Here is a 72,089-nt window from a genome sequence, read left to right as displayed (position 1 = left end):
GAAACAGTTAACAAGGACCTAGAAGAAATAAAGATGAAACAAGCAATGATGAACAACAAAATAAATGAAATTAAAAGTACTCTAGATGGGATCAATAGCAGAATAACTGAGGCAGAAGAACGGATAAGTGACTGGAAGATAAAATAGTGGAAATAAGTACTGCAGAGCAGAATAAAGAAAAAAGAATGAAAAGAACTGAGGACACTCTCAGAGACCTCTGGGACAACGTTAAATGCACCAACATTCGAATTATAGGGGTTCCAGAAGAAGAAGAGAAAAAGAAAGGGACTGAGAAAATATTTGAAGAGATTATAGTTGAAAACTTCCCTAATATGGGAAAGGAAATAGTTAATCAAGTCCAGGAAGCACAGAGAGTCCCATACAGGATAAATCCAAGGAGAAATACGCCAAGACACATATTAATCAAACTGTTAAAAATTAAATACAAAGAAAGCATGTTAAAAGCGGCAAGGGAAAAACAACAAATAACACACAAGGGAATCCCCATAAGGTTAACAGCTGATCTCTCAGCAGAAACCCTACAAGCCAGAAGGGACTGGCAGGACATACTGAAAGTGATGAAGGAGAAAAACCTGCAGCCAAGACTACTCTACCCAGCAAGGATCTCATTCAGATTTGATGGAGAAATTAAAACCTTTACAGACAAGCAAAAGCTGAGAGAGTTCAGCACCACCAAACCAGCTTTACAACAAATGCTAAAGGATCTTCTCTAGGCAAGAAACACAAGAGAAGGAAAAGACCTACAATAACGAACTCAAAACAATTTAGAAAATGGGAATAGGAACATATATATTGATAATTACCTTAAATGAAAATGGACTAAATGTTCCCACCAAAAGACACAGATTGGCTGAATGGATACAAAAACAAGACCCTTCTATATGCTGTCTACAAGAGACCCAATTCAGACCTAGAGACACATACAGACTGAAAGTGAGGGAATGGAAAAAGATATTCCATGCAAATGGAAACCAGAAGAAAGCTGGAGTAGCAATTCTCATATCAGACAAAACAGACTTTAAAATAAAGACTATTAGAAGAGACAAAGAAGGATACTACATAATGATCAAGGGATCGATCCAAGAAGAAGATATAACAATTGTAAATATTTATGCACCCAGCATAGTAGCACCTCAATACATAAGGCAAATACTAACAGCCATAAAAGGGGAAATCGACAGTAACACATTCATAGTAGGGGACTTTAACAGCCCACTTTCACCAATGGACAGATCATCCAAAATGAAAATAAATAAGGAAACACAAGCTTTAAATGGTACATTAAACAAGATGGACTTAATTGATATTTATAGGACACTCCATCCAAAAATGAAATATTTATGAAACAATATGATAAGCGTGTATAGAGAGATAAGCATAGACAGAAATGGGAGAAGGGCTGAAACTGAAGGATTCTACTTTTGAAATATACCACAGGCAGGCACATTTCCTATGGATATTTTATTTCAATAGTCTTTTGAGTTAGATGCTCTCAGGGTTCAGCCTGTAGGAATATGATAATGATGATGATGAATATGATAGGATGATGATGAATAAATGATAATAATGATGATTGGTTTCTGAATTAGAGATAAACACCCAGCTCATGTTGGTTGTCCAAGATGCTGGAAGCCCAGATTTGCTTCCTGCCTCTGACATCTGACCTGATCCCTTGGTCTAAGGCTGACAACCCCGTGATTCACATTATCCTAGGTCACCTCCATATGTGCCCGATCATTCAGGGTCTTGAGGAATGCAGGTTCCTAAGCCATTTCTCTCTTGTTGGGAGAACTGACAAACCAGGGAAAGAGTGGAGTGTTTGCTGGTAATTCTAGGAAGCCTTCTCCAGGGGCAAGGATTTGTATTCATTCCAATTCCTGTCCTCCACCTTTTAAAAGCTTTGATTCTGAGTGACGGAAATCTAAGATCTAAAAGACGATGACTTAGGCGATAATGTTGGTTTGGACAATCACTTAAAGTGCTGGTGTTCCATTCCTCACAGTAAGTTGGAGATGCATGAATAAAATGGTCTTGGATTCCAGTGACCAGGAGCAGAGCAGATGCTCCTTTACACGTGTCCTATCAGAGTTACTTAGAGCTCAGAGTTGGGAAAACTGACCCAGTGATGTTACATTGCTCTTCTGCAAGCTTTTACCTCTCCCATCTTACTCCTTCTTTACTTTCCTGCTGGTGACTCTCTAGATGTTCTATTCCAGCTGCTACAAGGCTGTTGAAGATGGATGGTTTTAAGACACATTCATCCTGTGACACAAATACTTCTGGCTTCCATTGGGACCAGTCATAGTACAGAGTCACATTGCAAAACAACCAAAACTAACATTTTAAAAAGCATGCAAGTATAACTGATTCACTTTGTTATAAAGCAGAAACTAACACACCATTGTAAAGCAGTTATAATCCAATAAACATGTTTAAAAAAAAGCATGGAAAACATATGTAACTTTATAGAAGTCTCAGCCTAAGGGCATTATGATTCAGAACACACAGCCAAATTTCTAAAGATCACCAGAGACGTCCACCTCTGCAGTGCCACTCGTACAGGGTGACAGCTTCAGCTCCACCTCCGACCCCCACTCTCCACCGTCAAAACCTTTTAAACTCTTACCTGAAGCTCCCTGGCTCATCTCTGCCTCACAGCCTTTTCCTTTCAGGATTGTTTCTTCCTAAAAACAGCTCCTGCTTCTGCAGCATAAACCTGCCTGGCCTTTCCTTCTTCCTGACCTCCATCTTGCCTCTCCAGGCCAAGGAAAACAGGCACAGCTGTGAAGGCTCATTTACCTTTGTCATCCCTTAATATTTATGTCCTCTGAATATTGTGTCTCTGTCAGAATCCCCTTAAGGGAATTCTGCCGTTCCCTTGAGCAAAAATCCCTCTAACTTGGCTTTTCACATGATACTGAATGTCCTCCTGAAGTTTCTCTTCAAAGCGGCTCTGCAGGTCCTTCTGTAAAGGACCAAGTAGTAAATATGTTTGCCATTGCAGGTTTTAAGGCCTCTGTTGCACCTACTCAACTCTGCCATTGTGGCAGGAAAGAAGCCACAGGGGCTATATACATGAAGGGTGGCTATGTTCCAAAAAAATCTTTATTTGTAAAAACAGGCTGGCGAGTCCCGCTCTAAACACTGCTTCTCAACTGTACCTGTGCATCGCAATCACCTGGGGAGCTTTTTAAACTCTTGGCACTCTGGCCACGCCCCAGACCAATTAAATTACGATCTCTGGGGGCGGGACCCCAACGTCAGTATTTTAAAATTCCTCAGGTGAGTCCAATTGTTACTGAGTCCAAGCTCACTCTGCTCCCAGCAAGACAGGCCAATAAATCGTAGACGAGGTGTTGATGCAAGGAAGACTTTATTCGGAGAGTCGGCAGACCGAGAAAATGGCAGACTAGAGTCTCTGAAAAACCATCTTATGGGGTCAGGATGCCAGTTTCTTCTATAGCACACAGAGCGGGAGGAGATGAGGAAGTAGAGTAAAAAAGCTATACGTTTTGAAAATATCACCTGGAACGGCCAGCCTCGGGGAGGGGATGTGTTAATTTCTTCTTGCCTGTAGCCATTCACAGGTGGACGGGGTCTGGATGTTTCCCTGAACAAAGGCACTTTGGTTGAACATTCAGGCAGAAGGGAAGAGTTCCCCGAGGCAGGCCACTATGTCCAGACAGTATCCTTTTAGTGAACAAAAGCAGTGGAAAGCAAAGGTTAAAGTAAAAGAAACAGATCCAGTATGTAGGCAGATTTGGCTCTTCTCTGTTACACAATGTGCAGCCAAGGTTGAAAACTTCTGTTCTAAAATCTCTCATCAGTCCTGTATCCCACCTGGAGGATCGCATAGATATTAACCACCCCTGCCCCGACGATGGCCACATGGGGTCTCCTGTGAGTAGCCTCACTGCTTGACCCTATGTTAGAGTTATTGAACTTCCTTGAACAAGAATAGGTGGGGCATTTTTGGGTTGTTTGGATAAGCTAAATTTAACTATTCACTGTTTTCTAAACTGAGAAATATCAATGCATTCAACTGACACTTCCTTGTTCTACAGGCTACATTTAAAACTGTGATTTTAACAGAATTGTCTCTCTCGAGTGATATTAAAAAGAACTTGGTGTTTTCTGCCAGTAAATCAGAAATTCACGCCTGAGTCCACAGCTGTGCTTCTTTTCAAATCTTCCAGAGCACGTCTGAGCTGGCCCCAGTGGAGGACTGGATTAGGCTAATACTCCCCTATTTTCATTAGAAGCCAGGTTCACGCAGATGAAAATGCTGTTTAAGTCATTCTGAAGTTCACTTGTCCACGACCATTTCACTTGAAGTACTGCACTTCCTAGAGACAAACGCTTCGTGGATGGGACTTCATAGTACCTGATGTATTGCTTCCCTGCTGTCATTGAGGAAAGCCTTGCAGCTGGCCATTGCCCAGGAGACGGATCAGCTGCTTTCCCCTTCCTCGGAAGCCATGGACTGTCATGAACTTTCAGTGTCTTCGGAATATTGACCTAACAAGAAGGCACTTCCGTCCGATTTTAGAGCTAGTAAAAACACTTTGTCCAGTATGGAGCTAGGATTATGAGGGTTAGGGGAGAATAAATGCCTGTGCACGTCCCTTTCCCCTCCTCTTACTTCGTGGAACACATGTTGGCTCATAGACTTTGGGCTGAGTCCCTGCAAAGCCCGCTCATGGCCTCACATACGATTAGCTCACGGCACACGCCCTCCTTGGTCCCACTGGGTTGACTCCAAAAACGCTATATGAGTTTATTAATGCAGGCTCAAGGGCGGCTAAGGATCCTTGCAAGGAAAGAGGGCAAATTCAAGGTCTTTTGGCATCTCAAGAGGCTTTCTGGAAAATTTCTCATAAGGGCAATGACTCAAGGTGGTCCTCTCCAAATTTTCAGTTCTTTCCACGGCAGCGCTGGGAGGAACTTAAGAACAGTGACCTATTTGGAAGGTTGGCAGGGTCTCAGAGATATGTCGGCAAAGGAATTCATCTTATCTTGAGAAAGTATTGTTGGTGTACATAAGTAAGGTGGAGGGGATCTGATGGAGATTAGGGCGGGAAATAAAGCCCCCTGACTTGTGAGCGTTCCACTCCCCACCCCCACCACTGCCCCTGCCCTTGGCACTGCTCTTGAGTCCTTTGGATTCCCAACTTGAGTGGTCTTGTGTAGACCTAGAATCGGACTGGGCATTTTACAATGACTAGCTCTGACTTGAGTGAAGAACTGTAATGCGAGTAGGGAAAAAGTATGCTGCAGGGGGTAACAGGTGCCATTAGTATCTTTGCACAGAATTTTCTAGAAGACCCACTTTGCTTAGTCAAGGTCTTCTTGTGGCTTGTGGGAGGGCAGAAGTGTCTAGACACATGGCCACATCCAGAGAGAAGCAGCCCCAGTCTGTTATTGCCTCCAGCATAAGAGGCAATCCAGCCTCTTATGAATCCAGCATAAGACAGATTCTTTCTGGCTCTGACCAAGTTCCTTGATCAGCACCTGGGGATACTGAGGTCAGATCCAGAGTGTTAGATGTGTTGGCACAGGATGGCCTGTCTTCACAAGGAGCTTATCATCTGCCTAGAGAATCCACACAAAACATGAATGACGTCATTTAATAAGCACCAGCATTACTGGACAAATAACAAAACTAGGAGGCAGGATCCCATTAAAATCAGAAAGAGAACAAGGAGCTCTCCACCACTGCATCAGTTAATACAACTGTAGTACAGATATAGGAACATTATTATTGAAAATGAGAAAACAAAAAGTATTATTTGGAGGTGATATGATTGCCTATCGAGAAACCCCAAGATAATTAAAAACTGGTTATCTTTATGGATGTTTAGTAAAATGGCTGGTTGAAGATACGTGTATTAAAGTAACAAGCTTTCCCGCCCTCCCCAAAGTAACAAAAAAATATTGAATACGTGAGGTTTTGCTCCACCTCAAAATATCCAGATATAACCTTAATGTTAAAAATGAATATATAAGGAACGTCGCAAAATTTACTGAGAGAGTTCAAAGAAAAAAATATGTAAAATCATAAAAGTAAATGAATATATACCCATACAATCAGGCGAGAAGAATGAATATTATAGAAGCATGTTTTGTCCAAGTTAGCGTATTGATTTAACACAATCCCAAGAGTAACTACTTGAGCTGCACTGCTAGACATTAAAGCACAATACAAATTAAAAAAAATTGTGTCAGTGGATCCTGGTTCAATACTACCTTTAGAAGAAGATGCATTATTTTATTGCTCTACTTTTTGTGTGTACACACACACACACACACACACACACATTTTAAAAAACTGTAGAAATAGAAACATCATGACCCTAGCATGAAAATGGATATATTCATCAATGGAAACAAAGCAAATGTAGAGAAAGAATCCTGATATATATGGGAAGATAACATATAATAAAGGAATTATCACAAGCCAGTGGTCAAGAGATAATTCATCAAAGAGTTAAAAATAATTGACTGGAGGAAAAGTGTTAGATGTCACGTCATACAAAGAACAAATGCAAATGCTTTTAACAATTGCAAAAAATAATGAGAAGTGTTGATAGTTGACTGAAGTGGGGAAGGACCTTCAAAGCATAAGTCAGAGAGAGAAGTAAAAAGGAATAAGATTATCATAGAATAAGGAAATAGGATTATTTCCTTAAGAAAATAAGAAAAGGAATAAAATTATTATATTTGACTATATAAAAGATATAATTTATTTATATCAAAAAGATTATGGCTTTATAATATATGTCTATAATTTCAAGTACAGTTTTTCCCAGCACTGAATTAATATTTTAACTTCTAGAATTCAATTAATGTTTTATATCATAAGACTAGAGCAAAAAAACTATATTTTTCTCAATTAATAAAAGAATTCAACAGAAGTAATTGTGATAAAAGCTTCTAGCAGACCAGGAATAGAAGAGAATTTCCTTTACCTGACAAGTTATATCTGTTATCAACCTTTCTAGCAGGTATCATACTTCATCAGAAACTTTGGAATCATTCCCATTTACATCAGGATTGAAAGAATAAACTCATTGGTCAATTTTGCATTGGAGGTTCTAGATAAGCAAAGAAATAAGATGTCTAAGAATATTTTAAAAGGAGATAAAACAGTCCTTATTTATAAACAATATGTTTATCTCCATAGAAAATTCAAGAGAATTTACAAAAAACTTTTAGACTGGTAACAAAGTTTGGCAATGTGCTGGGTACAAAACCAACATACTAACATTTTTTGCATTCTTACACATAGCAGTAACCACTTAGAAAATGTTTTCAAACAGCATTCTCATTTTTCATAGCTACAAAAAGTATGTTTCATAGTTACAGTACCTAAGAATAAATTTATACAAGATGTGCAAAACCTTTTATGGAGAAAATTACAAAAGAGTACTGAAGAATGTAAAATTTGATCTGAATATATGCAGAGATATAGCGGGTTCATGAAGAAAATACAAGATTAGGAAGACGACACTTGTCCCCATATTAATCTATAAATGCCACGGAATTAAAATTAAAATCCCAACAGAGTTTTCTATAGAGGTTGACAAGCTGACCCTAGTGTTTGTATAGGAGAGAAACGAGACTATAATAGGATTCTCCAGAGAAACAAAAGCAATGGGACACAAAAGATTTATCATGTGGAATCGGGAACTGGCTCATGCAGTTATGGAGGCTGAGAAGTCACGTGATCTTCTGTCTGCAAGCTGGAGGCCCAGAAGCGCTGATGGTTTAATTCCAGTCCTGGGAACTAGGGGAACCGATGGCATAAATCCCAGTCCAAGGGCAGGAGAAGACCGAAGTCCTGACTCAAACACGCAGGCAGGAAGGAAAAAAAATCCTCCCTTCCTTTGCTTTTTTGTTCTATTTAGGCCCTCAGTAGACTAGATGATGACTGTCCACATTGGGGAGGGCAATCTAGTTTACTGAGTTCACCAATTCAAATGTTAATCTTATCCAGAAACACCCTCACGGACATACCCAGGAATAATGTTTAATCTGGGCACCCCATGGCCCAGTCAAGTTGACACATAAAATTAACCATCACAAAAGCCAAGACACAGCCAGAGAGCTTGCTCTACCAGATACCAAGACTTACTAATTAACTACTTATTAATCGTAATGTAGACAGCATGCTATTTGAGTTGGACAAAAGAGGCCCCAGGCACATGCAGAGACTTGATGCTGGACAGAGAGGACCCTACAAATCAGGACGGAATGTATGAACTAGTCAAGAAACGAGTCTGGGAAAATTAATTATCCTTCTGGGAAGAAAATTAAGTCACTATCTTACACCTTGCAAAGACAAATTCCAGGCAGATTAAATATCTAAATGTACAAAAGAAACCACTAAAACACCTGGAAGAGAATAAAGGAAAATCTCTGTATGACCCTGAATAAATCTTGAGGATTCCATAGACAAGCACAAGAAAAAAAAACCTTAATTAAGGAAAAGGTAGCCAAATATAACTACACTAAAATTATAAACTTAAATACAATGAAAAACCATCTTAAACAAAATTTAAAAGACAAGTCATAGACAGGAAGAAGATATTGAGTGCATATAATCGGCAAATGTTAGTATCTAAAATATGTAAAAATATTTTTATAATTCAGCAAGAAAAAGACAAATGCCCCCCAATGGGCAAAATATATCAAGAAGCAAATTCACAGAGGAGGAAATCTGAATATCAAATAAATGAAAAGTTGCTCTATCTCTTTAGCTATGCGGAAAATGCTATCTCATAGCCAACAGATTGGCAAAATGAAGAAAAAGGAGGTTTCATATACATTGTTGGTGTAGCTGTTACTTGATAAATCAGGATGGAGAAGAATTTCTCACTCCACCTTTGCAGATCTGTAACCTAGAGAAGGTCTCTGACCTGTGCATGAGGAAGCACACATCAGATTGTTCTTTGCAGCACTGTTTATGATGGTGAAAAATGGAAATAGCTTAAATGTTCATCAGCAGAAGAACAGGCAAGTACATTGTACTATATTCAGTAACAGAATATTATAGAGCAGTTCAAAAGAGGGAACTAGAACAACAAGGGTAAAACTCATCAAAACAATGAAAGAACGGGCGAGCTGCTGAATAACATCCCATACGACGCCACTTTCAAAACTATGGTCTTACTATGATACATGCACATATGGTAATAGTATAAAATATGCAGAAGCTTGATACCAGATGGGGTAATCACTACAGAAAGAAAGGGAATACATCAAAAGGTGGAAATGGAGAATGTAAAAGTGTTAACATCTGATAGACCCGAGTGTTGAGCATGTGGCTGGATGTCTGTTACACCACTCTCCAGATTAATATACGTTTGAAGCATTTTATAACAAAATGGGGAAATTGTTGCCTGTACTTTGTAAATTTCTTCCTGCTTGTAGAAAGTTTATGGTAAGAATCTTATTTCCCCTAAAACATTTGCCATCACCTTTGCTCCAAAACAACAGCTATTACTTGACTTCTTATTCTATGACCTGTACAACTGATAGTTTCTCAATCTTATATACAGTAAAAATAAAAACATCTTTAGAAAACTTTACTGTTCTTATTTACCATGATATAAATTCTAAGCTAAAAACTGTGTCTTTGCTGTGCAAATACAATTTCAAATATGTGTGCCTTCCCTCTTCCAGCCCTCAGCTCTACAAATTGTAGTTTCTAAGTCTGTCCTGCCTAGAAATTCCACGGCCACCAGTTCATGTGGCCCTCCAAACACCATGGCAACATAAGTGTTTAGGAAGCTCTGGAGTTGTCCTTATCCATCAATGGCCAGAATTACAACTGGAGAATTATGCGCCCAACAGTCTATGGAACAAAACTAATTGATTCCGTGTATGTTGTGTAAGCATAAAACATCTTGGACATAGTTAATGCATAGCTTCCATCTGGCATTTTTCATATTATGTAAAATTGTTATGTCAGCAACGGATGGTACAGCTAAGTGTTAGGAGATCTTACTTATGTCCAGCTCTCAGGTTTGCAAATCTGAACATTAAACAGTTCACAGGTCTGTGGAAATGCATTAGGTGTTAGATTTTCTCCTGTTGCACTGTCTTGCAAAATATTAGTTTCTTGTTTCTTTCTCCTTCTCTCCTTCCTAACAATCCTTGATTTTCTTTTGATATCCTCATCTGAGCTCCTGAGATGACTCCTCCACTATTAGTTCAGCAAACCCTTGGCACATGTTTTCGGTAAATTGAAGAAGGACTTACAAGCTGGTACGAGTGAAGTGTTCATATCTCTGTCTCTCACCTGATGTGGCCAAAGAAGATGCTAGACATGATTTCCTCCAGCAGCCATTTAGTCACCATGAGGAAACCTCAGATTTAGGATGAAGCTGGTGTTGAGGACAGTGGAAAGGAGACTCAGAGAAAGCATGAGTCTTTAACATTATCAAGTTGTCAATTACCTATCACCTGCCCAACCTCTGGACATGGTTTTGGTCAGGTGAAATATTCTCTTGTTCAAGTCTGTGTGAGTCAGGGTTTCTTTTACTTAGAGCCCAAAGCACCTTGATAAAAGATGGAGAAACTTTAATATCCATTCATTTAGAAGTCTCTTGCTATAAAATTCATGAAATACGGTTGATCCTTGAACAAAGCAGGGGTTAAGGGCATCAATCCTCTGCACAGTTTAAAATACACACATAACTTATAGTTTGCCCTCCACATGCACAGTTCCTCTGTATTTGCCATTCCGTATCTGAGAATTCACCCAACTGCTCACAGATCGTGCAGTACTGTAGTAGTTAGTATTGAAAAAAATCTAGGGAATTCTCTGGTGGTCCAGTGGTTAAGACTTGGTGCTTTCACTGCCCTGGGCCCGGGTTCGATCCCTGGTCAGGGAACTAAGATCCCACAAGCCGTAAGGCGTGGCCAAAAAAAGAAAAATATATCTGTGTGTAAGTAGACTCACGGGGTTCAAACCCACGTTCAAGGGTTAACTGTACAAAGAAACGGAACCGTAGACCTGGATCAAGAGCATTTAACTTCCTGTTTCCCCACTTGGACGCTACTGTGTTCACTGTCATTCATTTGCAAAGCCGGAGCTCTGAAATCCAGCCTAGGACAGAAGGCTGCATTTACAGGTCTTACAATTGTTTAGCACTTCACAGCTTTTAAAATACTCCCATATATATGACCACCTCATCAACCCTGTGAAGACGGCTATGTAGGCATTTTTTAAAAGTACAGGTTCAGGGGAGTTCAGTGACATTATCAAGGGCAAACAAGTTAGAAACAGATCTAAATTCAGGACAACTGAATTTTCTGCTGAGTCTTAATGACTCTTCAAATATTACATATAAATAAGACTTTCTGGAAGAAAAAACCCTATCAATACTTAATTATGTGATAATAAGTGTTTTGGAAATTGTAATGGTCAGGATGGGATAGGTTATGCTGCAGCAATAAATGCCCCCAAATGTCAGCCGCTTACAACAGCAAAGGATTATTTCTCATTGTTGGGAAGAGTTGGGTTGGTCAACACCTCTGCTCCATGGGGTCCTCACTCCAGGCCCCAGGCTGATGGAATTATCTCTATCTGAATCATGGCTGGTCATCATGGCAGAGAAAAAGATGCATAGCAAATCACATGCTGGCTCTAGAACCTCTGCCTGTAAGTCATACGAGGTGGGTCCACTCTCATTTCATTGGCCAAAGTAACTTATACAACCAAGTGTGACATTAATGGGGTAGAGAAGGATGATCCTTCCCTGGAGAGTGCTAGTGACTATGAACACAGAAGACTTTCCATATTTCCAATGAACTTCTTTTCTAATTCTGTGTCCCTAGACCCAATAACATACAGACTTAAGAATGAACATTTCACAGGGCTGTGATGTCACTCAGGGTTGGATGTAACTCATGATTGATGTAGGAAAATGTTTCTCAAAGTGCATCCTCAAGAACACTAGTTGGGTGAGACATTGCTAAAGAATGGCTTGCATGGTCTTATGATTTGGGAAAACACTACATACCAAATTCTCCATTATAACTTGGCAATTGATGGTAGTATGTTCAAGTATCTGAGAAGTCTTGCAAAATGCTGGACTTTGTTTAATCTCAAACCTTCTAAATCTAATTCATCATGGAGCTTTTAATTTTTCTTAACTTTGTTTTGTGTAATACCTATTGACATCCCATAGCACTTTGTTCCCTGGCTACACTTTGGGCTAGCTTGCTACAGTAAAACTGGGCTTGTGGTCAGGTCCAGGGTTTTAGCTCCACCTCTTTCACCAAATAGCCATGTGAACTTGGCACACCATTCATAATTCTTTAATTTCCACACTTGTTAAATGGAAATAACATTTCCTGTGAGCCTCTAGTGAGATCATTAATGTGAAGACTCCTTGAATGATACAGTGTTTTACACATGCCAGGAACCAGCCTTGGACAAATATTTCAGGAAGATCTCTCTCTTCTCTTTGCACTGCCCATGAACCCATGTCTTCGAGCCTGTGTCAGAATGGGGATAAACCATCAAACGGGCTTGATGTGAGCTATAGAAAAATAATCTGTAGCTTATTTTTACAGCTCAGCTGTAAGCGTCAAGCCCTCCTCTCCCTGATGGCTCCCAGATATGAACCATATATAAGATAGTATCTGGGTACATGCCTTGTAAACTACGATACAGATTCATTAATTTATGAATGAGACGTTTTCCCTTTATTATGTATTAGTTCTTTTCAAGATTTTGTTAAACAGTAAGTTGCCTTTCAAATGCTATATTTACTTCTGAATTCAATAAGGAGTCCTCTTTGTACATTTTGAGAATACACATATACATACCGGCACATTTTCATTCATTCATTCATTCTTGCAGCAAGCAGATATTGAGGGTGTATATTTATATATGTGTATACATACACACACATACGTACATATATATGTACACACACACACATACATATAACTAGTTTTATCTTCCCCTAAATTTGAAGTGGATTATAAATCCAAGGTGCAACAAAAGATAAATAATTTGATGAAAAGGGGAAGAAAAAATTAATTAGCGGTGGAAGAAATAAAATGAGTCCAGAAGCAATTCAGTTCCACCCCCCATAGATTCCATAAGGTCCTGCCCTGATGTTGTAGCCATTGGACACAAGCTTGACTTGGAGCTATCAATGGCAATACAAAGACTAAAACACAGTCCACTGCAGATCTCCTTCAAGAAAAGCTGGGAATGCAAATGATGATTTGCTATATTCCAAGTTTTAACTGTTGACAGCTAATTTAAATTCATTTAAAAACTGTGCACTGAACAAAGTATTTGTGAAAGCTGAAATCTAACGCATGGGTCTCAAGTTTACAATCTCAAGTGCCTGGGTTGGGGGAGGGTGGCTTTCACACGAGGAGAGGCACGGATGCCGGGGCCCACTCTATCAAATGGATGCAGCACTGAATCTGGAGGAGGGGGAGTGCTATGATCTGAATTGCGTCCCCCTTGAATTCATACATTGAAGCCCTAATTCCCTATGTAATTGTATCTGGAGATGGGGCTTTAGGAGGTAATTTAGGTTAAAGGAGGTCATAAGGGTGGAGTCCTAATCCAATAGGATTGGTGGCTTTATAAGAGGGGGACCATCACTCTCCCTGCGCATGCACTGAAGGAAGGCCCTGTGAGGACACCGTCTATAAGCCGGAAGAATGCTCTCACCAGAACCTGACCCTGTTGGCATTCTGATCTAGGACTGCCAGCTTCCAGAACTGTGAGGAAATCAAGTCCTCGTGTTTGAGCCAGGCAGCCTGTGGTATCTTGTCATGGCAGCCGGGCAGACCAACACCGGGAGCTTAGTCTGCTTTGCTGGCCCCTGTGAGGGATGAGCTCCTGAGTCCCTCAAGGCAACCCCCGCAATGGCTCATTCATCTCTTCAGGATTCTGGAGACATGCTTTGGCAGGAAATGAAGAAGAGAGAGAAAGACTTGGGGAGAGTCTTCTATTTGCAGGCTGGGCTCCCAGAGGAAGTGACAGGCCAGCCAAGACGAGCAGCAATAAATGCCTGGATTTCGGAAGACATGCGACAGGAGGCTCCTGTCCCCAACGCAGCTGCTGCTCGAGGTGTATTTCGTAGTTGGTATAAACTTTAAGAACCTTCGTAGCCTGCTTTGTGGTTTAATGGCATTTGATAGCCCAATTACCAGTCATGCCCTCCTCAGGGTTTTAGACAAGCAAAGGAGATTTTGTAAGAGAGCGGAGTTAAAGCCAGAGAGAAAAGCAAAAGCCGTGGTGTCACTGCTCATGGGGAGGCTGCCTTTCTCTTCTATTTGCATCTCCCCAAGCGGGTACCAAGGGAAGCCTCCAAATGCCCGCTCCCAAAGGGAGCAGCTCCTTTTGTGAGCAATGTCACCTTAAGCTACCAGGGGAGCATAATACATTGTCTCATCAATTTGTGCATCTGGGACTAAGTCCTTTATAAGAGTGATGGAAAAGTTACTTTCACATGAGTTCCACTGAGGATATAATTAGTATTTGATGATAAATGAAAATTAGTCCATGCAAACTACAGATACCATTCAGAAGCCTTCCAATACATCTTCATGTTATATGACTGGACTTTTCAGACTGAAATGAACTGACCCCAGCCTACATTTCCATGGTCTTCTGCTTCTTCTCTTCTCCATTCACTTTTGGTTACAGACACCTGGCTCTTCAAATATACCTGTGAATACTACCAGATATGTTCCTGGAAGGCAGCTTGTCATCAGACTTCAAGCAGGATTCTAAATCTAGGTTTGCGGATGCAAAGCACAGCTATGACCATTACTCCGTGACTTTGGCCAAGTTACTTAATATCTTTGCGCCAATTTCTTTTATCTGCAATGTGGGGATGACATTAATAGTACTTACCTCCCAGGGAGGCTGTGAGGAGAAAATGAGTTAATATTTGTAAAACTTTTGCCACATTGCCTAGGAGATGGTAAGTTTTATGTGCTTAGTAAATAAAATGCCTCTTTGCCTTGTACGTGCTTTTCCTGCTGCCCAGATGCTTATCCTCCACTTTGTCAGACCTCACCCTACTCCTATGACTTTTTTAACAGCTTTACTGAGGTGGGACTGACATGCAATAAACTACACATATTTAAACTTTAGACATACGCAAATTCACGGTTACCAAAGGGGAAAGGTGGTAAGGGGGAGGGACAAATTGGGAGTTAGGGATTGACATATACACACTACTGTATTTAAAATAGATAACCAACAAGGACCTAGTGTACAGCACAGGGAACTCTACTCAATATTCTGTAATAACCTAAATGGGAAAAGAATTTGAAAAAGGATAGTATATGTGTGTGTATAACTGAACCACTTTGCTGCACACCTGAAAGTAACACAACAGTGTAAATCAACTATACTCCAATATAAAAGTAAAATTTTTTTTAAAGTTTTGACATGTATACATTCATGACCACATTACCCCAATCAAGATAATAAACATATCTACCCCCCCAAAGGTTTCTCATGCCCCTTATAATTCCCTTCTTCCCTCCCTGTCCCCTCCTCTCCCACACCTGTTAGTCTGCTTCCTGTCACTATAGATTTGTTTGAATCATCTAGAGTTTTGTAACAATGCAATCATAACATAGAGCCCTTGGTGTCTGGCTCTTTTCACTCAGCATAATGTTTCTGAGGTTCCTCCATGTTGCAGCCCATATCAGTAGTTAGCTCTTTCTTATTGCTGAGTAGTCTTGCACTGTATGGATAGGCTATGATTTATTGGCCACCTGCTGACAGACACTGCAGCTTTGTCTCTTTGTAACAGTTGTTTTCCTAGTACCTTGAACACTGCCTGGCACATAGCAAGTACTCAATAAATAATTTTAAACAAATGAATGGAAGAATGTCCTTCTGATGTGCTTCAACTTGTCCTTGAAGCTCAAGTTAGTGCTGCCATGAATATTATGCAACCATTACAAACTATGTTTTCAAAGAATATTTGATCATATCTAAGAATGCAGATTGGGACTTCCCTGGTGGCACAGTGGTTAAGAATCCACCTGCCAATGTAGGGCACACAGGTTCGAGCCCCGGTCCGGGAAGATCCCACATGCCACGAAGCAACTAAGCCCGTGTGCCACAACTACTGAGCCTGTGCTCTAGAGCCCGTGAGCCACCACTACTGAGCCCATGTGCCACAACTACTGAAGCTCGCATGCCTAGAGCCCATGCTCCACAACAAGAGAAGCCACTGCTATGAGAAGTCTGTGCACCACAATGAAGAGGAGCCCCTGCTCGCCGTAACTAGAGAAAGCCCACGTGCAGCAATGAAGACCCAATGTAGCCAAAAATAAAAATAAATAAATAAATAAGAATGCTGATTGATGATAGTAGGTTAGGTCATAAAAGGCAAAGCCCCAGAGTGTATAAAGGCATAGTATGCATGGAGAAGGACTCTAATATAAAAAATATCAACAGATGTAATCTCTTTGACTTTCCTTTTAATACTTGCCATATTTTCCAAAATTTTGACAATGAAAATAGACAAACCTTTTTTCAAAAATGGAATTTTATTATTTTTAAGAATAATCTGGGGCTTCCCTGGTGGCGCAGTGGTTGAGAGTCCGCCTGCCGATGCAGGGGACACGGGTTCGTGCCCCGGTCCGGGAAGATCCCACATGCGGCGGAGCGGCTGGGCCCGTGAGCCATGGCCGCTGAGCCTGCGCGTCCGGAGCCTGTGCCCTGCAACAGGAGAGGCCACAACAGTGAGAGGCCCGCATACCGCAAAACAAAACAAAACAATAATCTGCTTAAATGTTACTTCCTCCATGAAGTCTTTACCATCTCCCTCAGGCAGCATCAATTACTCCTTCTGTTGGCAACATGATATGTATCAGTCAGCTCTTGCCAAAGTAATACTGCCTAAGAAATCACCCAAATCTCAGTGATGTACAACTACAAGCCTTTATTGCTCACTTTTGGATCTGCAGGTTGGCTAGGTGGGGGGTACACTGCTTTGCTTCAGGCAGGGTTTGACTGGGCGTCTGATCTTCTCCTGATATGGCTTCTCCTGGAAGAGATGAGGGCAAACACATGATGCCTCTCAAAGCTGAGGCTCAGAACTGGCTCACAGTCCTTTATACCCACATTCCATGGCCCAAACAAGACACACGCCAAGGTCACGCCAATGGGGCAGAATGATCCCTCCCATGGAGTTGGTGGGGGTAGGAGGCTACATACTTGCTGAACAATAATTTAATCTACCACATGAGAGAAGAAAAAACACGGTTTGGGGGTCTTTAAAACTTGGCTTTGGAAGCTGGCTGGACCAAATCAGGGCCAAGTGCTTTGGGGCAATTTATTTAAGCCCTGTTTCCCCTTTTGCTAACTGGAGATTATAAAATGCTTGGAAGAGGGGTTGTGAGCTTTTAACATGATAGCTGTGTGGTGACCATGGACATGCACCAGCCAGAGCTCCTTCTAGAGAATCGCTGCTGGGAGCCTAAGTGTTTCACAGCCTCAGCTCTGGATCCTCCCGTGGGTTTGCACTGAGGCTGTGCTTCCCCTAGGCTGCAAGTGGGCGACAATGAAGCACAGCAGAGACACCCTTTCAGGCCCACTGCTGGGGGACAAGAGACTCCTCTGATGGGAGATGAGCTTGAAGATGACCCATTGATATGGCCCAAGACTTCGTAGACTGCACCGCCGCCTGAGGGCGCCCTCCCCAGCGCGCCTGCTCCCTTCCCTGCCTCCTCTCACCGGCATCAGACCTCGACCGCTGCCGGAAGACGCCCCTGGCCTGCTACTGTTTCCTCCACTCCATCCTGCACAAGGGTTTCCCCAATATGCCTCTAGCATGCTTCACTGATCATTTCCTCTTGGCATCCACTCCTTGGAGGACCTCGACTGACACAGACTATCAAGTACCTAGAAAAGGGCCTAAGAACTATATATATGTATATTTTTGTTTGTTTGTTTGTTTTTTGGGTGGTTTTTTTTTTTTGCGGTACACGGTGCTCTCACTGTTGTGGCTTCTCCCGCTGCGGAGCACAGGCTCCGGATGCGCAGGCTCAGCAGCCATGGCTCACAGGCCCAGCCGCTCCGTGGTATGTGGGATCTTCCCAGACTGGGGCACAAACCCGTGTCCCTTGCATCAGCAGGCGGACTCTCAACCACTGCACTACCAGGGAAGCCCAATATATCTTGTTTTTAAAAATTTTTTTAACATCTTTATTGGAGTATAATTGCTTTACAATGGTGTGTTAGTCTCTGCTTTATAACAAAGTGGATCAGCTATATATATACATATATCCCCATATATCCTCCCTCTTGCATCTTCCTCCCACCCTCCCTAAAACACTCCTCTAGGTGGTCACAAAGCACAGAGCTGATCTCCCTGTGCTATGAGGCTGCTTCCCACTAGCTACCTATTTTACATTTGGTAGTATACATAAGTCCATGCCACTCTCTCACCTCGTTCCAGCTTACCCTTACCCCTCCCCATGTCCTCAAGTCCATTCTCTACGTCTGCGTCTTTATTCCAGTCCTGCCCATAGGTTCCTCAGAACTTTTTTTTTCTTAGATTCCATATATATGTGTTAGCATATGGTATTTGTTTTACTCTTTCTGACTCACTTCACTCTGTATGACAGACTCTAGGTCCATCCACCTCACTACAAACAACTCAATTTTGTTTCTTTTTATGGCTGAGTAATATTCCATTGTATATATGTGCCACATCTTCTTTATGCATTCATCTGATGATGGACACTTAGGTTGTTTCCATGTCCTGGCTATTGTAAATAGAGCTGCAATGAACATTGTGGTATGTGACTCTTTTGGAATTATGGTTTTCTCAGGGTATATGCCCAGTAGTGGGATTGCTGGGTTGTATGGTAGTTCTATTTTTAGTTTTTTAGGGAACCTCCATACTGTTCTCCATAGTGGCTGTATCAATTTACATTCCCACCAACCGTGCAAGAGGGCTCCCTTTTCTCCACACCCTCTCCAGCATTTACTGTTTGTAGATTTTTTGATGATGGCCATTCTGACAGGTGTGAGGTAATACCTCATTGTAGTTTTGATTTGCATTTCTCTAATGATTAGTGATGTTGAACATCCTTTCCTGTGTTTGTCGGCAATCTGTATATCTTCTTTGGAGAAATGTCTATTCAGGTCTTCTGCCCATTTTTGGATTGGGTTGTTTGTTTTTTTGATATTGAGCTGCATGAGCTGTTTGTAAATTTTGGAGATTAATCCTTTCTCAGGTGCTTCATTTGCAAATATTTTCTCCCATTCTGAGGGCTGTCGTTTCATCTTATTTATGGTTTCCTTTGCTGTGCAAAAGCTTTGAAGTTTCATTAGGTCCCATTTATTTATTTTTGTTTTTATTTCCATTACTCTAGGAGGTGGGTCAAAAAGGATCTTGCTGTGATTTATGTCATAGAGTGTTCTGCCTATGCTTTACTCTAAGAATTTGATAGTGTCTGGCCTTACATTTAGGTTTTTAATCCATTTGGAGTTTATTTTTGTGTATGGTGTTAGGGAGTGTTCTAATTTCATTCTTTTACATGTAGCTGTCTGGTTTGCCCAGCGCCAATTCCTGAAAAGGCTGTCTTTTCTCCATTGTATATTCTTGCCTCCTTTATCAAAAATAAGGTGACCATATGTGTGTGGGTTTAGCTCTGGGCTTTCTATCCTGTTCCATGATCTCTATTTCTATTTTTGTGCCAGTAACATACTGTCTTGATTACTGTAGCTTTGTAGTATAGTCTGAAGTCGGGGAGCCTGATTCCTCCAGCTCCGTTTTTCGTTCTCAAGACTGCTTTGGCTATTCGGGGTCTTTTGTGTTTCCATACAAATTGTGAAATTCTTTGTTCTAGTTCTGTGAAAAATGCCATTGGTAGTTTGATAGGGATTGCACTGAATATGTAGATTGCTTTGGGTAGTATAGTCATTTTCATAATGTTGATTCTTCCAATCCAAGAACATGGTATATCTCTCCATCTGTTTGTATCATCTTTAATTTATTTCATCAGTGTTTTATAGTTTTCTTCATACAGGTCTTTTGTCTCCCTAGGTAGGTTTATTCCTAGGTATTTTATTCTTTTTGTTGCAATAGTAAATGGGACTATTTCCTTAATTCTCTTTCAGATTTTTCATCATTAGGGTATAGGGATTCAAGAGATTTCTGGGTCTTCACTGGTGGCGCAGTGGTTGAGAGTCCGCCTGCTGATGCAGGGGACGTGGGTTCGTGCCCTGGTCTGGGAAGATCCCACATGCCACGGAGCGGCTGGGCCCATGAGCCATGGCTGCTGAGCCTGCACGTCCGGAGCCTGTGCTCCACAACGGGAGAGGCTACAACAGTGATAGGCCCGCGTACCGCAAAAAAAAAAAAAAATTATGAGGCCCATCAAATGTATCCAGAAACTTGTAAGAGTTCAATGTCAACACCCTAGTTAGAGACACAATCCTCTCTTTGACGAGATAACTGCAAAAAGCCATGGTAAACAAAAAAGTGATGTACAAAATGATAACTGACCTGGATACCTACATATCCTTCTGTCATTCCTAAGGAAAAACACAGGTTATATTTAATCTCTAAAATCATAAGGGCTAATGCTTACTAGCATTGGTTGGGACAACATTTCTTACCTGAATACCTGCAAAAAAGGATGGTAACACAACAGTTAGGAACAATATCCACACTTCCCTAGATATCTGAAGATCAGATCGTCTGCTGTGTGCAAAAGGCCCACCTTATCACTTATCTGGATGCAAGCCATGTCCCTTTCATATCATTATGAGGTTCATCATGACCTCTCAACAGGAAACTGGAAAACACATTGTGACGAATGTGTCTACGGACCCCCCTTTACTACCTGGACCCTGAAGATAACCCTGTCACCACCACTCTTGCAGGAGTCATCAAATCTACCTGGAATCTTGCAGTAACTCCAAGGTCCTGCAAAAGAAAACCATGATTACTACTGTGACACGCAGCTGTATAAGAATTACCTGGATATCTGCAAGTCTCTCAACAATTACACAAACATAAACTTTTTATAAAATAAAGAACAGGAGGATAACATGGCTTCCAGAATTGGTGAGACACTATCAATTCTTACCTGAAAACCTAGCCCTCAAAATGCCATGGCAAAACAGGAACAAATATCACTTACCTAAGCATATGAAGACTGGATGGTCTCTATGGGGTGAAAGTGCCTATCATCACTTACCTGGATAACAGAAATGTCTCTGAAAACAAACATTGTCAGGTTCACCACAATCTCTTGACATGAACCTGAAAAAGGTATTATATGTGTAAAAGGACACAACTTGTTCTAACATGACACCTGCAAAGAACATTCACTACTTTCATCATTATGAGAACATCAGCTCTAACTGAATACTGGCAGTAAGCCCAGTCAGGAATATTCTCAGGTAAGCTGACATTTCTTAAGGGAACACATGCAAAATTTCCATGGTCACTACCATGGCTGGGGCCATCATGCTAATTACATGGTTATGTGAAATTACTCAACACTCACAGAGAAAGACAAAAAGTTTCTTTAAAATATAATAAATGAAAACTCCTGGTTTCTAGAACTGGTAAGGGATCCATCATTTCCTATCTGAACGCCTGCAAGGAAATCATGGTAACAAGCGTGAGGGATATCATCATCACTTACCTGGCTACCTGGAGATCAGAAAGCCTGTGCTGTGGTTGAGGCCCATATCGTCACTTACCTGCATCCCAGCCATGTCCCACCATCCACGACCAATGTTAGGTTCACTGTGATCTCTTGAAGGAAACGTGAAAGACATGTTTTGAAACATTTGTTAGGGGCACAGTTTTTTCTACCAGGACACCTGCAAATAATCTTGCTCACTTAATCGTTCGGAGATATATCAACTTTACCTGGATACTTACAGTAATCCAAGGTTGATGCCAAGGTTGGAAAACTGTCATTTCTTGACTGGACACCTATACAAATCCTATGGGTAGTACTGTGGTGGGGAAAATCATGATAAATACCTGTATACCTGTAACCCTTGGGCATTCCTAGTGTTAAACATAAATTTTCCCTAACATATAAAAAGTGAAAACTCATAGTCTCTAGATTTGGTAAAGACTACCTGTTCATTTCTTACCTGAGCACCTGCAACAAAGTCACAGTGACAAGCAGCACTGACACCTGTCATCACTTACCTACGTACAGGAAGACTGGATGGTTTAGGCCCACGCCATCACTTACCTCAACACCAGCGATGTCCCGCCATCAACTGCCATAGAGAGGCTTGCGGCCTGATCTCTTGGCAAGCCCTGAAAAACACAGTGTGAAAAATGTGCTTGGTACAGTGTCTCATTCTACCTGTGCACCTGCAAATTCCCTTGTCATCTGTATCATTTTGGGACCACTCAACATTACTTGGATACTTGGAGAACTCTGAGGTCAAACCCTAGTAACACACACCTTCCTCCCACGAACAGCTACTTGCAAATATCCCACGGTTAATAACGCAGTTAGAACAATATGACAAACTACCTGGATGCTTGCAATCTGTCTACCACTACAAGTGAGAAATACACGTTATCTCTGTACAAGAATACAGTAAACATTACCACTTGCTACTATTACTAGGGACAAATTAATTTGGCTTACACTTGCCAAAAAACAAGGTAAATATCAGATAATTACATAGATATGTGAAAATAAGCAATCCTCTAATGAGTTAATGTCACATCTCATACCTATGTACCACCAAAGACCTGAACAGAATACCTGCAAAAAACAAAAATAGGGGAGCACAAGTGTTAGGGACACAATCATCACTTACTCATATGTGTGAAGATCACATGATCTGGGCTGTGGTTTAGGCCCAAATTATCACTTACCTCAATACCTGCTATGTGCCTTGTTACCTGCTGTTGATAGGTTCACTGTGATGTCTTTACATGAAGCTGAAAAAATTGTGTAAATTGTGTTTGGTATACATCTTATTCCACTGGGACACCCACAAATTCCTTGTTCAATTCTATCATTTCAAGACACATCGGCCTTCCGTGGATAACTGGATATCTGAGATTAAACGTTAATAAGACATACCTTCCTCTCTTGAAGGGATGCCGGCAAAAATCCCAGGGTGAATAACAACCACTGATGGGCAGTATGAGAAACCACCTGGCCATCTACTGATCCATCTAGCACTCTGGGTATATAAAACCCATAAACCCGGGCTTCCCTGGTGGCACGGTGGTTGAGACTCCGCCTGCCGATGCAGGGGACACGGGTTCGTGCCCTGGTCTGGGAGGATCCCACATGTCACGGAGCGGCTGGGCCCGTGGGCCATGGCCGCTGAGCCTGTGCGTCCGGAGCCTGTGCTCCGCAACGGAAGAGGCCACAACAGTGGCTGCGTACCACAAAAAAAAAAAAAAAAAACCATAATCCCTAAACAAGAATACAGTCAAATATCCTGCTCACTGGTATTGCTGGGGTGAATTTAATTTCTGAACTGCATACGTGCCCAAGCCATACTTAAAGTAGTCTTGAAAGCACCACCATTCACACATATGAAAATAAGCAGCTTTCTAATGAGCTGAAGTCACATAACCTAACACCTGCATATTAGGAAAGGACTTAACAAAACACTTCCAAAACGACAGGATAACACTGTGTTAGGGAAATCATATTCATTTACCCAGATATCTGAAGATCACATGGCCTGTCACCTGCAAAAGGCGCACACTATCACTTACTTGGATAAAAGCCATGTCCCTTTAATGATCATTAAGAAGTTCTCCATGATCCCTAGACAGGAACCTGGAAAACACATTGTGACAAATGTGCCTATGGACACAAGTTTCCTTACTACCTGGACCCTGAAGATAACCCTGTCATGACCATCACTGCAGGACTCAGCAAACCTACTTGGAATCTTGCTATACTCCAAGGCCTAGGCCACTGTTACACAGACCATTATCTCCTGCATTTACACCTGCATGGAACCTTGGTTAGTACTGTGACTCATAGCTCTACGAGGATTACATGGATATCTGTCACTCAACAATCAGATGGTTAAATATCAAGTTTTCTAAAATATAAAACTATAGGATAACATGGTTGCTAGATGTGTAAGGTGTCTACAATTTCTTACCTGACTACCTGCAAAACAGTCATGATAACAAGAAGCGTGAAGACACCTCAGCATTACCTAGATATGTGAATGTTGATCGTCTGTGTTGTGGTTTATACACACATCATCATCACTTACCTCCACACCAACACGCTGCAACGTTCACCACCACTGATGCGCTTACTGTGATGTGTTATCCTGAATCTGCAAAACAAACTGCAGTAAATGTAGCTGGTACACATGTCATTCTACCTCTACACCCCCAGATTCCCTTGGTCACTTCTGGTATGATTTTGGTACCCATCAACACTACCTGGACACTGGCCTGCAGACACTGGGGTCAAACCCTAGGAAGAGACACCTTCTTCTCAGAAGGGCTCCCTGCAATAACCCCTGAGCTAGTAATGCTGTGATGTCAACATGATAAATTACAAGAATCCCTGCATCTTTCATTAGTAGTTAAGTACCTGTTACCTCTAAAGAAGGACATAAGAATCTTATGAGTATTATTAGGGACATATGAACTTCGTAACCACATATATGGAAAAAACTAGGTGAATTTAAGAGTCTCAAAAACATTCATTTTGTAAATACTGATATTGGGAATGTCTCTGAGTTATTGTCACGTCATCTCATACCTGTTCACCATCAAAGACCTTAACAGGATCCCTGCAGAAAACCACGGTAACACTGTGTGAAGAGACCGCATGCTCACTTACCTAGGTGTCTGAGGTCAAATGACCTGTACTGGGGTAAAAGCCACTTTATCAAATACCTGTCAACTAGCAAGGTCCCATTCATGAGCACTGTTACGTCCACTGTGGTATCAGAACTGCTGGAACATGTAAAATCATCCACGGCAAATGTGTTTAAGGACTGAAGGACAACACTTGTGTGACACGAAAAAGAAAAAACCCGAAGAAAACAACAACAAAATCAAACAAATAAGTGCAAGAAAAAACGGCACCAGCAAATAATCTTAGTCACTTACATCATTCAGGGAACCATCAACCCTATCTGAACCTTTCAGAACTTCAATGTCAACATCAGTGCTAGAGACAGATTTCTCTGAGCACCTGTAGGAATCTCATGGTCAATACTGTGAACCCGAACTAGGATAACTTAGCTGCCACCTGCAGATGCCTCTGTCACAACTGAGGTTCAGCACACGTTATGTGTACACTCTAAAAAAAGTGGCTAATGCTACTATCACTGATTGGGAAACATAATTTCTTAATTGCATACCTGCATAAAAACACAGGAACAGAAACACTAGGAACACCATCCACACTTCCCCACGTATCGGAAGATCAGATGGTTTGAAGGGGGCTAAAGGTCCACGTCATCACTTACCTCAATACAATCAAGGCTTGTTATCCATCATTATGATCTTTACCAGGATGTCTTTGCAGGAACCTGAAAATCACACTGTAAAATATGTCTATGGACACGCCTTTTCTACTAGGACCCTGCAGATAACCTCATTCACTGCCTTCCGTGCAGGACCTGCCATCAGCTCTCCCTGGGTTCATGCAGTCCTCCAAGGTCTATGCCACTGTTAGAAACTCCATCCTCTTTTCCCTGCTCACCTGCAGAAACGCCACGGTCACTACTGTGCCACACGCTCGGTCATCATTGCGTTCATACCCGGGAATCGCTCAACACTCACAGGGTTCAAAATAAATTCTCAAAAATATAAAACAGTAGGTTAATATGACTGCTAGGATTGATAAAACGCTATCATTTCTTACCTGAAGACCTGAAATGAATCACATGGGAAAACAAGTTTAGCCAATCAACACCACTTACCTAGAGATGTGAATGCAGGATGCTCCGACGTGGCGAAGGTGCACATCATCACTTACATGGACACCAGAAAGGACCCCCTATAACAACCATTCATTTTATCTTGATCTCTTGACGGGACCCTGAAAAACACATGCTACAGGTTCAAAAGGACAGAACTCATAGCAGGACACCTTCAAACGACCTTAGACATTTCCTTCACCATGAGAATATCAACTCTGCCTGAATACTTGTAGTACGCCAAGGTCGAGGGCATTGTCCAATATGACAGCATTTCATCATGGGGCACCTGCAAAGTCTCATGGTTACGAGCACCATGACAATCACCCGAATATGGCAAGTGCTCATCACTCACATGGCTCATTAAAAATTTTCTCTAAAATAAGATAAATGAAAACTCATGGTTTCCAGAATTGGTAAGAACAGTCATTTCCTACCTGAATACCTGCAAAGAAAAATGGTAACAACAGCTGTTAGGGAAACGACCATAACTTACCCAGCTATGTAAATATCAAATGACCTGTGCTCTGGTTTACTCCATATCTGGTTTAGTCCATATGGTCACCTACCTGTACACAAGCAACGTCCCCCATTAATGAGCATTGTTAGTTTAATCAAGATCTCTTCACGCAAACCTAGAAAGATAATATGAAATGCCTGTTAAAGGACACAACGTTTTCTACCAGGACACCCACAAATAATGGTGGTCACTTCATCATTAGGAGACGCATCCATCTACCTGCATACTTGCAGCAATCCAAGGTCAACACCAACGTCAGATAAAATGTCCTTCTTTGACTGGACACCTGTACAAATCCTATGACTAGTACTGTGATGGGGAACGCCATGATAAATACCTGTATTCACATAATACCTCAGCATTCACATGGGTAAAAGTGAACATTTCCAGAAATAGAACAAATGAAAACTCATGGTATCTAGAAGCGGTAAAGACTATCATTCCCTACCTCGATACCTTCAAAAATCATGGTAACAAGACATAGGAGGACACATCATTACTTCCTTAGGTATACGAAGGTCAGATGGAATGTGCTGTGGTGTAGCCCCACACCAGCACCTATCTCCATACCAGCAATGACCCACAATAACTACCATTAATAGGCTCACCAGGATGTCTTGACATGAATCTGAAAAACACAGTGTGGAATACGTTTGGGGCACATAAATCATCCTACCTCTAAAGCTGTAAATTTCCTTGGTCCCTTGTACCATTTTGGTACCCATCCACATTACCTGGCTAGTTGCAGGAGTTCAAGGTCAATTCCTGAGAAGAAACACCATCTTCTCTTGAAGGGATACCTGAAAAAATTCCCAAGGTCACTAACTCAATGATGGCAATATGATAAATTACTTGGATCACCTGCATATCTGTTCATCACTACAAGTATTAAATACATGTCATCTCTAAACAGAATACAAAAATATCTCATTTGTACTAATATAATTAGGGTCAAATTAATTTCTTAACTACACACATGCCAACAACAAGGTAAATATTAGAGTCTCAAAAATTAATTACACAGATATCTAAAAATCAGAATGTTTTTAATGAGTTAACATCACAACATCTCATACTTGTATACTAATAACTGAAAACAAACATGGTAACACGAATGTTTGGGACACAATACTTACTTACCTTCATATTGAAGATCAGAGGGTCTTCACTGTGGTAGGATCCACTTTATCACTTACCTGGTTGAAAGCAAGATTCTGTTAGCAACCACTGTTATGTTCACAGTGATCTCGTGACAGGAACCTAAAAAACACATTCAACAAATGTGTTTAAATATACCATTTGTGGGACTTCCCGGGTGGCGCAGTGGTTAGGAATCAACATGCCAATGCAGGGGGACACGGGTTCGAGCCCTGATCCGGGAAGATCTCACATGCCATAGAACAACTAAGCCCGTGCGCCACAACTACTAAGCCTGCTCTCTAGAGCCCAAGAGCCACAACTACTGAAGCCCACGTGCCTAGAGCCCGTGCTCCACACAAGAAAAGCCACCATAATGAGAAGCCTGAGCAACACAATGAAGAGTACCCCCTGCTCGCCACAACTAGAGAAAGCCCACAGGCAGCAACAAAGACCCAATGCAGCCAAAATTAAATAACTGAATTAATTAAAAAGAAAAAGATTAAAATTTGTTCTACCAGGACACCTGCACCTAACCTGGTTTACTTCCATTATTATGGAACACATCAACTCTACCTGGGTACGTGCGTTAATTCAGGTCAACAACAATGTCGGGTAAGACTTTCACCTCTTAACTGGACACCTGCAAAAAACCGATGGTTACGACTGTGGTGGCAACTTCAAAACACTTACAAGATATGATCAACCTACAATATTCACAGGGTTAAATATCACTAGCCTCTAAAACGTAAAAAACGTAAACTCATGGTTACTACAATTATTAAGAACTTTTAGCATTTCTTACCTGAATACCTGCAACAAAATCTAGCTAACAAGAAGTGTTAGGAATGCCATCAACACTTACCTACGTACATGAAAAACAGATGGTCTGATCTTCATGTACGTAGGTATATGAAAACTGAAAGCTAATGTTTTAAGAACTGGAAAGGAATCTGTCCTTACCTGAATACCTGCAAAGAAGTCATTGTAACAAGTGTCAGGCTCACACTCATAACTTACCTACGTATGCGCAGGTCAGATAGCCTGTGCTGTGGGTGAAGCCGAGATCGTCACACAGCTGCCCCCCAACAGTGTCGCCCGTTGACACAAATGCTAGGTTCAGAGTGATGTCTGGACAGGAACCTGGAAAAGACATGAGATATGGCCTTCCTACCAGGACACCTTGATTATGTTATCATTATAAGACGCATCAACTCTATCTGGTTACTTGCAGTACTCCAAGGTCAACACCAAGGTTGGAAAGCCATAGTTTCTTGACTGGACATCTGAAAAACCCTATGGGAAGTAGTGTGGTGGGAAAACCATAATAAATATCTGCATATGTGCAATCCCTCGACACTTAAGAGTGTTAAACTTTCTCTAAAACATCAAAAGGGAAAACGATTGTTTTCCAGATTGGCAAAGACACTATTATTTCTTACCCTAATCCCTGAAAATAAACCCATGGTAACAGGAAGTGTTAGGACACATCCTTACTTACTAAGATATCCAGAGGTCAGAAGGCCTGTGCTGTGCTTTACGCTCACATCATCACTTACCTGGACACCAGCAAGGTCCCATCTGCAAATCCATCTCTCACTACTGTGTTAAATACATATTATCTCTAAAGAAGACTACTAAAAATCTCATCCCTACCAGTATTATTAGGGACACATTAAATTCCTAACACATCACATGTCAAAAACAAAGTCAATATGAGACACTGAAATCAGACATTATGTAGATATCTGAATATAAGAACGTCTTGAATCAGTGAATATCACATGATCTCATACTGGCATAACAAGCAAAGATAGTAACATGATACCTGCAAAAAAAAAGACATAAACACAACTGTTAGGAACAGCATCCGCACTTACCTAGATATTGAAGATCACAAGGTCTGCAGTGTGGTTAGACGCACTTTAACACTTAACTGTTTAAGTGTTATGCTAGTAACCATTAGGTTCACCCTGTTCTCCTAACAGGAACCTGATGAAATACATGCAACAAATGTGTTCAGGACACAACTTGTTCTACCAGGATGCCTGCACCTAACCTTGTTCACCTCCATTATTAAGGAACACATCAACTCTACCTGGCTCCTTGCATCCATTCAAGGTCAACACTGTTGTCAGGAGAGACCAGTGGCACCTACCTGGGTACCTGCAAAAATCTTATGGATATGACAACCTAGTGATGTCACAACAAGTACCTGGAGGTGAACGACTCCTCGATACTTACAGGATTAAACAAATTCTAACTAAAATACGAAAAGTGTAAACTCGTGTTTACTAGAATTTGTGAGGACTCTTAGAACTTCTTACCTGAACACCTGCAACAAAATCACGCTAACGAAAAGCGTTAGGAACGCCATCATCACTTAGCTACGTACGTGAAGAACACATGGTCTGTGATGTGCTTTAGGCCCACATCATCACTTACCTAGATGCCAGCAACGTCCCCTGTTATCTACCACTGCTAGCTCACCATCATGTCCTGACAGGAGTCTGAAAACACATTCAGAGAATGTGTGTGATATCCATATTATTCTAGGGTACACCATCAGATTTCCTCAGTCAACGGTATCATTTTGTATCCCATCAACATTACCTGTGTACTTGCAGAACTGCAATGTCATACCCTAGAAAGAGACTCCTTGCTCTCCTGAAGGGATACCTGCAAAAATTCCAGAGTCAATAAAGCAGTGGTCGACTATATGATAGATCACCTGGATACATATATGTTGCAGGATCATTCCAAGTGTTAAATATACAGTGTTTCCAAATAAATAATAAAATCTTATTCTTAGTAGTATTATTGGGGACATGTTAATTTCTGAACTGCATACATGCCAAAAACAAAGTAAATTTAAGAGCCTTGAAAACATTAATTATGTAGAGATCTGAAAATAAGAAAGTCTCTAATAAGTTAATGCCACATCATCTCATATCTGTATACTACCAAAGACCTTAACAGGATACCTGCAAAAAAAAAAAAACCAAAAACAAAACGAAAGTATGGTATCACCAGTGTTAGGACACCAACAACACTTAGGTGGATATTGAAAATTAGATAGTCTACATTGTGGTTAGACCCACTTTTCAGTTACTTGGTTATGAGCAAGCTTCCATTAACAACCATTCTTAGGTTCACTGTGTTCTCTTCACAGGAACTTAAAAAAACACATGGATAAAATGTGTTTAAGGACCCAACCTGTTCTACCAGTACACCTGCACATCACCCTCTTCACTTCTATTATTACCTAACACATCAACTCTACCTGAATACTAGCATTAAATCAAGGTTAATACCATGGTCATGAGAGACCATCATTCTTCACTGGACACCTGCAAAAATCCTATCCTTACCAGTGTGGTGAGAAACTCCAATTACCAACACGATCAATCCCTGAACACTTACAATGGTAAACATAACTTTTCTGTAAAATATGAAAGTATGAACACATGGTTACTAGAATTGGTAAGAACTCTATCATTTCTTACCTGAATACCTGCAAAGAAATCATTCTAACAAGAAGTGTGAGAGACACTTCCTATCACTTACCTAAATATATGTAGATCACATGATCTATGCTATTGTTTAGGTCCAAATCATCACTTACCTCCATACCTGCTAGGTGCCTTGTTAACTACCATTGAAATACCTGACAAATGTGTTGTGGGAAATGTTCAGTACATGTCCTGTTCTACCTGTACACCGAAAACATTCCCTTGGTCAGTTGTATCATTTTGTAACTCATCAGTGTTAGCTGGGTAACTGCAGAACTCCAAGGTCCAACCCTAGTAAGAGGTACCTTCTTTTTTTGAAGGGATACCTGTAAAAATTCTATGGTCAATATCGCTGTGATGGACAATGTGATAAATTACTTGGATACTTGCATATCTATTATCACGAGTATAAAAAACACATTATTTCTAAACAAGAATACAGTTAATGCTCTTGCTTACTAGTGTTGTTCAGGAAGAATTAATTTCTTAACTGTATACATGCCAAAAGCAAGGTTATTGTAAGAATCATGGGAACGTCACTAATTAATTACCTAGATGAGTGGAAACAACTAAAGTCTCTAATGAGTTAATATCCCATAATATCATACGTCCTTACTAGCAAAGACCTTAATGAGATACCGGCAATAAACATGATAACACATATGTTAGGGACATCATCCTCACTTACTAGATACTGAAGATCAGACAGTCTGCATTGTAGTAAGACCCACTTTATCACTCACCTGGTTACTAGCAATGTCCTGGTAATGACCACTGTTAGATTCACCATGATTCCTTGACTGGAATCTCAAAAAAATATACATGACAAATACATTTAAGAAAACAACTTGCTCTACAATGACACCTGCAAATAATCTTGGTCACTTTCATCAATGAGGGAACCATCAACCTGGCAGTACTTCAAGGCCAATAATGTTCTTAGAGACACCACCACCTCTCTGCAGGGCACATGTAAAAATCTCCCGATCAGTACTGTGGTATGGACCTGTAGGGTCCCTTACCTGCATATACCTCTAGCACTACCTAGGTTCAACACACATTATATTTAAATTCTCATCCTGTAAGGTCTAATGCTTACTAGATTTGGTTGAGACAGTGTCACTTCTTACCTGAATATCTTTAAAAAAAAAACCATGGTGCACAAATGTTAGACACACCATCCTCACTTACCAAGAAATCTGAAGATCAGATATTTGAAGGGGGCTTAAAGACACATCATCAGTTACCTGGATATAAGCAAAGTCTCTGTTAACAATCACTTATGAAGTCACCATGGTCTCTTGATTGGACCCTGAAAAATACATTGTGACAAATGTGTCCAGGGAGACACATTTTCACCTGGATACCTTAAATGACCTTCCTCATCCATCACTGTAGGACCTATCGACCTACCTGATATTTGCAGTAGTCCAAGTTCTACACCACTGTTAGAGATGCCATCAACTCTTCACTGCACACCTGCAAATATCCCATGGTTACTACTGTGACATCATCCGCATTTACCTAAATCTGGAGATCACATGATCTGTAAGGTGCTTAAGGCTCACATCATCACTTACTGGGATTCATGCAAAGTCTCTTGATGATGATGAGGAGGTTCACTATGATCTCTTGACTGGAACCTGAAAAACACATTGTGACAAATGTTTTATCTACGGACACACATTTCCCACATGAATTCCTGCAAATAACCTTCTTCACTTCCACCACTGCGGGACCCATCAACTAGATTTTTGCAGTATTCAAGGTATAGCCATATTTAGCGACACCATCAACTCTTGACTTTACATCTACAAAACCCCATGGTTACTATTATGAAGCAGAATTCCAGGATAGTTACCTGAGTAAATGCAGATTACTCAATACTCACAGGGTTAAACATACATTTTTTGTGAAATATAAACTGAATAACAGAATAACACGGTCACTAGACCGCAGAATAACACGGTCACTAGACCGCAGAATAACACGGTCACTAGAACTGGCAAAACATTATCATTTCCTACCTGACCACCTGCTAAGAACTCACACATAAAACCCATGTAAGTGATCCAACATCATTTACACGGATATATGAAGATCAGATGGTCTCTGATATGAAGATCATCACTTACCTAGATATCAGAAATGTCCCCCTGTTAATGACCACTGTTTAATTTATCATGGTATCTTGATAGGAACCTGACAACTACCTTGTGAAATATATGTTAAAGGACACAACTTTTTTTTACCAGAACATATGCAAATAATCATGGTGACTCCATCATTACAGAGCATATCAAGTCTATCTGGATACTTGGATTAATTCAAGGTCAATATCATTATCAGATAACATCATAATTTCTTGCAAAACCCCTATAAAAATCCCATGATTACCACCTGGGGGCGGGGATGGGGAAGACCATGATAATTACCTGGATACGTACAATACCTCAGCGATCACAGAGTTAAACATAATTTTTCCCTAAAATGTAACATGTGGAAACCAATGGTTATAAGAATTGGTTAGGAATCTATCATTTATTACTTGAATACTTGTAAAAATCATGGTAACAAGAAGTGTCAGGGATATATCACCCCTTACCTATATATATGAAGACCAGATGGTCTGTGCTGTGGTTTAGGACCAAATCATCACTTACCTTGATATTCCATGTTCACTATCATTTATAAGCTCACCACGATATCTTGACATGAATCTGAAAAACACATCGTGAAAAATGTGTTTGGTACACATCTTATTCTACCTGAACACCTGCAAATTCCCTTTGTCACTTATACGATTTCAGGACCCATCAATGTTGCCTGCATACTTGCAGAAGTCCAGAGTCATACCTTAGAAAAAGACATCATCCTCTCTTGGACGGATGCCTGCAAAAATCCCATGGTCGAGGACTTCCCTGGTGGTCCAGTGGTTAAGACCCCATGTTTCCACTGCACGGGGTATGGGTTCGATCCCTGGTCGGGGAACTAAGATCCCGCACGCTGCATGGCGCGGCCAAAAATAAATGAATAAATCAATCAATCCCATGGGCAATTAGGTGTGATGGAGAATAAGATAAATTACTTGGATGCCTGCAAACCTATCACTGCGAATGTTAAATACACATCAGTTCTAAACAAGAAGATAGTAAAATCTCATGCTTACTAGTGTTCTTATGAACAAATTAACTTAACAGCATACATGCCAAGTAAGAGGTTAATAAAAGAGTTTCTATAACATCATTCATTTCTAGATATCTGAAATAAAGAAGGTCTCCCATGGGTTAATGTAACATAATTCCATATTTGTATACTATCAAAGGCTGTAATGAGATACCAGCAAAAAAATATGGTAACACAAATGTTAGGGACACCATCCTCACTTACCTAGATACTTGAGGATCAGATTTGAGGTCTATATTGTGGTAAGACCCACATTATCTACCTGATTAAGAGCAAAATCCCACTGATGTCCACTGAGAGCTTAACTGTGATCTCTTAACCGGTACCTGAAAAAAATTTAACAAATGTGTTTAAGGACACAACCTCTTCTACCAGGGTATGTGTAAATACTCTTGGTTATTTCTATCATTATGGGACACATCAACTAGACATGGATACTTCCAGTACCCCAAGGTTAATACCATTGTCACGAGGCTATCATTTGGTGAATGGACACCTACAAAATCCCCACGTTACCTCTGTGTTGTGGAACACCGTGACTGTTACCTGAACACATGCTCACTCAGCACTCTAATGAATAAATATAAATTTTCTCTAAACTATAAAAAAATGAAAACCCATGGTTTCTAGAATGGTAAGGACTCTACACTTTCATACCTCAATAGCATGCAATAAAATTATCTTAAGTATTATTGATACCATCATCACTTACCTATCTATCTGAAGATCTGATGGCCTGGGCTGTTGTTTAGGCCCTCATTATCACATACCTTGATACCAGCCATGTCTCACGTTAAGTACCGATTATAGGCTACCCCCGATCATGGTTACTAGAATTGGTGAGGACCCTATTATTCTAAACGGAATAGCTGTACCAAATACACGGTCAGAAGGTGTTAGGGACACCATCACCACTTACCTACATTTCTGAAGGTCAGATGGCTTGTGCTCTGGTTTAGGCCCACATCATCACTTACCTGGACATTAGCAGTGTCCCCATTAATGAGCACTGTTAGGTTTACCATTATGCCTTGATAGGAGCCGAAAAACATATTATGAAGTACGTGTCAAAGGACACAATTTATTCTACCAGCGTACCTGCAAATAACCTTGTTTACTTCTATTATTATGGGACACATCAACTCTACCTGCATATAAGCAGCATTCCAAGGTCAGCATCATTTTGGGGGTAAGACCGTCATTTCCTAACTGTATACCTGCAAACATCCCATGGTTACTACTGTAGGAAAGAACACCATAATTACCTGTAGACTTGTAACCTCTGGACACTTGGAAGGTAAAACAAATTTTCTCTCAAAATATAAAATGTAAACACTCATGGGCTCTAAAATTGGTAAGGACTCTATCATTTCCTACTTAAATAGCTATAATAAAAACATGTTAAGTGTTAGGGACACTATTGTCACTTACTTAGATATCTGAAAATCAGATGGCCTGTGCTATGGTTTAGGCCCACATCATCACTTACCTGGACACCAGCAAAATCCCTGTCAATGACCATGGTAAAGTTCATCATGCTTTCCTGACTGAAACCCGACAAACACATTGTTACAAATGTTTCTACTTACACATCTTTTTTCTCCTGGATACTTATTGTATTCCATTGTTTGCACCTTTGTTAGTAACAATATCCTTTGTTGACTGGACACTTGTAAAAAACCTAGTGAACAGTAAGGGCTAATTCTTAGTAGTGTTTATGAGAGCACTAACTTTTCTTACCTGATATCTGCAAAAACAAAGCAAAACATGGTGACACAGATGTTTCGGGACACCATCATAATTTACCTAGATTTCTGAAGGTCAGAAGGGCTATAACGTGGTAAGACTCACATAGTCACTGCATCCAGCAAAGTATCATTAACCACCATTGTTAGGGTCACTGTGATCCCCTGACTGGAACCTAAAAGAAACACACTGTGACAGATGTATTTAAGGACATAACTTTTCCTAGCAGGACATTGGCAAAGAATTTTTGTCACTTCCAACTTTATGGGCACATCAATGCTACCTGAACACTGGCAGAACTTCAAGGTTAACAGTGTTGTTACAGGTACCATCATCTCTTGACCTTGTACCTGTAAAAATCTCATGGTCAACACTGTGGTGGAGAACGTTATGCATACTTACCTGGATACCTTCAAATCTCTCATTCATTCCTAAAGTTAAACACACATTATCTCTAAACTAGAAAACTGGCTAAACTAGATCTCACAGTTATCAGTGTTTGTAAGCCCCGTATCATTCTTTTACCTGAATATTTGCAAAAAACATGGTACTAACATGTGTTGGGGACACCATCATCGCTTACCTAGATTTCTGAAAATCAGATGGTCTATATAATATTTAAGGTCCACGTCATCACTTGCCTGGATTCCATGATCTTCACCATTATCTCATGATTTGGAGCCTACAAACACACATGATGGCAACTATGATTAGGGATACGTCTCCTACATGGACCTCAAAAAATCCTATGATCACTACTATCATTAGGGGAATCATGATCTCAACCTGGATCCTCTAGTTCTAAGGTCAACACTGTAGTTAGAGACACCATCATCTCTTGACTGGGACCTGAAAAAAACACATGGTGGCAACCCTGGTTAGGAAAACGTTTTTCCATCTGGGCCTCTGCTAATTCCATCTGTCAATTCCATTATGGCAACTACCAACTCTACCTGGATATCTAGAGATTTCTAAGGTCAACGCTGTAATTTTGGACACCATCTGCTATTCACTGGATACCTCAAAAATCCCATGGTCACTACTACAGTGAGGGCGCTGTGATATATTATCTGGATACTTGCAAGTATCTTTGTCACTACTAAGTTTTAAGACAAAATCAACCCTGAACTAGAAAACAGTAAAATCTGATGGTTGATATTTTTGTTAGGGACATTAAAATTTCTTACCTGGATACCTACAAAAACACATGGTTTAGGGTGTTCTGAAGATGGCGGAAGAGTAAGATGCGGAGATCACCTTCCTCCCCACAGATACACCAGAAATACATCTACACGTGGAACAACTCCTACAGAACACCTACTGAATGCTGGCAGAAGACCTCAGACCTCCCAAAAGCCTCAGAAGCAGCAGATTAAAGCTCCACAATCAACTTGATGTACCTGCATCTGTGGAATACATGAATAGACAACGAATCATCCCAAATTGAGGAGGTGGACTTTGAGGGCAAGATTTATGATTTTTTTCCCTTTCCTGTTTTTGTGAGTGTGTATGTGTATGCTTCTGTGTGAGATTTTGTCTGTATAGCTTTGCTTCCACCATTTGTCCTAAGGTTCTATCTGTCCGTTTTTTTTGTTTTTTTAAATTTTTTTCTTAATTATTATTTTTTAATTTAATAACTTTATTAGATTTTACTTTATTTTATTTTACTTTATCTTCTTTCTTTCTTTCTTTTTTCCTTCCTTCCCTTCCTTCCTTCCTTCCTTCCTCCCACTGTCCCTCCCTCCCTCCCTCCCACTGTCCCTCCCTCCCTCCCTCCCTCCTTTCTTTCTTTCATTCCTTCTTTTCTTCTTTCTTTCTTTCTTTCTTGCTTGCTTGCTTCCTTCCTTCCCTCCTTTCTTTCTTTCTTTCTTCCCACTTCTACTAATTCTTTCTACTTTTTCTCCCTTTTATTCTGAGCCATGTGGATGAAAGGCTCTTGGTGCTGCAGCCAGGAGTCAGTGCTGTGCCTCTGAGGTGGGAGACCCAACTTCAGGACACTGGTCCACAAGAGACCTCCCACCTCCACATAATATCAAAAGGCGAAAATCACCCAGAGATCTCCATCTCAACACCAGCACCCAGCTCTACTCAATGACCAGCAAGCTACAGTGCTGGACACTCTATGCCAAACAACTAGCAAGACAGGAAAACAACCCCACCCGTTAGCAGAGAGGCTGCCTAAAATCATAATAAGGCCACAGACACCCCAAAACACACCACCAGATGTGGACCTGCCCACCAGAAAGACAAGATCCAGCCTCATCCACCAGAACACAGGCACTGGTCCCCTCCACCAGGAAGCCTACACAACCCACTGAACCAACCTTAGCGACTGGGGACAGACATCAAAAACAATGGGAACTATGAACGTGCAGCCTGCACAAAGGAGACCACAAACACAGTAAGATAAGCAAAATGGGAAGACAGAAAAACACACAGCAGATGAAGGAGCAAGATAAAACCCCACCAGACCAAACAAATGAAGAGGAAATAGGCAGTCTACCTGAAAAGGAATTCAGAATAATGATAGTAAATATGATCCAAAATCTTGGAAATAGAATAGACAAAATGCAAGGAACATTTAACAAGGACCTAGAAGAACTAAAGATGAAACAAACAATGATGAACAACACAATAAATGAAATGAAAAATACTCTAGATGGGATCAATAGCAGAATAACTGAGGCAGAAGAAAGGATAAGTGATCTGGAAGATAAAATAGTGGAAATAAGTACTGCAGAGCAGAATAAAGAAAAAAGAATGAAAAGAACTGAGGACACTCTCAGAGACCTCTGGGACAACATTAAACGCACCAACATTCGAATTATAGGGGTTCCAGAGGAAGAAGAGAAAAAGAAAGGGACTGAGAAAATATTTGAAGAGATTACAGTTGAAAACTTCCCTAATATGGGAAAGGAAATAGTTAATCAAGTCTAGGAAGCAGAGAGTGTCCCATACAGGATAAATCCAAGGAAAAATACGCCAAGACACATATTAATCAAACTGTCAAAAATTAAATACAAAGAAAGCATATTAAAAGCAGCAAGGGTAAAACAACAAATAACACACAAGGGAATCCCCATAAGGTTAACATCTGATCTCTCAGCAGAAACTCTGCAAGCCAGAAGGGAGTGGTAGGACACACTGAAAGTGATGAAGGAGAAAAACCTGCAACCAAGATTACTCTACCCAGCAAGGATCTCATTCAGATTTGATGGAGAAATTAAAACATTTACAGACAAGCAAAAGCTGAGAGAGTTCAGCACCACCAAACCAGCTTTACAACAAATGCTAAAGGAACTTCTCTAGTCAACAAACACAAGAGCAGGAAAAGACCTACAATAACGAACTCAAAACAATTTAGAAAATGGGAATAGGAACATACATATCGATAATTACCTTAAATGTAAATGGACTAAATGCTCCCACCAAAAGACACAGAATGGCTGAATGGATACAAAAACAAGACCCATATATATGCTGTCTACAAGAGACCCACTTCAGACCTAGAGACACATACAGACTGAAAGTAAGGGGATGGAAAAAGATATTCCGTGCAAATGGAAACCAGAAGAAAGCTGGAGTAGCAATTCTCATATCAGACAAAATAGACTTTAAAATAAAGACTATTAGAAGAGACAAGGAAGGACACTACATAATGATCAAGGGATCGATCCAAGAAGAAGATATAACAATTGTAAATATTTATGCACCCAACATAGGAGCAACTCAATACATAAGGCAAATACTAACAGCCATAAAAGGGGAAATCAACAGTAACACAATCATAGTAGGGGACTTTAACACCCCACTTTCACCAATGGACAGATCATCCAAAATGAAAATAAATAAGGAAACACAAGCTTTAAATGATACATTAAACAAGATGGACTTAATTGATATTTACATAACACTCCATCCGAAAACAACAGAATACACATTTTTCTCAAGTGCTCATGAAACATTCTCCAGGATAGATCATATCTTGGCTCACAAATCAAGCCTTGGCAAATTTAAGAAAACTGAAATTGTATCAAGTATCTTTTCCGACCACAACGCCATAAGACTAGATATCAATTACAGGAAAAGATCTGTAAAAAAATACAAACACATGGAGGCTAAACAATACACTACTTAATAGCAAACAGAATCCAACAGCACATTAAAAGGATCATACACCATGATCAAGTGGGGTTTATTCCAGGAATGCAAGGATTCTTCAATATATGCAAATGTATCAATGTGATAAACCATATTAAAAAATTGAAGGAGAAAAACCATATGATCATCTCAATAGATGCAGAGAAAGCTTTTGACAAAATTCAACAGCCATTTATGATAAAAACCCTGCAGAAAGTAAGCATAGAGGGAACTTTCCTCAACATAATAAAGGCCATATATGACAAACCCACAGCCAACATCATCCTCAATGGTGAAAAACTGAAAGCATTTCCACTAAGATCAGGAAAAAGACAAGGTTGCCCACTCTCACCACTCTTATTCAATATAGTTTTGGAAGTTTTAGCCACAGCAATCAGAGAAGAAAAGGAAATAAAAGGAATCCAAATCAGAAAAGAAGAAGTAAAGCTGTCACTGTTTGCAGATGACATGATACTACACATAGAGAATCCTAAAGATGCTACCAGAAAACTACTAGAGCTAATAAAGGAGTCTGGTAAAGTTGCAGGATACAAAATTAATGCACAGAAATCTCTTGCATTCCTCTACACTAATGATGAAAAATCTGAAAGTGAAATCAAGAAAATACTCCCATTTACCACTGCCACAAAAAGAATAAAATATCTAGGAATAAACCTACCTAAGGAGACAAAAGACCTGTATGCAGAAAATTATAAGACACTGATGAAAGAAATTAAAAAGGATACAAATAGATGGAGAGATATACCATGGTCTTGGACTGGAAGAATCAACACTGCGAAAATGACTCTACTACCCAAAGCAATCTACAGCTTCAATGCAATCCCTATCAAACTACCACTGGCATTTTTCACAGAACTAGAACAAAAAATTTCACAATTTGTATGGAAACACAAAAGACCCCGAATAACCAAAGCAATCTTGAGAACGAAAAAAGGAGCTGGAGGAATCAGGCTCCCTGACTTCAGACAAAGCTACAGTCATCAAGACAGTATGGTACTGGCACAAAAACAAAGATAGATCAGTGGAACAGGATAGAAAGCCCAGAAATAAACCCAGGCACATATGGTCACCTTATCTTTGATAAAGGAGGCAGGAATGTACAGTGGACAAAGGACAGCCTCTTCAATAAGTGGTGCTGGGAAAACTGGACAGGTACATGTACAAGTATGAGATTAGATCACTCCCTAACACCATACACAAAAATAAGCTCAAAATGGATTAAAGACCTAAATGTAAGGCCAGAAACTATCAAACTCTTAGAGGAAAACATAGGCAGAACACTCTATGACATAAATCACAGCAAGATCCTTTTTGACCCACCTCATAGAGAAATGGAAATAAAAACAAAAATAAATAAATGGGACCTAATGAAACTTCAAAGCTTCTGCACAGCAAAGGAAACCATAAACAAGACCAAAAGACAACCCTCAGAATGGGAGAAAATATTTGCAAATGAAGCAACTGACAAAGGATTAATTTCCAAAATTTACAAGCAGCTCATGCAGCTCAATAACAAATAAACAAACAACCCAATCCAAAAATGGGCAGAAGACCTAAATAGACATTTCTCCAAAGAAGATATACAGACTGCCAACAAACACATGAAAGAATGCTCAACATCATTAATCATTAGAGAAATGCAAATCAAAACTACAATGAGATATCATCTCACACCAGTCAGAATGGCCATCATCAAAAAATCTAGAAACAATAAATGCTGGAGAGGGTGTGGAGAAAAGGGAACACTCCTGCACTGCTGGTGGGAATGTGAATTGGTACCCCACTATGGAGAACAGTATGGAGGTTCCTTAAAAATCCACAAATAGAACTACCATACGACCCAGCAATCCCACTACTGGGCATATACCCTGAGAAAACCATAATTCAAAAAGAGTCATGTACCAAAATGTTCATTGCAGCTGTATTTACAATAGCCCAGAGATGGAAACAACCTAAGTGCCCATCGTCGGATGAATGGATAAAGAAGATGTGGCACATATATACAATGGAATATTACTCAGCCATAAAAAGAAATGAAATTGAGCTATTTGTAATGAGGTGGATAGACCTAGAGTCTGTCATACAGAGTGAAGTAAGTCAGAAAGAGAGAGACAAATACCGTATGCTAACACATATATATGGAATTTAAAAAAAAAAAAAATGTCATGAAAAACCTAGGGGTGAAACAGGAATAAAGACACAGACTTACTAGAGAATGGACTTGAGGCTATGGGGAGGGGGAAGTGTAAACGGTGACAAAGCGATAAAGAGGCATGGACATATATACACTACCAAACGTAAGGTAGATAGCTAGTGGGAAGCAGCCGCATAGCACAGGGAGATCAGCTCGGTGCTTTGTGACCGCCTGGAGGGGTGGGATAGGGAGGGTGGGAGGGAGGGAGACGCAAGCGGGAAGAGATATGGGAATATATGTATATATATAACTGATTCATTTTGTTGTGAAGCTGAAACTAACATACCATTGTAAAGCAATTATACTCCAATAAAGATGTTAAAAAAAAAAAAAAAAAAAAAAAGTAATGAAGGACATCTTAATGGACATGGTAGATATAATTACCTGTATTGAAAATATAAAATTTATTTTATTCACTAACAGCATATAAAAGGAAAGCAAAAAAATGAGAAAATATCCTTATTTCAATATCTACATTAAAATATTTCTATTGAAAAAAAAAAAAAAAAAAAAAAAAGAAATAGTTGCACAGGGAGATCAGCTGGTGCTTTGTGACTGCCTGGAGGGGTGGGATAGGGAGGGAGGGAGGGAGGCAGGGAGGGAGGGAGGGAGGGAGGGAGGGAGGGAGGCAGGGAGGCAGGGAGGGAGGGAGGGAGGGAGACGCAAGAGGGAAGAGATATGGGAACATATGTATATGTATAACTGATTCACTTTGTTATAAAGCAGGAACTAACACACCATTGTAAAGCAATTATACCCCAATAAAGATGTTAAAAAAAAAAAGAAATAGTTGAACTATGCAAGTTCTAGCTGAACCCTAATCCTTTGTTTTCTAACCAAGGCAGAACTAGGAACTGACCTACATACCAACCATTTATTTTCTTTAGTTTCCTGAATTAAAAGTGAACTCACTGTACAAAAGTGGCTAGTTTCCACAGGAGGGAAAAATCAAGGGAATGATACAAATGGTTTGCATTCAAAGGACCTCTGTAACCAATGAAAAGCAATTCTCTGGGACTGCAGAACTCAAAATAAATAAAGTATGTGCGTACTTATGCTGGAAATCACAAGGGTTTGAGATGTTGAAGTTCTAACTAACAGTTATTTCAGAATGTGACCCTGTTTAGAAATAGGATCACTGCAGATGTAATTAGCTAAGATGAGGTCATACTCAAAAATCTTCAACAAAATACTGGCAAACCCAATTCAACAGCACATTAAAGGATTATACACCATGACCAAGTGGGATTTATTCCTGGAATGTAAGAGTGGTTCAACATATGAAAATTAATCAATGTAAGTATAACACGTTAATAGAATGAAGGACCAAAGGGTGGGGGAGAAAAACCCACATGACCATCTCAAATGATGCAGAAAATGCATTTGACAAGATCCAACACCTTCCATGATGAAAACAACATACTAGGAATAGAAAGAAACTACCTCCACATAGTAAAGGCCATATACGAAAATCCCACTGCTAACATCATATTCATTGGAGAAAGGCTGAAAGCTTTTCCTCTAAGATCACAAACAAGGTAAGAAAACCTGCTCTCACCACTTCTTTTTTTTTTAATTTATTTTAAACTTATTTATTTATTTATTTTCGGCTGCATTGGGTCTTCATTGCTGCACGCGGGCTTTCTCTAGTTGTGGCGTGTGGGGACTACTCTTCCTTGTGGTGTGCGGGCTTCTCATTGCAGTGGCTGCTCTTGTTGTGGAGCACGGGCTCTAGGCGCGCAGGCTGCAGTGGTTGTGGCACGAGGTCTCAGTAGTTGTGGCTCGCAGGCTCTAGAGCGTAGGGTCAGTAGCTGTGGTGCACGGGCTTAGTTGCTCCACGGCATGTGGGATCTTCCCAGACCAGGGCTCGAACCCGTGTCCCCTGCTTTGGCAGGTGGATTCTTAATCACTGCGCCACCAGGGAAGGCCCTTCCAATGCTATTTTGAATAGAAGTGGTGAGAGAGGACTTCCCTGGTGGCGCAGTGGTTGAGAATCCGCCTGCCAAAGCAGGGGACATGGATGGGTTCAAGCCCTGGTCCGGGAGGGCTCCACATGCCACGGAGCAACTAAACCCGTGTGCCACAACTACTGAGCCTGCTCTCTAGAGTCCGTGAGCCGCAACTACTGAGCCTGTGTGTCACAACTACTGAAGCCTGCACACCTACAGCCCGTGTTCCACAGCCAGAGAAGCCACTGCAATGAGAAGCCCGTGCACTGCAATGAAGAGTAGCCCCGGCTCGCCACAGCTAGAGAAAGCCCGCGCACAGCAACAAAGACCCAATGCAGCCAATAAATAAATAAATTTAAGAAAAAAGGTTTAAAAACAAACAAACAAACAAAAAACCCAAATAGTATTGCAAATCCCAGCCAGAGCAGTCAGGTAAGAAAAAGAAATACAAGGCATCCAAATTGGAAAGGAAAAAGTAAAATGATCTCTGTTTGTAGATGACATGATCTTATATGAGAAAACTCCAAAGATTCCATGCCAAAAAATATTAGAATAAATGATATAGCAAAGTTGCAGGATACATAATCATCACACTAAAGTCACTTGTGTTTCTATACACTGACAGTGAACATTCTGAAAAGGAAATTGAGGGAAAAAATCCATATAAAATAGCATGAAAAATAATAAAATATTTAGGAATAAACTTAACCAAGGAGGTGAAAGGCTTGTACCACTGAAAACTAGAAAACATTGCTGAAAGAAATTAAAGACACAAATAAATGGAAGGACATTCTGTGTTCATGGGTTGAAAGACTTAATATTGTTCAGATGTCAATACTGTCCAATGTGATCTACAAAGTCAATGTAAGCCTTAACAAAATCTCAAGGGCACTTCTTGCACAAATAGAAAAATGCATCTCAGACTTTATGTGGAATTTCAAGGGACACGGAGTAGCCGAAACAATCTTGAAAAAGAAGCGTAAAGTTGGAAGTCTCAAACTTTATGACTTCAAAATGTATTTTAAAGCCATAGTAATCAAAACAGTGTGGTACTAGCATAAAGACTGATGTATAAACCAATGGAATAGACAGTCCATAAATAAACCCTCATATATACAGTCAAATGAATTTTGACATGAGTGCCACGACCAATTGATGAGGAAAGGACAGTCTCTTCAACTAATGATATTGGGAAAACTGGATATGCATATCCAAAAAATGAAGTCGAACCCTTATCTTACACCATATACAAAAGTTAACTCAAAGTAGAAATGCAAATCAAAACTACAATGAGGTATCACCTCACACCAGTCAGAATGGCCATCATCAAAAAATCTACAAACAATAAATGCTGGACAGGGTGTGGAGAAAAGGGAACCCTCTTGCACTGTTGGTGGGAATGTAAATTGATACAGCCACTATGGAGAACAGTATGGAGGTTCCTTATAAAACTAAAAACAGAACTACCATATGACCCAGCAATCCCACTACAGGGCATATACCCTGAGAAAACCATAATTCAAAAAGAGTCATGTACCACAATGTTCATTGCAGCTCTATTTACAATAGCCAGGACATGGAAGCAACCTAAGTGTCCATCAATAGATGAATGGATAAAGAAGATGTGGCACATATATACAATGGAATATTACTCAGTCATAAAAAGTAACGAAATTGAGTTATTTATAGTGAGGTGGATGGACCTAGAGTCTGTCATACAGACTGAAGTAAGTCAGAAAGAGAAAAACAAATACCGTCTGCTAACACATATATATGGTTTCTTAAAAAAATGGTTCTGAAGAATCTAAGAGCAGGACAGGAATAAAGACAGAGACATAGAGAATGGACTTGAGGACACGGGGAGGGGGAAGGGTAAGCTGGGACGAAGTGAGAGAGTGGCATGGACATATATACACTACCAAATGTAAAATAGATAGCTAGTGGGAAGCAGCCGCATAGCACAGGGAGATCATCTCAGTGCTTTGTGACCACCTAGAGGGGTGGGATAGGGAGGGTGGGAGGGAGACGCAAGAGGGAGGAGATATGGGGATATATGTATATGTATAACTGATTCACTTTTTTATAAAGCAGAAAGTAACACACCACTGTAAAGCAATTATACTCCAATAAAGATGTTAAAAAAAAAACTACAAAGAGGTACCACCTCACACTGAAAACAGTATGGAGGTTCCTCAAAAAACTAGAGTTACCATATGATCCAGCAATTCCACTCCTGGGCATATACCCAGACAAAACTATAATTTGAGAAGATACATGCACCCCTGTATTCATAGCAGCACTATTTATAATAGCCAAGACATGGAAACAACCTAAATTCTGATCAACAGATGAATGGATAAAGAAGATGTGGTACTTATATACAATGGAATACGACTTAGCCATAAAAAAGAATGAAATAATGCCATTTGCAGCAACATAGATGGATCTAGAGATTATTATATTAAGCAAAGTAAGTCAGAAATAGAAAAACAAATACCATATGATATCACTTATAGGTGGAATCTAAAATACAACACAAATGAACAAATCTATGAAACAGAAACAGACTTACAGACATAGAGAACAGACTTGTGGTTGCCAAGGGGGAGAGAGGGTAGGGGAGGCAGGGATTGGGAGTTTGGGGTTAGCAGATGCAAGCTATGATATATAGGATGGAAAAACAACAAGGTCCTACTGTAGAGCACAGGGAAGTATATTCAATATCCTGTGATAAACCATAATGGAAAAGACTATGAAAAAGAATATATATGTGTATAACTGAATCACTTTGCTGTACAGCAGAAATTAAACGCAACTTCGTAAATCAGTTATACTTCAATAAAATTCTAAAAAATTAAGTCAAAATAGATTAAAGACCTAAACTTAAGACTTAAAACTATGAAATTCTCAGAAGGAAACAGAGGGAAGAGCTTCAGGACTTCATATTTGACAATGATTTCTTGGACATGACACCAAAAGTACAGCAAACAAAAGCAATAATGACACAAATGGAACTATATCCAACTTAAAAACTTCTGTGCATTAAAGGACACAGTCAACAGAGTGAAAAGGCAATCTACGGAGTGGGAGAAAATATTTGCAAATCATATATCTGATAAGGAATAAACATCTAAAATATATAAAGAACTCCTAGAACTCGATAACAACAAAAAACTGAAATAACACGATTAAAAAATGGTCAAAGGACTTGAATAGACATTTCTCCGAAGACAAATGGTCACCAAGCATAGGAAAAGATACTCCACATCACTAATCATTAGAGAAACGCAAATCAAAAACACAGTGAGATAACACCTCATACCCATTATGATGGCTAATGTAAACAAACAAACCAGAAAACAACAAGTACTGGCAAGGATGTGGAGTAACTGGAACCCTTGTGAACTGCTGATGGGACTGTAAAATGGTGCAGCCATTATGGAAAAGAATGTGACAATTCCTCAAAAAACTAAATATAGGACTACTATATGAGCCAGTAATCTCACTTCTGGATATATATATTCAAAAGAATTGAAAGCAGGGTCTCAGAGATTGCTTGCTTCTGAGGGAAGCAAACTGCTATATTCTGAGCAGGCCCGTGGGAGACCTGCAGCTTCTGGGCAAAAGTCCACAAGGAGTTGAGGCCTGCCAGTAACTACCTGCGTGAGCCTGCAAACCAATCTTCCAGCCCCAGGGAAATCTTCAGATGACTGCAGCCCTGGTCAACAGCTTCACTGCAACCTCAGGCAAGTGTGTGAGGCACCACCCAGCTAAGGTGCTCTTGAATTCCTGATCCACAGAAATGGTGGAATAATAAATGTTTGCTGGTTTAAACTAAGATTTCGGGGAGTTTGTTGTGTAGCAATAGAAAACCAGCAGATCACCCTAACATTCGGAATGGAATTCATGATATTCGTACATAACTACAGAGAACATTCAAACATAACTACAGAGAACATTCAAACATAACTACAGAGAACCACCCCTGCTTTTCAGCTGTTTTACATTTATGCGGAAAAGAAGGAGTTCATTGTTTAAAGTGCTTTTTAAACGTACGTAAGCATGGCTGTTTCTTATAGTGGCGAGAATGACATACATAGTCAAATATCAGAACCAGAACACGCAGAGGATTCTACGCAGTCACTTCAGAATGTGACCTCTGGTACACGAGGATCAAAATAATGTATTTTGAATAACTGAAGAATGTTGACCTCATATACCCTAGCGGTATTTTCGTTTCATATTCGAGCTATTCAGATGATAGGCTGCGTTCACTGGCATCCCATGCTCCGGATCACAGAACATTGCCTCCCCTCATGATTGGGAAAATTCTGTTCGATATTTCACTGCAATTACGATTTTCAGGAATGACAAGTGCTGAATAATTATGGGAAAATTGCTTTAATACGCTTCCATAAAATTTACATGTTCCCAAACCTGGCCCTTGTTGAGACTGTAACCCCCATGCTTGAAGATGTGTAGACACATGTTAAAGATCAAAAAAAAATCTAAATATTTTATAAGATTTCTTTGAATACTTTGGCTGCTTTACAGCGTCAGCAGAGGGAAATGAGAATTCTGTGAATTATCTAGTCAACCAATTTTTTTTTTGTTTTATTTGTCCCGAATTGTCATTTTAAAAAACATGGAATGTATGACTCCTCCCTAAGATGAAAGGTTGGAATAGACGCTAGATAATTTTTAAGGTCCATTTTATGTGTCAGAATGTAAGTGTATCTAAGAAGTGACTTGTGGGGCTAAAATGAGGCATCTTAGGGCTAGTCTAGGAGCCCTCTGACCAGCTAGTGTATGGCCTTCTGAGGAGGGGTCAGCTCTCTCTGAGTAGTCAGAATGGAAAGCAGACTGACCCGAAGTAAGATACAAGTCATCCTGATAAGGATGGAATCAACGATAGAAATGTCCTAGACTCTAGGCTCTTTGTTGGGGTTCCACAGCAGGGAGGCTGGTTTTTCTGAGCAAAGATCAAACGGAAGCCTTGGGCAGAACCCTTGGTGTGTGGCCAATCCACGCAGGAGTCCCAAAGCAGCAACAGAAATGTGTGTGTGTGTGTGTGTGTGTGTGTGTGTGCACATGCATAGGAGCGCCTTTAGGGACCACTTTATATAAGCACACAGATCTCAATGAGGGGACAGTAAACCCTGGACAAGTTGGAAGGGATGTTTCCAGGCTCCCTTGCACTGATATGTGGCATGCTTGAGGAATCATAACAGAGAAGTGTCCGTCAAGATGCAACTGAGAAAGGAGGAAACACACCAGTTACTTTAACAGAGATAATTTAATATAGGGACTCGGGGAAAAAGGACTGAGAAGAGAAGGAGGCAAGACTGAGGTAACACAGAGGTAGTCACTGCTACTTGGAAGCAAGGCCCACTCCTAGGCCTGCAGGAACAAATGGAAGAAAGTGACATCATCAGAACCTAAAGTCTATGAGTAGAGGCTTGCAGAGCTGGGACCAAGGCCTCCGGGGAGGCAGCTACCAGTTGGCTGGGGCTAATACCTTTAAAGAGCTGGAGAATAATACTGGAAATTGGAACCAATTGTTACTGGAAGCAACTGCTGCCGTGGCAAGGAAGCACGGCTGGGATGACACTGACAGGACCAGCAAGCAAAGGGGAAGAATTCCTGGCCTGGCCTCCACCTAGCACCCCTTCCTGGCAGAGCCCAACAGGGAGACAGACGGCAAACGGGCAGTGACGTTTGCAGAGTTCCAGCCCCAGCATCAGCGCGCAGAGTCTAGAAGGGAGGGCTTGAGACAGTACAAAAAAGAGGGGGCTGTGGTCCTAAGTGAACCTAGGAGGAAAGAACAGCAGGATTGGCACTGCTAACAGAGAGTAGCAGGAAGCCATGGAATAGACACTCGTGGGAAAAACAGGTAACCCATGGATTGGACCCCTGGGGGCAGCAGAAGGCACAGGGGCCAGGGGGGTTCAGGCCTCAAGTTTGGGTTTGGACGGGGCTCAATTTCAGCCACTGTTCAGTGAAAAATTTTGTGAGAGAGCAGGGTAAGGCTTCATCCATTTACCTAGGCCATTAAGAAAAAGAAATTGCTGCATTTAGGTTTAGCTCAGAAAATAATTCAGAAAAATTTAACTTGCATACATCCAATGGTGTTGGAATTTAGGTGTTAAAATGCTGTGAAAAATGATTAAGAGTTTCCTGACTTGTCACTAGATGAAATAGGAAGTTTCTGTCTACTTGTATTCTGGATTTGAGGGAACGGGGTTGGGTGAGTAGGAACTAACAGAACCTCTGAAACAGGTATTACACCTGTATTTGCATTTGTGTGAGTGTTAGTGTACGGGTCAGGATTAGGCTACGAGTTAGGGTGATGGTTAGGGTTAAGGTTAGGGTTAGGGTTAGGGAACGGGTACAGTTTAGGGTACAGGTTAGGGTACAAAAACAGGTTAGGGTTAGGGTACGTGTTAGGGTACAGGTTAATGTTATTGTACGGGTTAGGATTAAGGTACGAGATAGGGTAAGGTTTAGGGTTAGGGTTAGTGTTAGGTTTAGGGAACACGTACGACTTAGGGTACAGGTTAGGGTACGACAACGGGTTAGATTTAGGGTACGTGTTACGGTACGGGTTAGTGTTAGTGTACGGGTTACGATTAGGGTATGGGTTAGGGTAAGGTTTAGATTTAGGGTTAGGGTTAGGGAATGGGTACGGTTTAGGGTACAGGTTAGGCTACGTGTTAGGATAAAGGTTAGGGTTAGAATTAGGGAACAGGTACTGTTTAGGGTACAGGATAGTGTACGACAACGGGTTAGGGTTAGGGTAGGTGTTAGGGTACGGGTTAGTGTTAGTATAGGGGTTAGGCTTAGGGTATGGGTTAGGGTTAGGGAACGGGTACAGTTTAGGGTAGAGGTTAGGATACGACAACGGGTTTGGGTACGTGTTAGGGTACGGGTTACTGTTAGTCTATGGGTTAGGATTAGGGTACGGGTTAGGGTTACGGTTAGGGTACGGTTTAGGGTACAGGTTAGGGTACGACAACGGGTTAGGGTTAGGGTACGTGTTAGGGTACAAGTTAGGATTAGAGTACGGTTTAGGGTTAGGGTTTGGGTTGGGGAACGGGTACGGTTTAGGGTACAGGTTAGGGTATGACAACGGGTTAGGGTTAGGGTACGTGTTAGGGTACGGGTGTTAGTGTACGGGTTAGGATTAGGGTACGGGTTAGGGTAAGCGTTAGGGTTAGGGTTAGGGAACGGGTACGGTTTAGGGTACAGTTTAGTGTACGACAACATCACCTTTTGGGGGTTTATCCGGGAACATTCCTCTCCAGTGTATAACCGAGGAACATCGCTAGCCGGAAAGACTTTCCCTAGTTACCGGAGTGGGGAAAGCAGAAATGCTGCCGCCCAATGGCCGTTACCGGCAACAGCAGCTTTAAAACCTGTGCTGAGGGTCACTTCATGTGCACAAGTACAGGAGGGCTGTAAATGAAACCTGCCCTCAAAATGTCTTCAGGGAGGTAATGGCCAAAATATTTCAAAATGTGGCACATACTCCAAGAAAACCATTTGAGGAGGTAAGCTGTACTCACAGTTTGAAGAAAAATAGGACATGCCTGAAAGCTGAATTTCAAGGGATTATGAGACGCATGCAAATCCAACCACAAAGAGGTATCAGCTCACAGCAGTCAGAATAAACATCAGCAGAAAAACTACAAACAATAAATGCTGAAGGGGTTGTGGAGAAGTGCATATCCTCAACTTTAGGTGGGACGTAAGCTGGTAAGAGCCACTAATAAGAACAGAATGGAGGTGCCTTTACAAGGTAAACATTTGGCTACCATATGACCCAGCAAGCCCACTCCTGGGCCTATAACCGAAGAAGACAGAATTGGAAAGACACAGGCAAATGTGCATTGCAGCAGTATTACAATAGCCAAGACATGGAAGCAACCGAGAAGTCCATCAACAGATGAGTGGACAAAGAAGAACTGGTACAGGTACAGATGGAATATTAGCCAAGGAGAAAAATGACACAGTGCCATTGCAGCACCGTAGATGAGTGCAGAAGTAATTACGCGACTTGTAGTAAGTCAGAAAGCGAAAGACACATATCCTATGATATCCCTTATAGGTGTTACCTAAAAATTGATACCAGTGAAGATATTTCCACAGATAAAGGCAATCACAGACTCATTAAACAAACTTATGGTTCACCAAAGGAAAGGTGTGAGGACTGGATACATTAGGATGTCAGGGTTAACAGAGATATAAAAACACAGGTGAAGTATATAATCACCAAAGACCTACGGAATACCAAGAGAAGAGTACTCAACATTGTGTCATAACCTATTGGGAAAAGGATCCAAATAACAATGGATATATATACGTGTGTGTGTGTGTGTGTGTAAAACAACCACATCTTGCACACCTAGAACAAGCAAAACATTGTAATCACACTTGCTGTGATAAAAAATGAAAATTAAATTTAAAAAACGAGCAAGAAGTAGTGAGATATAAACTTAAGGGGCTTTTTCCTGGCACATTCCATTCTAATTTACAACCTAGAACACGACTTCCATTGAGGCTCTATTGCCCTAGTAACCAGATTTGGTCAAGGAGAACTGCTGCCACCTTGTGGCCGTTTCACACAACAGCAGCTCTAAACCCAGTGCTAATGGTAATTTGATATTCAAAATAATTGCAGGCCTGTAAAATGACACCTGCGCTCTAAACAAATCCTTGGGTCGTAAATCGAGCAAAAATCTCAAAAGACGTGCATATTTCAAAACAAAAATTTCAAGAGGCATATTTTACGCACACTTTGTATTCTCTTTTTCTTTTTTTTTGTTAAAAAAAAGGGCATGGAAAACTGCTCAACAACAGGAATTAATAAAGCCATGCAAATCCAGTCTACAAAAACGTTCACCTCACAGCCGTAAGAAGGATCATCAGCAAAAAAGGCAACAAAGTATAAATGCTGAAGGGGTTTTAGAGAACTGTGTACCCTCTAGCTGCTGGTGGGATGTAAGCCGGTAACAGCCAGTACTGAGAACAGAATGGAGGTGTGTTTAAAGGTAAAAATTGAGCTACCATGTGATCTGGTAGGCCCAGTGATGGGCCTATCACCTGAGTAGACCAGAATCAAAAAGACACAGGCTGGAAATCCTGCACTGCAGCAACATGTACCAGAGCCAAGACCTGGAAGAAACCAAAATGTCCATCAACAGAAAAATGCACCAGGAAGAAGTCGTCCGTGTACACAATGGAATATTAGCCATGGAAAAGCATGGAACAGTGCCGTTGGCACCACCATAGAAGGATCTAATCACCCAACTTGAACTAAGAAAGAAACCAAAAGACAGGTATCCTATTACATCACTTATAGGTGCTATGTAAAACTTGATACCCATGAATTAATTTCCAAGAGAAGAACACTCATAGATTCAGAAAACCAAATTATGTTGAACCAAAGGGAAAGGTGTAAGGAATGTACGAATTAGGATATGGGGGTTAACAGACATGTACTAATACATGTGAAATATATAATCACAAAATACCTATGGAATGCCAAGAGAGGTCTACTCAACACTCTGTAATAACCTACACGGGAAAGGATCCAAAGATGAATAGATCGATACATAGACATAATGAACCACATTCTGTACACCTAGAACACACACATTTTTTCTCAAATTTTCTCTGATAATTAATAAAGATTAAATCTAAAAACCAAACAAGAAGTATGGAGATATAAGCTCTTGGGCGTTTGCCCTGGCACACTGCACTCTAATTTGCAGCCTACTAACACGATTTCCAGGAAAGCTCTGTTGCCCAAAAACCCACAGTTGGAAATGTAGAAATGCTGCCGCCTTGTGGCCGTTTCCCGCAAGAGCGGCTTTAAACCCATAAACCCACAGCTAACGGTCACTTAAACATTCACAAGGACTCAGGGCTGTAAGGACACCTGCCCTCAAAAATTGTGCTGAGTCAGGGAGATCAGCTCGGTGCTTTGTGACCGCCTGGAGGGGTGGGATAGGGAGGGTGGGAGGGAGGGAGACGTAAGAGGAAAGAGATATGGGAACATATGTATAACTGATTCACTTTGTTATACAGCAGAAACTAACACACCATTGTAAAGCAATTATACTCCAATAAAGATGTTTTAAGAAAAATTGTGCTGAGGTATCGGATGGCCAAAAAAATTCAAAACTGGCAACTTTTTCAAGGAGATAGTATGAAGAAGTAAGTTTTACTCATGATTTTTCAAAAAAAGGAAAATGGATAAATGCTCAACATCAGGTATTATTAGACTCGTGCGAATCTAGCCTACAAAAAGGTTTCAACTCACGCAAGTCAACTACCATCAGCAAAAAGTCTACAAACAATAAATGCTGAAGGGGTTTTAGAGAACTGTGTACCCTCTAGCTGCTGGTGGGATGTAAACTGGTAACAGCCAGTAGTGAGAACAGAGTGGAGGTGCATTTAAATGTAAAAATTGAGCTACCATAGGATCTGGTAGGCCCACTGCTGGGCCTATCACCTGAGAAGGCCAGAATCACAAAGACACAGGCTGGCAATCCTGCACTGCAGCAATATTTCCCATAGCCAAGACTTGGAAGCAACCAAAATGTCCATCAACAGATCAATACACAAAGCAGAAGTGGTCCATGAAGACAACGGAATATTAGCCATGGAGAAGAATGAAACAGTGCTGTTTGCACCACCATAGAAGGACCTAAAGATAATCACACATATTGAAGTAAGAAAGAAACTGAAAGACAGACATCCTATGATATTACTTATAGGCGTTACTTAAATATTGATACCCATGAACTTATTTCCAAGAGAAGGACACTCACGGATTAAGAAAACAAAATTATGGTAAACCGAATGGAAAGGTGTGAGGAATGGATAAAGTAGGATATGGGGGTTGACAGACATATACTAATACATATGAAATATATAATCACCAAAGACCTATGGAATACCAAGAGAGGTCTACTCAATACTCTGTAATAACCTACATGGGAAAGGATCCAAAGATGAATAGATAGACACATAGATATAATGAACCAGATTCTGTACACCTAGAAAAAACACATTTTTAGCCAATTTTCTCTGATCAAAAATTAAATTTAAAAAACAAACAAGAAGTAAGGAGATATAAGTTCTTGGGGGTTTGCCCTGGCACATTCCACTCTAATTTGCAGCCTACTAACACGATTTCCAGGAAGGCTCTGTTGCCCAAATACCCAGAATTGAAAATGCAGAAATGCTGCTGCCTTGAGGCCGTTTCCCCGCAAGAGCGGCTTTAAACCCACAGCTAATGGTCGCATAACATTCACAAAGATTGAGGGCTGTAAATGACACCTGCCCTCAAAAAATGTCCAGAGGTAGGGAATGGCCAAAAAAAACTCAAAACAGAGCAAATTTTTCAAGAAGATAGTATGAAAAGGTAAGTTTCACTCACTCTCAAAAAAAAAAGAAAATGGATAAAAACTCAACATCAGGAATTATTAGACTCATGCGAATCTAATTTACAAAAAGGTTTCAACTCACACCAGTCAACTGACCATCAGCAAAAAGTCTACAAACAATAAATGCTGAAGGTGTTTTGGAGAACTCTGTACCCTCTAGCTGCTGGTGAGATGTAAAGTGGTAAGAGCCAATAATGAGAACAGAAAGGAGCTGCGTTTAAAAGTAAAAATTGAGCTACCATTCGATGCAGCAGGGCCATCGCTGGGCCTATCACCTGAGAAGACCAGAATCGAGAAGACACAGGCTGCAACATATGCACTGCAGGAGTTTTCACAATAGCCAAGACACGGAAGCAACCAAAATGTCCATCAACAGATGAATGGATAAAGAAGAAGTGGTCCATGAACAAAATGGAATACTAACCATGGAAAACAGTGAAACACTGCTCTTTGAGGCACCACAGATGAGCCTAGAGATAATCACAGAACATGAAGTCGGAAAGCAAAAAACAATATCCTATGAAATCACTTAAAAGTGTTATCTAACAACTGACACAAATGAACATATTTCCACAGAGAAAGACATTCCCAGACTTAGAAAACAACCTATGCATATCTAAAAGGAAAGGTGGAAGGAATGGATAAATTAAGATGAAGGTTTCCATACCTATACAAATACATATTAAATATATATATCAAAAAGACCGACCAGGGCTTCCCTGGTGGCTCAGTGGTTAACAGTCCACCTGCCGATGCAGGGGACGCGGGTTTGTGCCCCGTTCCGGGAAGATCCCACATGCCGCGGAGCGGCTGGGCCCGTGAGCCATGGCCGCTGAGCCTGCGCGTCCGGAGCCTGTGCTCTGCAACGGGAGAGGCCTCAGCAGTGAGAGGCCCGTGTACCACAAAAAAAAAAAAAAAAAAAAAAAAGACCGGCCATATACCAAGGGAGGTCTACTGAACGCTCTGTAATAATTTACATGGGAAGTGGATGTGTACATGGATATATATAATGTACAAATGAACCAGATTGTGTACACCTAGAACAAACAATATTCTACTCATTACTCCGATTAAAAAAATTAAATTAAGACAACGAACAACAAGTAATGAGACATAAATTTATGCGTTTCTTTCCTGGCACATTCCATTCTAATTTACAACCGAGGAACACGACTTCCAGGAAGGGCTCTGTTGCCCTAGTAAACAGATTTGGGGATGGAGAAATGCTGCCTCCTTGTGGCCATTTTCCGCAACAACAGCTTTAAGCCCAGTGTTAATGGTCACTTAATATTCACAGGGAATGCAGGGCTTTAAATGACACCTGCCCTCAAAAAATGTCCTGCGGTCAGGAATGGACATTAATATTCAAAACAGGGCAAACTCTCGAGAAGACAATTTCAAAAGGTAAATTTGCTCACAGTTTTTATTGTTTTTAAAAAACCTGAAAAAATGTTCAACATCAACAATTACTGGAGACATGCACATTTAAACTACAAAAAGGTATCACATTACACTAGTCTGAATGGCCATCAGAACAAATGTCTGCAAACAATAAATGCTGAATAAGTTTCCGAGAGTGGGTACCCTCCTATGCTGTTGCTGGGATGTAAATTGGTAACAGCCACTAATCAGAACAGAATGAAGGTGCCTTTTAAAGGTAACAGTTGAGCTACTATGTGATCCTGCCAAACCACTAATGGGCCTATTAGCCGAGAAGACCAGCATTCAGAAAGACACAGGCACCCAAACGTGCACTGCAGCGCTATTTACAATAGCCAGACACGGATGCAACCAAAATGTCCAGCTACAGATGAATGGACAAAAAAGAAGTGGTCCATGTACACAATGGAATATTAGCCATGGAAAAGATGAAACAATGCCTTCTGCAGCACCACAGGTGAGCCTAGAGATAATCATACTACGTAAAGTAAGTCAGAAGGAGAAAGACAAATATTCGATGATATCATTTACCGGCGTTATCTAAAAATTGATACCCATGAACATATTTCCACAGAGAAAGACCCATACAGACTTAGAAAAAGGTGAAAGGAATGGAAAAATTAGGATGTTAGGTTAACATACATTTAATAATACATATAAAATAAATTATCAAGAAGGACCTATTGGATGCCAAGGGAGGTCTACTCAATGCTCTGTAATGACCAACATGGCAAAGAATCTAAACCTGATTAGATATATGTATACGTATGAATCAACCAGATTCTGTACACCTAGAACACAACATTGTAATCAAATTTATTCTGATAGGAAATAAAAATTAAACAAGAAGCAACGTGACAGAAGCTTTTGGGTATTTGTCCTGGCACTTTCCACTCTAATTTACAACCTAGGAACAGGAGTTCCACTAAGGCTCTGTTTTCCCTGGGAATCAAGATGAGTATGAATAACTTCCGCTGCCTGGTTGCCCTTTCCTGCAACGACAACTTTAAAACCAACGCTTATGGGTACTTAATATTCACAAGGACCGTAGGGCTGTAAATGACACCTGCCATCAGGGAATGTCCAGGGGTAGGTAAGCAAAACAAAAATTCAAAAGAAACAGACTTTCAATGTCCTATTTCAATAGGTAAATTTTACACTGTTTAAAAGAAAAACACTTGAAAAGATGCTCTAATTCGTGTATTATTAGCAGCATAGATATCAAAACTACAATGGGGGATCACTTCACGTGAGTCAGAATAGCCATCATCAAAAACTCTACAAACAATAAATGCTTGAGAGACTGTAGAAAAAAGAGAACCCTCCTATACTGCTGTTGGGATCTAAGGTGGTAACAGCCACTATAAATAACAGTACGGAGGTGCTTTACAAGGTAAAATTATAGCTACCATATGATCCAGCAATCCCACCCCCAGGTGTATAGCAAGAGAAAACCAGAATTGGAAAACACGCATGCGCCCAATGTGCACTGCAGCACAATATACAATGTCTAAGACATGGAAGCAACCCAAATATCCATCAGCACATGGATGGATAAAGAAGTGGTACATGTTCCCAGTGAAATATTACTCAGAAGTGAAAAGGAATGAAAGAATGCTGTTTGCAGCATCATGGATGGAACTAGAGATAATCATACTAAGTGAAGTAAGTCAGAAAGAGAATGTAAAATATCATATGATACCACTTACAGGTGAAATTTAAAAATTGATACCAATGAACTAATTTACAAGAGAGAAACAGGAACTTTCCCGGTGGTCCAATGGTTAAGATCCATGCTTCCATTGCAGGGGGCGTGGTTTCGATCCCTGGTGTTGGGAGAACTAATATCCCACATGCCTTGCAGTGCAGCCAAAAAAATAAAATAAAAGAGAGAGAAACAGACTCACAGACTTAGAAAACAAACTTATGGTTACCCAATGAGAAAGGTGAGGGGAAGGAATAAATCAAGAGGTTGGGAAAAACATTTACACACTAATGCACGTAAAATAGATCATCAACAAGGACCTACTGTATAACAAAGGGAAGTCTATTCAACACTCTCTAATAACCTATATGGGAAAAGAATGTGAAGATGAATAGACATACAAATATACATAACTGAACAAGATTCTGTACGCCTACCACAAACAATATTTTAAACCAACTTTACTCCAATAAAAAAAGAAACATTAAATTAAAAAAAAAACAGGAAGTAACAAAGCACAAGATTTTGGGTGTTCGTTGTGGCACGGTCCACACTAATTTACAATCCAGGAGCCTGTCTTTCACAGTGGCTGCGGTTACCCAAGTAACCAGAGAGGGGCATGAAGGAAATCCTACCGCTTGTACCCATTTCCGCAACAGCAACTTTAAAACATGTGCTTATGGGCACTTCATATTCACAAGGACTGCCAGGGTGTAAATGACACCTGCCCTTAATAAATGTCCTGTGGTAGTTATCGAACAAAACTTCAAAACAGTCAGACTTTCAAAAAGCCAATGTCAAATGTAACTTTTTCTCACAGTGCTTAAAAAAACCACATGCAAAGATGCTCAACATCTCGAATTATTAGACACATGCAAATCAAAACTACAAGAAGGTATCACCTCGCACAGTCAGAACGGCCATCATCAAAAAGTTTACAAACCATAAATGCTGGAGAGGACATGGAGAAAAGGGAACCCTCCTATGCTGTTGGTGAGATGTAAGCTGGTAACAGCCACTATAAAGCACAGTATGGAGAAGCCTTTAAAAAGTAAAAATAGAGCTACCATATCATCCAGCAGTCCTGCTTCTGGGCATATATCTGCAGAAAACCAGACTTCAAAAAGACAAATGCGGGCTTCCCTGGTGGCGCAGTGGTTAAGAGTTCGCCTGCCGATGCAGGGGACGCGAGTTCATGCCCCAGTCTGGGAGGATCCCGCGTGCCACGGAGCGGCTGGGCCCGTGAGCCATGGCCGCTGAGCCTGTGCGTCCAGAGCCTGTGCTCCGCAACGGGGGAGGCCGCAGCAGTGAGAGGCCCGCGTACCGCAAAAAAAAAAAAAAAAAAAAACAACAAAAAATACCAAGTCAAAAGAAGACAAATGCACCCAAACCCCAACATGCACTGTAGCACTATTTACAATAGCCAAGACATGGAGGCAACCGAAATGTCCACCAACAGATGAATGGATAAAGAAGTGGTACGTGTACACAATCGATTATTACACAGAAATGAAAAAGCATGATCATCTCTAGGTCCATCCCTGTTGCTGCAAATGGCTTTATTTCATTCTAAGTGAAGTAAGTCAGATAGAAAAAGACAAATATCCTATGATATCACTTACAGTGGAGTCTAAAAAATGATAGAAATGAACTAATTTATAAAACAGAAACAAACCGACAGACTTCAGATATCCTTTAGGGAGAAAAATTTTTTAATCAGTTACCAATCACTAAATGTCAACCTGAAAAAATTAAGCAATAAATAACATTGTAAAGGTATTAATTCTCCTCAAATTAGCCTATACCAGGCATTAGCAAACTCAACCTGGAGATCACATCCAGCCTATCACCTTCTTTTGTAAATTAAATTTCATGAATGACCCACAACAAAACCCACAATGAGACGTCACGTCACACCTCTCAACATGGCTATTATTCCAAAGTCTACAAATATGAAATGTTGTTCATGACGTGGAGAGAAGGGAATCCTAGTACACTGTTGGCGGGATTGTAAATTGGTACACCCACTATGAAAACAATATGGAGGTTCTGAAAAAAGCTAAAAGTAGAACTATCGTATTAGGCAACAATTCCACCGGTTGGTATGTGTGCCAAGAAAATGAAGACACCAATTTGACAAGATACATGCATCCCAGTGTTCATAGCAGCATCATTTACAATTGCCAACATATGGAAGCAAACTAAATATCCAACAACAGATGAGCGGATAAAGAAGATGTGGTATCTATACACAATAGACTATTACTCAGCCATTAGAAAGGATCAAATTCTGCCACTTGCAACAACGTGGATAGGCCTAGAATATGTGTACCTCCTTAAATAAGTTAGAAAAAGACAAATACTCTATGTTCTCACTTCTCTGTGGAATCTAAAAAATTCAAGAAAGGAATGTATATAACAAAATAGAAAAAGACTCACAGAGAACAAATTAGTGGTTACTGGTGGGATGAGTGAAGTGGGGAAGGAAAGACAGTAGTTTGTTTCTCTAAATCCAATACCCCTATGTATGAACTAAACAAACAAGGATATATAGTACAACACAGGGAAATATAGCCATTATTTTGTAATCACTTTAGTGGAGCATTATCTATAAAAATATTGAATCCATATGTTGTACGACTGAGACTAATGTAATATTGTAAATCAACTATACTTCAATTTAAATAATCCATAGGGTGGCTGAATGGATTAAAGAAAGTTCAATTATATACTGTGTACAAGAGATTCATGTTAACTTTAAATCCATATATAGCATAAAATTGAAGGATGAGAAAAAAATACTCCATAAAAATCATACTTGCCTGACTAGTATATTATCAGGCAAAAAAGACTTGAAGTCAAACCTCTCAAAGGAAAGATGGTTATCATATAATGATAAAGGGATTAATTCATCAAGAAATTATGACAATTATAAATATGTATGTATCCAGCATTGGAGTCTCTCAACATATAAAGAAAATATTAACCCACATGAAGGGGAAAATGTGCAGAAATAAAATAATGGTAAGAAACATCAATACCCAACTTTCAACACTGTATAGATCATCTGGACAGAATATCAATCAGGAAACACTGAACTTGAACACACACTTGATATCAAATGAACCTAACAGACATATACAGTACATTCCACTCAACAGCAGCAAAATTGCCATTCTTCTTCAGTACACATAGAACATTTCCTAGGGTAGATCCTATGTTAAGCCACAAAACAAGTCTTCAAAAATCCAAGAATACTGAAATCATATCGAGGATCATTTCCAACCACAGTTGTATGAAACTGAATTCAATATTAAAAAGAATAATTGAAAATTCAAAAACACTTAGAAATTGAACAAAATAAGCTCCTGAATAGCCAATGCATACAGGAATAAATCAAAAGGGAAATTTAAAAAAGTATCTTAAAAAATAAAATAAAAATTAAAAAAAATTTTAAAAAAAGTATCTTAAAGCAAACACATTTACAAACACAAAGTACCTAAATTTATGGAATACAGGAAAAACAATGCAATACAAAGAGTTATGTTTACAGTAATAAATGCATATATTTTAAAAGAATTCTTGAGAGGGGATTAAGATGAAAGAGTAGGAAGATACTGAGCTCCGTTCCTGCCACGGACACACCCAAATTACTACAACTTACATGGAAATTATCTCTGAGAATGACCTAAAGACGAGCAAGGAAGGTTTTCCACAACTAAAGATATAAGGAAGGAGAAACCACAAGGCAGGTAGGACTGGAAACACAGTCTAGTTGGAACCCACGCCTCGAGCACAGTGACCCACAGCTGGAAGATATCACAATCGCATCGGTCCTCCCCACGGAGGAAAGGGTCTGAACCCTGCATCAGGCTGCTCAGCCCAGGGTTCCTGCACTGCGAAGAAAAGAACACAGCAGGTCTGGCTTTGAAAACCTGCAGGGCTTACTTTCAGGAAAGCTGGAGGCTAAAGAAAACTGAGACTTTGCTCTCATACGTCACACACAAATCTCACACGTTCTCAGTCCCTGTGCAGAGCCAGTAGTGTGAAAGACCCCTGGGTCAGACCCACTTGCTAATCTCGGAGAGCTTCTTGGAAAGGCAAGAGGCAACTGGGACTCCCACTAGGAACTGAGACATCGGCAAGCAACATTTTAGAGTCTTCCCTGGAACTGATTAGAATCAGGGGCCTGCCCCATTTACCACCATGACCATAGCACTCCTGCACCAGAGGCCCCACAACCAGATACACTGGGGGCCTACCCTGTCCACCTACGCACCTGGAGCACCACACAGCACCCATAACGGAGGGCTGCCTTGGCTACGGCAATCACATACCGCAGGGCCTTACAGCCATTTAGGCCAGGGTCCAATACCGCCTACCAGCTTGTCCACAGAAGTTGGCTCTGCCGTAAGAGAAAGGTGTGTGCAGCCCACACAGGGGACACCCCTGGAGCATGTGGCTCTGCTGGCCAGAGGACAATGTGCTGCTGGGCCCTATCAGTCATCTCCTATATAAGGCCACTTCTCTGAGACCCGGGAATGTAACAACCTGAACCTAATGAGTAGAAATGCCTAGAGAATTAGGATACATAAGGAAATAGAGGAATATGTTACAAATGAAGTAACAAGACACGACATCAGAAAAAGAACTGAATAAAACAGGGATAAGCATTCCACCCGATAAAAAAAAGTGTTCACAGTAATGATTATAAAGACGCTCACCCAAGTCAGGAGAAGAACAGATGGACATAGTGAGAACTTCAACAAATAGTAACAAAATGTCAAAAAGAACCAAACAGCTGAAAAATACAGTAAATGACATTAAAACACACACACACACACACACACACACACACACACACACACACACACACGAGGGAAGCAACATTATATTATATGATACAGAAGAACAGATCAGTGAAATGGAAAACAGAGTAGTGAAAACCACCCTAGCTGAATAGCACAAAGTGAAAAGAATTAAGACTATAGGTAAAGGGACCTCTGAGACAACATCAAGAATATTCACATGAGCATCACAGGGGTCCCAGAAAGAGGAGAAGAGAGAAAGCGGCAGAGAACATATTAGAGGATATAGTAACTGATAAGTTTCTTAACCTGGGGAAGGAAACACACATCCAGGTCCAGGAAACACAGACTCCCAAAGAAGATAAAGACAGACAGGTCCACACCAAGACATATTTTAAAGTGCTATAAATTTAAGGTAAAGAGGGGTCATAGAAGCAGTGAAATAAAAGCATCTAGTTATGTTCAAGGTATTCCCATAAGACTGTCAGCTAACTTTTCAGCAGACTTTGCAGACTAGGAAGGAATGACAGGATATATTCAATGGGCTAAAAGGAAAAAGCCTACAACAAGAATACTCTACCAGCAAGATTATGATTCAGAATTGAAGGAGACGGCTTCCCTGGTGGTGCAGTGGTTGAGAGTCCGCCTGCCGATGCAGGGGACACGGGTTCGTGCCGTGGTCCGGGAAGATCCCACATGCTGCGGAGCGGCTGGGCCCGTGAGCCATGGCCACTGAGCCTGCGCGTCCGGAGCCTGTGCTCTCATACGTCAGCTCTGTACTGAACTCTTTGCTCTCAACTTGTGGACCAGATAAAGGACAGGATGAGGATATGAAGCCCACATCCTTGAATTTTAACTGAACTTAGTGGGAAAGTTTCATGCTTCTTACCATTAAGCATAATGTGAAGTTACAGTTTTTGTAAATTTTTGTTATCAACTTGAGAAAACTCCCTTCTACTTCTATTTTACTGAGAATTTTTATGAACACATATCTGATAAAGGATTTGTACTCAAATTATACCAAACAAGCCCATTAAGATTTGGTAAAGATTGAAACACACACCTGGACAAAGAAGATATACAGATACTAAATGAGCAGACACGAGTATACTCACGATGCTGGTGGAATGCATGGACAGCCAACTTTGGAAGACAGTTGGGCAGTTTTTTCCAAATCTAAACAGTCTCACCCCTTCGGATCCAAGAAGCACACCTCTTGTATTAAGACAACTGTTTTGAAAAACTGTGTTCAAACACAAGCTAGCATTTGGACTTCCCGGGTGGCGCAGTGGTTAAGAATCTGCCTGCCGATGCAGGGGACACGGGTTTGATCCCTGATCCAGGAAGATCCCACAAGCTGCGCAGCAACTAAGCCCATGTGTCACAACTACCGAGCCTGTGCTCGAGAGCTCACGAGCTAAAAGAGTAAAGATATCAGGATGTCCTTCTGTAGATGAATTCATAAGCAAATTATGGGACAAACATGTCAAGGGGAGCAGAACACACCACCCCAAAATATGTCCCTTTGACAAAAGGATTATTTTGGGCTGATTAATTTAAAAAACAGCCAACCCAGGAAAATCTTTGAAAACCAAGTAGAAAATGTCCTTTTATAAAGTAAATTTACATTTGTTAAGGATATCTCCATTTTTAAGGGTGTGTCCCTCTCTGGACCAGGAACTGAATGATGACTAAGTATTAACGCAATCTTGTCAGTGAAAGAGGCCTGGATGTACATCTGCATAACAACCGTACCCTTGTTTACTGTGCTTTGCCTAATAACCTCCCTTAAATGGCTTCCTTCTTTCCCTAAAATCTTTCTTTTGCTCTGGGCTGAAGATGGCACTTAAGGTAATGGCTTGGGCCGTTTCAGGGAGTGACTCAGTTTTCCTGGGTATCTGTCACGTATACAAGTAGGTATGCATGGTATAAATTAAACTTCCGATTCTTTTTCTCCAGTTCATCTCCCTTTCATTACAAGGGGGATCTCGATGAAGAACAGAGAAGAGGGAAAATTATTTTTCCTCCCATATACATGCCATGCAATAGTATTCAGAGATATAAAGGAATGGACCATCAACCCGTGTAAAAATAAATAAATAAATAAAAATAAAGATGAAGCTAACACATTGCTAAGTGAAAGAATCCAGTCTGAAGTGCTACTCACTGTATGACCTCATTTATATGATATTCTAGAAAAGGCGAAACAGACATGTTTGGGAAACAGTTTATGGAACATGTGGTTGAAACAGTTCACATGATACTTTAGAGCTATGAATTCCTGCCACGATGCGTTTGTCTACACCCACAGATGTTTACAACCCAATGAGTAAATTATAATCTATTCAAATTTAGTTACTTAGGATATGGAAGCGTCAAAGGCTGGAATACACCATGTAACAAAGAATCTAACTGATTTAGAAATGTATGAAAAAACTCACTGTTGGTAGTGGGACAAATGGGCTGACCTAAGTCAACTATGGAAATGAACATATCTGTAGACCAAAGGCAAAATGCGCCGTACATACACAGTGGACTCAGAGTTCTTGCCCATGGTGGGTAGCAGCTAACAGAACTGAAATTACTGTATCCACCATCAAACAGAACAAGCACTGAATTTAATAAATGACAAGTGGTGGAAGCCAGGTTTCTTACCACTGGAGTGGGAAGTCACAGACAAACAAAGGGAGAAGGTTACAATATCCACGTCATGACAGATCAGGTTGGAGACATCAGTATAAACTCTCTTTAGCCTGACAGAGGTACACATAGCTCCCCATGGAAATTTTTATAATTATGTGTATAATGCATAGGCTGGGACATGTGCATATACTTCCAAGCATTGTCAGCTGAGCAAATTTAGCTACCACAAGTACACTTTTAATATCATTCTCTAATAAAAGGAACAAGGGCTCTGCGAAGAAAGGGCTGAGTCAGTAAATACGTGAAGCAAGATAATCTTAAAATATCAGAAAGTAAAGAAATACCGAAAGAAGAAAAAACACAAGAGAAAAATTATGTAAGGGACGTCCCTGGTGGTGCAGTGGTTAAGAATCTACCTGCCAATGCAGGGGACATGGGTTCGAGCCCTGATCTAGGAAGATCCCACATGCCGCGGAGCAACTAAGCTCATGCGCCACAACTACTGAGCCTGTGCTCTAGAGCCCGGGAGCCACAACTACTGAGCCTGCGTGCTGCAACTACTGAAACCCACGTGCCTAGAGCCCGTGCTCTGCAACAAGAGAAGCCACAGTGAGAAGCCCACGCACCACAACAAAAAGCAGCCCCCGCTCACTGCTACTAGAGAATGCCTGCGCGTAGCAACAAAGACCCAACGCGGACAAAAATAATTTTTAAAAAAGAAAAAGAAAAATTATGTAAAATGAAAACAGGAGCAAATGGAAAAAGCTCTCAACAGCCAAAGCAAGAATGAACTAAGCAGTCTAATAACGTAGTGCTGGATTATAAGCAAAAGTTTACAATAATTATTCATGTACCCACGCTGGTAAAAATAAATTACATAGTTTTTGATGAATGGTGTTAAACAGAAATCTCCTATGCAGAAAGCTTCTAAACAATTCATACAGACACTCAGCTGTCCATCAGGGATGTGAAGCTAACCCCTCTCTCCTCAAGTGTGGGTTCTGCATTATGACTTCTTCCTAAATAAGACACACAGGATGGACATGGGGAAAAATTAACTTCATGGGACTTCCCTGGTGGCTCAGTGGTTAATACTCCATGCTCCCAATGCAGGGGGCCCGGGTTCGATTCCTGCTCAGGGAACTAGATTCCACAAGCGTGCCGCAACTAAGAGTTTGTATGCTACAACTAAGGAGCCGGCGAGCCTCAAATAAGGAGCCTGCCTGTCGCAACTAAGACCTGGCACAACCAAATAAATAAAATAAATTAAAAGGTAAAATAAATTTTAAAAAATGAACTTCACTGTGGGAAAACTTGACAAACACTACCTCAGCTAGGTGGTCAAAGTTGAGAACATAAGTGAGAAGTTCCCTTGAGAGCCTGTTCTCTCGATATATAGTGAAGAAGAAGCACTTCACCTCTGTGATTTGCTTTTTCAAAGGCAAGTCTAATCACGACCACAACACCAAGCAAATCCCAGTGCAGAGCAGTCTATAAAATACCTGAGCAGTCCTCCTCCACACTGTTAAGTTCATGGAAACAAGGAGAGTCTGAGCAACTGTCAAAGCCAGGAAGAGACTAAACAGACATGACTGTGGCAGGAGACAGACGGGCCCCCCAGGGCAAACGGTTTGAGTTAATTCCCTGTGAACCAATACTCCGAGATGGGAATAAGAGACAATTGAGAGACAGGCTGGGCCCTGCCCAGATAGAAGATAAGAGATCACATATTCCTCATTCTTAAAGTCAGGAGACCTCCCCAACTACATGTGCAGAAAGGCTCCCAGGAGGTCAAAAGAGAAGTGATGCTAAGGGCCTAAGTCTACCCATAGGCCTCTTCGGTAGAATCCACCTTGGCTAAGAGATGCACATGCATGCATGAGAAGATCCCAAGATACACCAAATAAGGACTCTGAACCAGGCAAATCAAAATGATTGGCCAAAGGAAACATGGAAGAAATGTCCCATAAAAGTGATTCAAACTGCCTCTAGGGCACAACTCTCTCTCTGAGACCGCCCGTGTGTCTAGCCACACGTACTCTATTCTTTTTTTTTTCTAATAAATACTTTACTTGTCTCAATACTTTCCATCTTTCTGGGAATTCTTTTCTGCAAAGCCGTAGGGCCAGGACCTTGTCACTGACCACTGGTCTAGTGGCTAGGATACGGTCCTCTCACCGCCGCGACCCGACCTCAATCACTGGCCGCGAACCAAAACCCTGCTTCAAGCCGCTGCAGGCCGAGGCCACCCGAAATCATGATGACCACATGTCATTTGTGATCCTGGGACAAGGAAAGGTATAACAAAGGGAACATGAATATGGACTTGAGTTAATAATAAATTATCAATATTTGTTCATTATTTGTGATGATTCTGTAGATAAAGATGGGAAAAATTAAAAGTCAAATAAGAAAAACCTATTGTAACAAACTGGAAATCGAGAGGAAATGGGTGATTTCTTTGTAAAAACACGTTACCAAAATGGACCCTAAATTAAGGAAAACACAAAAAGACCAATTAACCACTGAGGAACCTCTTCCCCTACTGGTTATCCTATCACTGTTCCAGGCTTTCCCTCTCTCGGGACAGGGAAGGAACAGGGACAGAGCTGTCTGGCAGCTCCCCTAATATCTGACCCCACCCAGTGTCTTCATCTCCCCCAGCCACGCCTACCCAGTGAGGACACCTGAGAAAGGACCAGGGATTATTGATTCAGATGTGTCAACTAGGAATTTTTCTTTTCCCAGCGACTGGACACACTTACTGAAGTAAAATAAATTAGTTTTTTTGTAAGGGTAGAAATAAAGAAATACTTGCAAGTGGCAAGCTGAAGAATGGGTTTGGACCTGGCAGGTCCAGGGGCTCACACTGTCTCAGTGTGACCTTGCTTCTCTCCAAACCTCTGTCCCTCTCAGCGCCTTTGGGGGACCCCATTCACAGGCAGGCTCTCTCACTGCCCTTGGGCCAACAGCAGTTCTAGGCTGACAACCACTCACCATCCATTTTCCGAGAAAGTTTCTCCTTTTCTTGGGTTCCAAGAACAATCATTGGTTTTAAATGCCTTTGGTCTGGCTTGGGTTGCATTCTTATCCTTGACCCATCACCAGAAGATGGAAAACGGGACTGGCTAGATGTGGGCTATAAACCCATCTTCGAGCTGGGTGCAACTTGGGGTCATCCTTCTGGAACTGTCTGGACTGGAAGCAGGGGAGATGTAATTCCCGAAGGAAAACTCAGGCACTAGACTTGGGCATGAGAACAGATGCTGGCTGGGAGAAGGCAACAGATTCTATGTCAATCACAGCTCACTGCACAGCACAGAATCTGACACAAAAGGAAGAAAGGGGTTCACTTAGGGTCAGGGGCTGCAGCGACTCATCCAGGGCTCTTACTGTCCTCCCAAGACTGCAAGAAGTTCTTTCACTTGCGGAAAAGGCAGGCATTGGTGGTGGTAAACTCAAGTCTCCTGCATTGGGCATCAGGTCCTCACATCTCAGAGGCTGGCCCAGAACAGCCCATGTGTCCTGAGAAGACACACAGACCTCATGCCTGCCCCTGAGAGGTGGGAGCCCTTGAGCTATGCCATCTCCCTGGCCATATCAATTGCCCATCCCTGAAAAACAATACTGCTCCTTTTCCACTTTCTTCTCTCTCCTTTACTAAGGGAAGAAACCAAATGCTAGGGTGGTAAGGAGACTCTTGTGCAATGAAGTAACGGGAGGCTCGAGAATTATTCCATGCCATGGAACCCATAATTGGCAGGCTTTCCCGAGGCCACATGGATGCATATGGCTCTCCAGAACAATGCAGTCTCAGTGTAAACCTCCCACTGGGAGGTCCAGTTGCTCCCATATCTTCGATTCTTAATGAGTATGAATGTCAAAAGTTTCCTACAACTGGAAGGCCAAAGGATTGCAGGGCCATGGTCTGCTGCATGGGTGTGTGTCAGGGCCACACTCCAATGTCTAGAGGATTATTACCTCTCTTGGCAAGCTATGAGGCTGTGAGGGGGAGGCCTTCTTCTCAGCCACATGCATGTTGGTGGTTGAAACTTCTCAAAGGAATGTCTACACTGCCCAGGTAGCTCTTGAATTGCCCGGCATCATGGTCAGCTCCGTAACTGTACATGAGGGCCTGACAATGCCCAGGCTGGACTGAGCTAGAGGACCACAGATGCCTGCCTGGATAGTCAGAGGTCGAGGGCTGTCCTGCCTGAGACTTGATCATCTATTCATGCCCACTCAGATGGGACAAAGGATGCCTCCAGTGCCAGGAGGGCCCCAGCAGCCCTCAAGAAGGCAGCATCTGGGGGCTGGCAGGTCACTGTACCCAGTCCTGTATAAATCCACACATGTCCACTGAGTGCCCTCCTGTCTGGGCCGTGCTGGAACCTGGGGCTGCCCAGGCAGAGTAAGGCCAGCATCACCCTTCCCAGGTAGGAGGGCAGAAGGAAACCACGCATGGCTTCTGACACCCTCCCCAATCCTTGACAGAGGTCGAGTTGGATACGAAACAGTCCAAGACAAGAACAGACATTTCATTCTTCTCTCAGAGCTCAGGACTGGGGGAGGGGAGGCCAGAAAACAGTTATTGACCTCAGCTCCCTGACTCCTGTTTGACACTGGGCAAATCCTATCCGTCTTGGAGGCCTCAGAGGGGAGAAGGGAAAGGCAATGGAGGCCAGTTATGCTTAAACCTAACCCTAACCCTAAAGAACCCTAACCTCTAACCCTAACACCCTAACCCCAGACCCGAGACCCTCTACCCTGTGTCTCCAACCCTGACCCCTGACCCTGATCCCTAAACCCTGACACTGACTCAAACCCCAGACCTAAACCCTAGCCCAGTGGATACCGAGGGATGACAGTATTCTGGAATAAACCAAGGGATTCATGACCTTGCATTTAGCAACAGTTTCTTAGATCTGACACTAAAACACACGCAATAACAGAAAAAATAAACTGGAGTTCCTCAAAATTACAAACCTTTGTGCATCAAAAGAGGCTATCCAGGGACTTCCCTGGTGGCTCAGTGGTTAGGAATCCACCTGCCAAAGCAGGGCACATGGGTTCGAGCCCTGGTCCAGGAAGATCCCACATGTCGTGGAGCAACTAAGCCCGTGCACCACAACTACTGAGCCTGCGCTCTAGAGCCCGTGAGCCACAACTACTGAAGCCCACATGCCTAGAGCCCGTGCTATGCAACAAAAGAAGCCACCGCAATGAGAAGCCCACGCACCGCAACAAAGAGTAGCCCCTGCTCGCCGCAACTAGAGAAAAGCCCACGCGCAACAAAGACCCAAGGCGGCCAAAAATAATTTTTTTTTAAAAGAAATATATGGAAAAAACTCACTGTATGGGGATGGGGTAAGAGTTGCTGACCTAAGTCACCTTTGGAAATGAATGGCATCTACAGACTAAAGGCAAAATGGACTGTACATAAACAGAGGGCTTTATTTTATGAAGTTCTTTCCAGGGTGTAGTAGCTAACAATTCTGAAACCTCTGCACATGTAATCTGGAAAGGAGCAATGCGTAAATAAATGGCAAGTCGTGGGAGCCAGGCTCCTTGCTGTGGGAGTGGGAAGTTACAGATAAGCAAGGAGAGAGCCTCTGCCCTCGTAATCGTGGATCTGGGCTTCCTGGGAGGATACTGACTGGCGGGGGGAAACACACACATCTTCA

At 41.0% G+C, this 72,089-nt stretch overlaps 2 long non-coding RNA genes across 2 annotated transcripts; both read right to left on the bottom strand.

Moving 5' to 3' along the window:
• Positions 1 to 16,524: 16,524 nt before the first annotated feature.
• LOC117311865 (uncharacterized) lies at positions 16,525 to 26,619 on the bottom strand. Its single transcript, XR_004526119.2, has 3 exons — positions 20,550 to 26,619; positions 16,985 to 17,078; positions 16,525 to 16,750 (listed from the first exon to the last, which is right to left on the bottom strand). It is a non-coding gene; the product is annotated as an uncharacterized lncRNA (long non-coding RNA).
• Positions 26,620 to 26,678: 59 nt separating this feature from the next.
• LOC141278240 (uncharacterized) lies at positions 26,679 to 30,244 on the bottom strand. Its single transcript, XR_012330593.1, has 6 exons — positions 30,217 to 30,244; positions 30,054 to 30,118; positions 28,629 to 28,751; positions 28,185 to 28,251; positions 27,668 to 27,731; positions 26,679 to 27,271 (listed from the first exon to the last, which is right to left on the bottom strand). It is a non-coding gene; the product is annotated as an uncharacterized lncRNA (long non-coding RNA).
• Positions 30,245 to 72,089: the final 41,845 nt, after the last annotated feature.

The sequence above is a fragment of the Tursiops truncatus genome, chromosome 3 (genome assembly GCF_011762595.2).
Source record: "Tursiops truncatus isolate mTurTru1 chromosome 3, mTurTru1.mat.Y, whole genome shotgun sequence".
Lineage (NCBI taxonomy): Eukaryota > Metazoa > Chordata > Mammalia > Artiodactyla > Delphinidae > Tursiops > Tursiops truncatus.
This window is presented reverse-complemented; position numbering and strand designations above follow the sequence as displayed.